Genomic DNA, 64,333 nt, shown 5'->3' on the forward strand with positions numbered 1-64,333 from the left:
CCTACTTTAGGAATCTACTTCCTCGGAATAGCCTTTGATTTCTTGCAGTTTTGACGCAGTAGGGCCATCTTAACTGAGTTGGAGTTCCAGCAGAAATCTCAAACATCTGGATTATGGGGGTGCTGGGCCCTTGAGGCCTGATCCTAGGTTCTTACCAGCCATTAGAGCCACCTGCTTTTCATCTGCTGTTGTTTTCCATCCACCGATCTGGCCCAGCCTTTGAACAAAATTGTTCCCAGCAGAGGCCTAAAGACTCCTCGGATGCTGCTGCAAGCATCACAAAGCCTGTTGCTCTAACCCTTTTCTGTCAGGAAGGAGGAACAACCAAGGTTTAACCAATGCCGCATGTGAAGCAAGCTTTGAAGAGGAATAAGGGCAAGCGCAAGACACGGGGCCAAGGCCACGTCAGGGGGTAGAATAGACTGTTGCACTGCAGCTAAACCCCGGGCTGGTTTGCCAAGGTTCAGACTAGGTGGCTTTGACGAGGGTTTTCTTGTAGCTTACTTGCTAACCCATGGTTGAACGTACACAGCTGAGCAGGAGTTCGAAGCAGAGTTCACACATGCTAAGCCAGGCCGCCTTAAGGTGGCAAGCATACCCAATGCTCCTTCCTCCTCCTATTTTCCCCACAACAACAATTCTGTGAAGTGGGTTGGGCTGAGAGAGAGTGACTGGCCTAAAGTCCCCCAGCTGGCTTCATGCCTAAGGCAGGACTAGAACTCACCATCACTGGTGATTGGCCCAGTCACTCAGCTGTCTTTCGTGCCTAAGGCAGGACTAGAACTCACTGTCTCCTGGTTTCTAGGCCAGCACGTCAAAAGACTACACCAAACTGCAAACATTGTTATCATATTTGAATAGATTTATATAAGATGCTATATCAGAACCCCTTGGTACACTGTATGAAGGAATTCAGTTTCTGCTTTATAAATTCTGGTTTATGGTTTTGTTGCATGAACCCAATCTTTTGGTTTAGTAATACATGGTCAACAAGTTATGATTTAATGTAATCCAACAACCTTTGAAGGAATTGGTAGCCACTGTTTTGAACCACTAGCTAGATTCATATAATAAATTGACTCACAATACAGTGGAGCCTCTGGTCATGAACACTTCTGACCATGACCAAATTGGGTTCCGACCACAAAATTCACAATTTTTTTTCCCCCATGGCTGATTTCCCCTTCCACACCAATTTTTTTGTCAGTGCCAAATTTCCAAAATTAGGTTCGGGTCACGACCAAATCAGGTTATGGCCAAAGTTATGAAACCAATTGTGTTTGTGACCAGAGGTTCTGCTGTAGCTGAAATAGTTAAGCATATAATGAGAACCCCAAGGCAGCATAGATGTCTGGTACAAGCTACAATGAAGTCAAAGGTGTGAAGACATTGTGTGATGACATCGTGATACATATCCTCTTCCCCATACGTGGTATTTAATCACCTAGGGTAATCTCCTACTAAACAGGCTAAATATTCAACATTTAGAGCGGGGTCTATGGAGATTCTCAGTCATCCAGGTCATAGTTGTCCCAAAGGTGTTTTTTTTTTCAAGAGGCAATTGGACTTTCTGGTGCTACCAGAACTGGACTACCAGAAAGTCCAGTTGCCTTTTGTGAACAAAAAAGCACCTTTGGGATGATTTAGAGCAGGGGAGTCTAACCTTGGCAACTTTAAATCTGGTGGACTTTAACTCCCACCCCAGCCAGCCATGCTTGGATCTCCTTGCATTCTCCACCACTGTACAATTCATACCTGGGATTAGCTTCAACAGTTTGTTTATTTATTTTACTTATTTATTTATTTGGTTTGTCAATTGCTTACAAGATAATAGGTATAAGTAAAAACATAGTTATGAATATATGGATACATATAAGAAAAATAAAAAATATATAAAAGAAACAATAGGACAGGGGCGGTAGGCACGTTGGTGCGCTTATGCACGCCCCCTACAGACCTCTTAGGAAAGGGGTGAGGTCAACAGTAGACAGTCTAAGGTTAAAGTTTTTGGGGTTTGGGGAAGAAACCACAGAGTCAGGTAGAGTATTCCAGACATTGACCACTCTGTTGCTGAAGTCGTATTTCCTGCAATCAAGTTTGGTGCGGTTAACCTTGAATTTGTATCTATTGTTTGCTCTTGTGTTGTTATGGTTGAAGCTGAAGTATTCATTGACAGGTAAGTCATTGCAATGTATGATTTTATATACCATACTTAGATTGGACCGAAGACGGAGTAATTCAAGGTTTTCTGGGTCTAGAATTTCAAGTCTGGTGGCATAAAGTATTCTGCAACGAGTAGAGGAGTGGAGAACTCTTCTCGTGAAATATTTCTGGACTTTCTCAACTGTGTTAATATCAGATATGTAATGTGGGTTCCAGACTGATGAGCTGTATTTGAGTATTGGTCTAGCAAATGTTTTGTATGCTCTAGTTAGTAGTGTGATATTACCAGAGAAAAAGCTATGTAAGACTAGGTTAACAACTCTTAACACTTTTTGGCTATGTAGTTACAGTGGGCTCTAGCACTTAGATCATTAGAGATGAGTACTCCAAGGTCCTTTACAGCAGTGATCCCCAACCTTTTTTACGCCGCGGCCCGGTACCGGCATCAGCTGGGCGCCGCCATCTTTTTGATGAAAAAGTGCTTCCGGTGACTTCACGGAAGCGCGTTTCATCATCAAAGCTTTCGGGTGAAATGGCTCTAAAGTCACGAGCTCGTGAGCATTTTTGGTAGAAATGGCTTTCTACCCGGAAAAGCTCACTGGAAGCGCTGGCGCCGCCATCTTTTTGATGAAAACGTGCTTTCCGGTGAGCTTTCTACCGGAAAAGCTCACGAGAGCGCTGGCGCCGCCATCTTTTTTGATGAAAAGCGTGCTTCCGGTGAGCTTTCTACCCGGAAAAGCTCACCGGAAGCACTTTTCATCAAAAAGATGGCGGCGCCCAGCAAGCCAGTGGCCCGGTAGGAGTTGTTCTGACCCCGGTGGTTGGGGACCCCTGCTTTACAGAGCTTGGATCATCAACAAGGTCTTGACTATTCAGCCTGTATTTTATTTTCTGATATTTTTTTGTTTGTTGAGATTTGAAGTTGCCATTTGTTTGACCATTCTGATACATAGTCAAGGTCTTTTTGGAGGGTAGCAGTATTGTCTGTGGGGTTGAATAGCTTTGCATCGTCAGTGAAGAGAATGCAGTTGCTCTTAATATGATCACAGAGGTCATTTATGTGGAGTATGAAGAGAGTTGGTCCTAGAACACTGCCTTGGGGGGACACCACTGTTAACAGAATTTGATAGGACCCTCCCATTTTTGACCATTTGTTGTCTATTTGACAGGAATGCTTCTATCCAGTTATGTTCAATCAACTTTGGGGCTTGGCTGAAGGGGGTGGAGGGGTCTGATGAAAACCTTAATGGACACCACCAAGCTTGACAAAGCAGGGAGCCACCGCTGTCCCGCAGGTCCACCAGTGTTCAGAAAGGGTCGGGAGTCCACGGACTGACCAGGCCGAGTCCTCCTCCAGATGTTACTCATCATCCCCCCCCACCCTTCCCACCACAGACGTTACCAAGCACCCAGTCCTCCTCCTGGCGTCTTGCCCCACCCTCCCGCCATTGGTCAGGTGAAGGTGCCAGCCACCCCTGAAGGACTTGGGAATGCGTGCGTGGAAAGGAGGGAGGAGGAGCCGTCGGCACGCATCGATTTCCCGGAGTCACCTGGTCTCTCTCCTCGCCTTCCTTCCCTTCTCTGCAATCGCCGCCACCGTCACCCCCGGTCTGGGCACCTCCAGGAAACGGGCGGGGCTTCCTTCCTGGCCACATTCCCGAACTGTGCCTCTTTCCAACACCTGCCCTCCCGCGTCTCCCCCCCCCCGCAGAAGCGACGCTCGGCTGCCAAAATCCGGCCGCCCCTCCCCGTTTGATTCCTGCCAGGCTCCAGCGGTGAGTGCCAAGGGCTTCCGGGGAGAGGACGGAGAGAGGGGTGGTGGTGCAAGCGACCGTTTGAGCGGGGTCGTAGAATAAACCCTTTTAGCGGGACCCCCGACCAAGAGGGGCTCCCCCTTTCTACCTTCCTTCCTTCCTTGGCGCCAAGTGCCTTGCAGTTTGCCTGCACGGCCCGTGGGCGCTGCACCTGGCACCCCCACCTTCCCCCTTCCCCCGCCCAAATCACGTGCCCTAAAACGGCCACAGGTCCAGCCTTCTCCCACCTGCCCGACCGGGAAGGCTTCAGGACAGCGTCGTCATTCTCAGCTGGGAAAGGAAAGAAATATTTTCCAGAGCTTGCTTGGAAAAATGCCAGCGGGAAGGGGAGCCCGTATGTGTTAGCAATGCTGACTCAAGATTCTGCACCCCCCTTGTTCCATCATGGCATCTTGGAGGATTGTATGGGAATCAGCTCGGGATTTTTGTTCTGCTTTGGGTGGAGTTTTTTTTTGGGGGGGGGGGGGGGAGCAAGGAGAAAATCTTCCCTTTCTGCCAGGTTATTATAATCCAGCTGTCTGGCCCAGATCTGCCCTCAAGTTTGACCTACAGCTGAACTACACAACCTGCAGCCCCAAGGGTGACAAGAGTCCCTGTAAGCTGTGCTTGTGGGCCTTCTGATGTTCGTGTATACAATATACAAAAGTGTTCAAGGCCTAACAATGGCTTTTGCGTAACTTGTGAAGCCCGTTCAGGTGTTAATTTGTGTGAGGAGAAGGGGGTTGGCTTGGCCTCTTTTGCAAACAATTTGTTTGGTCAGTTTATCACTTGTGGCAACAAGATCAACCTGTAGTGCCAAGATAACCATTATGGGAGGAAAAGGGGGATAGAAATATATGGGGGGATGCCCCATCAAAGTTTGCTGGTTTTCTTGCAGATGTTTCATGACCCAAACTAGGTAACATCATAAGTGCTAGTGATTAGCACTGATAATGTTACCTATTTGGATAAGGAAGCACCTGTAAGAAAACAACCAAGCTCAGAGAGTGACAAAGGACCCCTCATTTCAACCTTGAGCCCCAAATATTTTCATTTACTGGGTGCTCAAACACTGAAGCCATTTGTCCGGAATGGTATAGGGTCTTCTGCTTCAGCGTGGGATTGGACTAGAAGACCTCAAAGTTTTCTTCAAATCTTATTGTTCTATGTTCTGCATTCATTTTGATGACTATGTTATTCATTTCTTTTAGTAAAACTTGAATTAGATCAGCTAAAGTACTTATCCAGGTCCCACGTAAAGTGACAGGGTCCTCTCATCCCAACGTGCATTCAGAGGACTATTGTGGCTTTAAGCTAGAAAAAGTCTACGCAACATAGTCATGTAGTCATAGAAAGATGGAAAATTCAGTCTGTGAATTACTTGTGGGTTAGCATGAAATTTATCGTCTCCTCCCCGTCTCCCTAGTAAAAGAAGCACTAGGGTTGGCCTCTCACAACTCAGCAATAGGATTGGCCTCACACAACTCACTGGACCAAAATCTGGTTACTTTGTGGTTCAGTACTGTATGCTGTGTGAATTCAACTTGGCTGGTCAATTTTTATTTCAGTGTTGCATGAACCTGCACCATTGAGTTAATGAAATAATTCAGGATTACGATAACAAGAAGCTCATTATAGGAGCCAAGGAAACTTTCCTTAAGTCCTAGAAAACCAGACCATATTCAGAAGAAGCTTAGTCAGCTCTAATCACAGAGCTACTGATCACAGGGTTTTTTTATTTGATGACCCAGGCTTTTAGACAGGTCTACATGTTGAGATTGGCCTGGGATCCAAAGCATGAGTTTCAGGATGACCACTTAGGAGTGTTGGAATTTTTCTGCTTATTGGTCATGTCTTGACATCTACATTTCTTTCTCTGCTGGTTTCTTTTTCCCAGTTGGGTGGGGGCATTGATGTTTGCCATGTGCCAGCCGGAATTCCGCCTCCACCCACAGCTCGGTGAAGCCCAGGGAAATTCACAGCAGGATGTGATCTACCGTAACAAAAAGGACTCCCACCCAGACAAGAACCTCAACTTCATGGATGAGACGTCCTACGATAGCAATGAAAACTGGAGCCAACCGATATCAAAGGCGCCAATACCAGAGGAATGGGAACAATGGAATGACAACGGGATAAAGAAGATATCTGAGAATCTGACTGATCTAATACAGAAAGCAAAGAATTGCTCCAGAAGCATTTCTCAAAAATTGTCTGAGGACAATTTCCTGGGCTTAGGGCAGGAGAAAAGAGAAGAGGAGGACATCCGTAGACCACCTGAAGGTGCTGAGTTCTGGAGTCCAGAACAAGAGACCCAGTACCAGGTGAAGGTAAAGAAAAAAGGGAGTCTGCTCAGCTTCCCTCTAGAAGACAAGGGTTATTCCAGCAGTCGTTGGATTGATAGCCCTGAGAGTCATGGCACCAATGTTTGGAAGATACCTTCTGTCACTGATGAAGACTGGACACGCAACGCTAAGCAGCAAGCTTCCTGTGGTGATTCTGACAGCTCTTCCTCTAGTTCTGAGACCTTCTCCCCAGCACTGGCGGAGGCCTTCAGGAACATGCAGGAGAAGAAGAAGCTCAAAGAGTTAGAGAAACAGAAATATCACACCCACTTAGTGATGTACCGCCGCCTGGCTTTGCTCCGCTGGATTCGCAGCCTCCAGGAGAAGGTTGCCGACCAGCAAAATCGATTGCAGGAGAGCTTTGACACTATCCTGGACAACCGCAAAGAACTTATTCGACAAGGCGTGGTGCACACTAAAACCCCAACTTAAGAGAGAATTGTATAAAACAGCCCCCACCTTCCATCTTTTCATTTCTTAGCTTGGCCTCCCAAATAAGGGTCATCAGGATCATGGCTTGTTTGCAATGTGCCCCAGTGGACTTTTCTCATGTTTGATGTTCCTCCTAGGACAGATCAGAAAATTATCAGCAATTTAATCATAGACATTCTAAGACATATTATGTATGTGGACACACACTTTTTTTTCCAAGATATTTTCCAAGATGCATCACTTCTGGAGGTGAATGTATTGTAAATACAACTTACAGTGAAATGAAATTAGAGATGCATATGGTATTACGATGAGTAGAACCTATGGTCATGGAGAAAAAATGAAAAATCGTGGCTTATAAAATACTTGCTAAGCAATCTGAGATGGAAAAAAGCTTGAATTGGGAACTTTGCAAGTCAGTTGAGTCTTGTACTACTAATTGGATAGAATGTTGGATGCTTCAAGCCATGATACAACTTGCATGGCATGACATCCTTATGATACAGAAGAGGTAGTTCTGTGCCACTATTTGATAACCACCCCAAACTGCCAAATTTATGTTCCTCCTAGCCATTTCCATACTCTTTGTCTTATTTATCACCTTTGTTAGTTCTTAACTAGACTCCATCCTTCTTGCCAGGAAGAATGGGTTTTGAGTTGGTTTGCTATCCAAGCTTTTTATCCTAGCTCACTTCCTACTTCCAGGTGCTTACAACCTTTTCAGCCCTTAAAGTTCAAACCTATCAGTATGCAAAACAAGAATCTTGAAACCAAAGATCTGGAAGGCTTTAGAATAGGCAGGAGTCTTCTCCCCAGCCTTATATTTAGTTAATCTGCATCTGATTCTTTCCTTGGCCCTTATCGACTTATCAAAAATGGGATAATGCTGAATTTGAAGCCACTCTTAAGCTCCTTGAAAGCATTCAGGAGCATGGGGCAGGAAATGAACCAATCAACTTGTGTCACGAGTGCAACCAACCCACAATTTGAATTGTATCTCCTGATCTTCGGCTGATCCTTGGTATATGTTGAACCACTTTACAAGGTTGGATGTCAACATACAAATCTGTGCCTGGGTTGATTGAAGAAAGAGGATCTTGTTTCCTATGTTTTAGACAATGACCTCTTTAAATTAAAATCAGAAGCATTTTTCTCTGTACTTCCAAATAAACCAAATCTTTCCAAGAGTGTGAATCACCTTGGAGACCAAATAAGATTTTACATATAACTGCATGCGCATTTCTTTAAATTTAAAAGAAAAACAAAAGCAATATGGAATACTGTAACTTTCAAAGTAGCACAGTTGTACTGGCTAAAACGGAAGTCTAGTAGCCTCTTGAAGCCCAAATTTTTTTGCATAAGTGGAGAAATAATACATTACTTACAACTGTAATGGAGTCTACCCATAATGGTCGTAAGTCATGCTGGCTGTAAAGCAGGTCACCTATGTGATTGACCTAATGTTATGAACTTTTTTGGTGGTCATTAAGCAAATGCTGTGGTTGTTAATTATTCACCTTGGACCATTTTTGTCCCAAACCAGAAGTAAATGCTACTTTTCTGCAAAAATACAATAAACCAGAGTCAGGTAATTGCAGGATGTACAAACAACTGTAAATATGAACATCTACCAAGTGTCTGGCATGCAGTCATGTGATGCATGGGGTGAGGGCCAGCTGTTGGAAGTTTGGAACCAAGCTGTACCTTTGAGGGGTGTTCATCATAACTTCTATAAAAGAGTCTTTGGATGACTTCAAGGGCAAGGCCTTGGGAAGAATATGGAATTGCCTTCTTGAAAGATGCTTTTCCAGCTTCCCAATTTGGGATTCCAGGAAATCCCAAACTGCAACCCTTCCATTCAACTTTTAGCATTTTTTAAAAAGATCAGCAAGGAAAAAGGTTCAGTCTCAAAACCTTTCTTCTTTAATCTGTTCATTCTCTTGGAAGGGAGAAGAGACATATATCTCATCCTTGTGCTTCTCAATTGTACTTCCCAGTATTAACATTCCACTGCCCTTTTTAAACAAGTGTGCTATATTTCCTTGAATTTTATTTCTATAAGAATAATTCCTGTCTTCCACTCCCAGAAAAATTATAGAAATTGCTCACACAGTACACTTGAAGAGATACCTAGTGATGTGGGTTACTTTGCAGTAACACAGCTACAAACTACTGTTTTCTAGTCTACAGTGTTTGGTGAACGCAAACTGTGAGTAACTTGCTATCAAAACTGGGTCCTCTCTTAAGATGAGTTAGAAAGTTTCCAAGAGTGTTTGACATTTTCCAAAATTTCTAAATTAGGGAGTACCAGATGAAAATATTTGCTTGGCCAGTTCAGTTGACCAAATCTGATTTGCTATTTCTTTGATGTGATAGAATGTCAAATTTATGTCAACGTTAATATAAAACAACATCCCTTACTTCTTCGGTGTAATCTGTTGACCTTAGTTGGTTCTGGTTACTTTCAAGATAACTGGATATTTTACCCAGCATCTTTTGGGTGGAAGTGAAATTCATTATTTTAAATATTTTACATAATGTTTATTTTAATCTTCCTTTCCTGTGGATGATTCTATCAATAATAGAAGTACAGATATATGGGTGTACATTTCCAGTAATGGATATCACGTTGCGGAAGTCCTTCTCAAACTGACAAAAACCCCAACCTTTAACAGTAGAGAAACTTGTCTGTTGCTTTTCTATATTTTTTTAACAGAAAAAAAATATTACAAAGTATAATATATGCTAGGATAATGATGTAAACTAACTTTACTGATTGTAGCATTTGGATAATTATTGCTATCGCTAGTACAAATCAGGAGTGATATGCATGCTCTTTGAAAGAAGATAAAAATGTCTGTATTTGGAGACATACTTTGAATCTTGATTATTAAGCTGGTACCTAAGGCATTTTGGGGGGGAAAGAAATAAGATTATAGAGTGAGAATGCAGGGAACAATGTGTTGGATGTGAAATTTCCATAGATTTTGTATGTATTGTGTCTAAGCCGATGCTATTCAGGTAGTCCTCAATGACTAATTGTGAGCTAATTGAGCTCACAGTAAAGTGGGTCACCATCTGAGCATTCCCAATTTTACAACCTTTTGGTGGTGGTCACTAAGCAAACACTGCAGTTGTACATGTTGGGTGGGGACTTCTGGGAGTTGAAGTCCAGAAGTCTTAAAGTTGCCAAGTTTGGAGACTTCTGCCAGAAAGGGCCAGATCTTGCCTCTCTTCTACCACTGTGTCTGGCAGGTCTGCAGGCCAAAGAGCATGGTAACTACTGGAAGATGCTGGCCTGCCAGCAAGGAGGATGCTGATACAGTCTACCTGCCCAGGATGACTTGGCCCCTACCTTTGCCCCAGGAGTTTGGCTAGTTTGTAGGCCAGGTGGTAGGCTAGATTTGGCCTGAAGACCATAGTTTGCTGACCCTAGTTTAGAAGATGGCACTGGTAAAAGTGAAGGAAAATTTGCATTAGTGTCAGTATGATTGCTCTAAATTGATTTTATATTTTTTTTCTTAACTGGGGAATCCTGAGAAGTATCACTCTTGGGGAGTCAGCCACTCTATCAGATTACTAGCGCTTTGCCCAGATACAATTCCCAGGACTTATTCCCAGATGCCAGGACCTTTAAACGGTAAAAGAGTTATTAGATTTATGGATGTTTGTTGCTTTTTATGTGCAACGATTATGCATATCTGTGGCTTATTGTTTTTTTTAATTTAAAATAAAAAGTCTCATACTGAACTTTGATGAGTGATGCTGAAAATATAGTGCTTTTAGCTGGAGAGCGAATCTTTCCCACGTGCCATTACAGAAGCGTATTAAGAATTGCAAAATTCTGTTAGTTTAATTGTGTAATGAAAGTACAGTTGTATTGGCCTATATGGCATTGGTTCCTTAGTTTGATCTAACTTGAAGAGCTGACATACACTCAGCAATCAGCCCTAGCTAGGTTCACCAGGCTCTGCTATCTGTCTGAAGACCTTAGCTGTTGATAGGCAGGTGGTAGAGCAGCATTTCTCAAACCTAAGAACATTAAGACAGGTGAACTGGGTGGGGAATTCTGGGAGTTAAAGTCCACCTGTCTTAACATTGTGAAATATTGGTAGAGCAACATCCTGTGACTTCCTGCAGGGAGCTGTCCAAGGTCCTAAGGCTTCTGCCAGAACTAGCCTTAGAGCTTATTCATGTCATTCTCTCTGACCTCAACCAGCCAGGATGCTTTGACTTGACTTTGACTTTGGGAAGTGTCATATACTAGTTAAGATGTTGTATTAGGAATGGGAAGTGTCTAAAACTGAGAATGGAAGCTTATTGAGTAGCTTTGGATAATTATTATCTTTCCAATGTTTCTGTGGAAAAAATAATCAGAGAAAGGAATGCTGCATATTACCCTATGAACTTTTTTTGGAAAGGTGGGGTATTAAGATGATGATGATCATCATCATCATCATTATCATCATCATCATTAAAGGACAGAAAATGCCAGGCAATGGTATTATCAGTAGTAAACTAAACACAAGGGACTATTTGGGACAAACTCAGAATCGTGAATCTATAAATAAATTTTCAACCTTTGTTTATTATTGATATCATGGAGGCAGAATCTTTTGAAATGTTTTTAATTGTTTTTTCTCAGATTTCTTAAGTGTCGTTTATGAAATTAGCTATCAATAAATTTCATTTTTCGGTTGTTTATCTCCATGATATCTCTTGGCCTACCCATCATGTCCAACTTAGAAGTAAGGAGAAATTTTCTGACAGTGAGAGCAATTAATGGAATAGCTTGTCTCCTGTGGTTTTGTGTGCCCCATCACTGGAGGTTTTCAAGAACAGACTGGACAGTCAATTGATTGGGATGATGTACAACCTCTGCCTTGAGCAGGGGGCTGGACTAGAAAACCTCTGAGGTTCCTTCCAGCCCTATGAATCTATGAGTCTATGTCTTCTAATGTATATGCCTGGGCAATTCCCCCGAATTCTACAAATGAACGGGATACTTGTGCAATAAAGACTTGATGTGAAAACACCACTAATATATGTAACACTGACTCTAAGACTCAAATTAAATTTAGTTATTTAAGATGTGTGGAGTTCAACTCACAGAATTCCCCATCCAGCATTCACACATCTTAAAGCTACCATGTTTAAAAAATACTGCTCTAAACCTTGAATTCACTAAACCTCTCTGTCTCAAAAGCAACCTGCTGTTGAATACATTGTCTTATCTATCAATGTCTATAAGTAATACAGGATATTTATAATTTAATAGAAACCATTCTTTAAAAAAGAACATGCTCCTTGGGTTCTCCAAAGACAATTCTTGCAGCATGCTTAATTTAAAAGAAAAAGAAAGACAATGTTGCCAGAGGATGGAACTATTTTTGAATCCACACAAAGTTTGAAAACAATATAAGGAAATAAATATTCTTCACTTGTGCTACTGTTTTTGTTTTATAGCTTTTATAGCTTTTAATATTTTATATAACCATGATCCAACCAGAGATAGCACTGACTGAAAATATAATATGCAGTTACTGCCAAAGCTTTTAACATTTGGAAAGGATTTTAGGATAGTTCAGAAATAACCCGTCTAAAATGGCAGCAAAAGAAAAAAGGAGAGAAAAAGGGGGCTTTATTCTCTGCTTTAAATAATGCTATAATGCATTTCCTGTAAATGTTCTTGCACAAATATATATTTATAAAACATTGCCAAATCACTGTTTTTGTTTCTAAAGGCAATGTTGATAAAAATGGTTGATATAATGATACCTACCAGGAAGAAAACCTATGCTAATTGAAAATAAATTAACTTTTCCAAAATAACACAGTGCTAAAAATCTACCTGGCAGTTTCTCAGATGTTTTCTTTCCCTGCCAAAAAAAGGCTTTTCATTTTTATCTTCTGCTTGGAGCACCTGAGCGTTTCTGTAGAATGTCCCTTAGTGATGCTTTTGAGTTTAATTTATCGGTGGAGGTAGAAAAGGAAGTGCTATCCAAAAAACACTCCCGTGCTGCTATTGGGACAGAATCTGGGCCCAAAGCATTTGGCAAATCCACTCTCAGAAAGTATGAGGCTCTCATCACCAATATAGGTAGTCCTTGGCTTACAACCATTCATTTAGTGACTATTTAAAGTTACAAGGGCACTGTGAAAAAGTGACTTGCGGCTGTTTTCATACTTACGACCATTACAGCATTTCCGTGGTCATATGATCAAACTTCCAATGCTTGGCAACTGACATATATCTATGACAGTTGCAGTGTCCTGGGTTCATGTGGATCCCCTTTTGTGATCTCCTGACAAGCAAATTGAATGGGGAAGCCAGATTCACTTAAAAAGCCCTGTTACTAACTTAACAACTTTAGTGGTTCTCTTAACAAATATGGCAAGAAAAGCCATAAAATGGGGCAAAGCTCACTTAACAAAAGTCTTGCTTAGCAATGGAAATTTTGGCCTCAATTCTGGTTGTAAGTCGAGGATTACCTATATATATGTACCCAATTCCAGTCCTTAAGAGCATGTACTATACTACTTAGTTCAGCTCCAGCCAATCTCTCCCAGTTACTTCTCCATTTTCTCTATCTGGTCTCCGTCTGATTCAGAATCTCTGTCACTCTGACGAGAGCTCCAGGTGTTGGAAAGAGACAGCCCTTAGATCTTCACCACCTGAGACATATGCCTGGTTTTTTTCCTCCAATACAAATCTGGGCTGCCTTAAAATATTGATGGTGCTGATTTTTTGGGGTCCACTTCTCTGTTACTCTATAAACTTTCAAAGTTTCCCATCCTTTCCATATTGAAAAAAGCCAGTGGGCAAAATCTACTTTTGTGGTGCCTTTCCTTGACTTGAATGGGTCTGTGGAAGGCCAGAGGGCTGGACAACCCAAGGTGGAGGATTGGACAATATAAAGATAGGACACGCATGCCCAGACCTTGATCCCTTGATCACTAAATACCTGTCTTGGCATGACATCATGATTCACTCAACCCAGTTTTCTGGGTTCTCAGGACATACTGAACCATAAGCTAGCCACATAAACTGAGTTTGTATACGACATTAGCTAAAAGGTAACAGTTGGGCTTTCTTCTAAAGGAATGCTCAACTTGACCAGGAGTGTCAAACTTGTGGCGACACATTGTCGTAACATGACTTATCGTGACTTTTCCCTCCTTTGCTAAATCGAGGGTGTGCGCGGCCAGCACGTGACACATGTGGCCCACCGGCCGTGTGTTTGACACCCCTGCTTTAGAATGTTCCTTAATGATGCTCTTTATTTTAGTTTGTTGGTGGACATGGAAAAAAAGACGCTATGACTGACGCTGTTTATTCAGATTCTCCATCCTATTATCCTATTATGATGGAATCTCCAATTAGGTTGGAGGGAGATGATAAGACGGGGCCTGAGCTTAGAATCCTTGCGCTACTGAAAGTGGCAGAGGGCTGACTTCCCTCAGAATCTTTGGAGTCTTAACTGATGGTTCCCAAGAGAATGCAGTGAGATTGGTGAGATTCTTGTAATATAGGTGACCAACAATGAAGCTTCAGTTTAAGGCTATTCACAAGTGGCTCCGGTTTCTGGCACCTGACAATTATGAACATTTTTATAAAAAAGCAAGTATTCCCCTTGTAAGTGAATCAAATGGAGCAGGGAAAGCTATTATAGAAGGTGGATGGTGGACAGCTTCTAAAGAGAGTTGTGGCAGCAGATTAAATTCTTCAGTGTCTCTGATTCTCAGCTCCCTGGGGCTGTTTGCTGGTGAACAGGGACAGAAGAGCCAGAGAACAGAAGAGAGCTATAAATACCTGTGACTTGAAACTGAGTCTGCCAGAGGTGTTGCAGTGATTAAATTGGCTATTTAATCCACTTTGGGACTTTTTCTCACCTAGTTCCCTTCCCCCCCCCAATACCTTTTCAACCAGGGACATTCAAGGATGTTCAAGCCAGCAACACAATCTATATTTGTGCAATTATGAAATGAACCTGGAAGGTAGAATTTCGGGGGGGAGACTGAAGGAGATGGTTCCCACAGTTCTCATTTCTTTTTGGAAAATGGGACGATTTAGTTCTGAAATTGTGTCCATGAGAGAGAGAGAGAGAGAGAGAAGATGGATGGATGGGTGGTTATAATATAGTGTTTTCATTACAGATATGTATCTTGTTGAAAAAGTATCTTCTCTTCCAATTTGGCACTCTCTCAGCAAAAACACTCAAGAAAAGTGGAATGTCAAAGTAGACATTTTATAAGGAGCACTAAATTACAGGAAGCCTAAATTGATTTACCTCTAAGGTTACATGTATGCGAAGTGCATGTTGACCCCAATGTTGTGGGTGTTTGTGGGGGTGGGGGTGTCATTTTTCCTTCCTAGTTTTCGATACTATTTCATTTCGTTGGCTGTTTTTAATGTTGTTGACCACCCAGTAGGCAGCTATGTAAACAGAATCCATTAAATAAGCAAACTGTGCCAGTAGTAGATTCTCCATCCTTCCAGAAGTGCTGGACTAGATTGTCTATGCTGTCTGGGAATGATGGGACGTGCAGTCGCACACATTCAGTCAGAGCATCAGTAAAAAAGCCACAGTGACATCAAAATGATGGGATGTGCATCATGGCGTCATTGTTCCAAGAACTTGGTGTTGTTTGCTGTTTTCATGGCTTGCATCATAAAGCATGAAAGTGGTCTCTGTAACACGAATGTTGTCTTTGCCCTACATGCATACGGAGATCCCCTAATGTCAGCCTTTTGAGGTAGATCAGGCTAGGAAAGCAAAGTTATGAAGCTAATGTGTAAAGTTGCATTTATAAGGTTGCATTAAAAGAATCTTGAAAGTCTGGATGCACTTTCTTTTTCTCTGCCTTTCTCCTCAAAAGAACCAGAGAGGGTCACATCTGAGATATTTTCTCAAATTATATTTCTGCCCTGGACTCAGATTTCTTTTATCTGACCGTTGACTTGATTGCAGTTCTTCCTCAAAGTTTTTCCAATGGCATATTAGATCATCTTGGAAGCCACTGAATAAATGAAGATATTCATCTCAGAAAATGGAGATATTTGGCGGTTGACTTCTGGCTCTTTTAGCACAGTAAAAGGTAATAGCATTACAGCCTCAACTTTTTACTTTTATACAATAGCAATAGTACTTAGACTTATACACTGCTTTACAATGCTTTACAGCCCTCTCTAAGTGGTTTACAGCAGGGGTCCCCAACCACCGGGCCGCGGACCGGTACCGGTCCGTGGAACAACTCCTACCGGGCGCGGCTTGCTGGCGCCGCCATCTTTTTCATGAAAAAGTGCTTCCGGTGAGCTTTTCCGTAGAAAGCTCACCGGAAGCACGTTTCATCAAAAAGATGGTGGCGGCGCTCGTGAGCTTTCCGGAGAAAGCCATTTCTACCGGAAAAGCTCACGAGCAGGCGCCATCTTTTGATGAAATGCTTCGGTGAGGTCACCGGAAGCACTTTTCATCAAAAGATGGCGGCCCCAGCTGACGGGCGGCGCCCAGCTGATGCCGGTACCGGCGCGGCGTCAAAAGGTTGGGGATCACTGGTTTACAGAGTCAGCCACTTGCCCCCAACAATCTGGGTCCTCATTTTACCAACCTCGGAAGGATGGAAGGCTGAGGCAACAATGATGTATACCGGGGTGGGCAACTATGGCCCTTTTATGAATTATGGACTTCAACTGCCAGAATTCCTGAGCAAGCCATGCTTGCTCAGGAATTCTGGGAGTTGAAGTCCATAATTTATAAAAGGGCCATAGTTGCCCACCCTGATGTATACTAACCATTTCTATAACAACAAACCTATCTAATCAGCAAAATCAAAGCACAAGCACAAAATCCAGAAGTGGTTTCCAAATGAAAAGCTGGCTGGGGAATTCTGGGAGTTGAAGTCCTCCAGGCTTAAAGTTGCCAAGGTTGGAGACCCCTGGATACATAGTGCCCCTCCCTCCTCCCTTTTCCTCCACAACAACACTGTGAGGTAGGCTGAAAGAGGATTGGTCCCACGTCTTTCAAGGAGCTGCCGTGGCTGAGAGAGAAACAAAACCTGGGTCTCTTCAATCTTGGCCCAGTAACATCTTCACTGAACCATGCTGGTTCTTGGTCTAAAAGGAGGGCCTTATCCAAGGTCATCCAGAAGCTTCTGTGGTTGAGAGGACTTGAAACTGGTTCTCCCCGCTCCTACTCTGTCAGCCCTACAAAAGGTAGTCCAGATCAAGAAACAGGCTACACATGGGCCTAAATCTATTTTTATTAGAATGGCTAAAGAAACAGAATATTGCAAGTTTGAATGTATTCACTTCCTTTTTTTAACCTTCATGTGAGTTAGGGGAGTACCTGTTTTAGGTGTTTTCATAAGCCCCTGTCTTCATAATGACTTAATGACTCATTTTTATCTGATCATTGCCTTAGTAATGGACCTTCCAGCTCTTCTATAATCTGCATAAACCAACATCTTCACCAGTGTGTCATCCTAGAATATTTGTGGGTTGCCTCTGTTTGGGAGTGCAGGATTACAGAGCTTGACAGAGAGATGGGGGAAGAGAGGGAGAGAAAAAAGCGAGGGAGATGATGGATAGATAGATAGGGGGTGCATCTCTTCTCCTTCATCCCAGGTTCAGTCATTGTTGCTGCATTCTCATAATTTTGGAAGAAATCCCATTGAAGTCATTGGTCTGGATTCTACAGAAAAAGCTACAGTTTGTTCTGGAGACCTTCCATGAATGTGTTCCAGGCTGAGAAGATGGTTAGTTTCTTTCTCACAATCTAACCAATCTTTTCCAATATCTTATTTCAGCTTTTCCTCCAATTGGGTTGCTAGTTGGGGATTATAGGATTTGAAGATCAAGATCTCTGGAGGACTCCAGCGAACAGAAAGTTTATCTATTTGATCAGTGGATTGTTTTGCTTTTTATTGTTCTTGGGCTGAGTATGTCTGGGATGAAGGTAGATTAGATGTGGATCTCATCCTGGCCTTGATTTCTCCTTGAGGAGAAGAATGGGATTATTTTGCTTGCTTCACTCACAGATTCAACTTGCATACTTGCTTCCAATGCAAATAGTTTCAGGGAATTCTGGATATTTTCTCAAGTCGCTGAAGAATAACTTGGCATCTCTTCTATCAAAGTTGTGGCCGTCATGATAAGAAACCTGTTGGCTTCCAATAAGATTGAATGTCTGTCTGTTTGTGCTTAGAGGAAAATTCCAGGGAAGGGGGATTAAAGGGTAATTTAGGGAGATTATTAAAACTTCATTCAGATGAACATTGTTTCTACAAGTTTACCTATGATGGGTTTCCAGCCATTTGTTAACTATGTAGCATCTTTCCTGATCAGACCCATGATTACCCAATCTAACATTCCAATCAACTATGGCTGACCACATTGTGTAGGACTTCTGGAGAAGAGGGTCCTGCCAGCCTCCCATGGTGAGGCCCACACAGGGCCAGGGGTGTTTATAGGGGAATGTCAAGTAGTCAAGATGGCAGCCTTAACCACCATTTTGAATGGTGCAGGCATCCTTGCCCAGAACAAACTGCCAATGCTGTCTAACCTTAGGAGTTGTGCTGTTGTATATGTAATCATATATGTTGTTGTATATATAATGAACCCAGACCTGAAGAAATCAACTCATAGGAATGCTAAAACTTTTATTGAGATTGGCTGTAATAGCAAAATCTTGCAAGTCTGGTTGTGTTATATTTCCTCCACCTCCTTATGATTCAGTGGATTAGAAGGTATCTGTCTGAGCTGTTTCCAAATGTGATCTGTATATTCTGGATTTTTACCCCTTGTCAGCTGAACTTGCTTTCCTCCAACAAAGTCATCCTCATTATTGTCTAGAGTAACATTGCTCAACTTTGGCAGCTTGAAGATGTGTGGACTTAACTCCCAGAATTCCCCAGACAGCAATGCTGGCTGGAGAATTCTGGGTGTCGGAAGTCCACACATCTTAAACTTGTCAAGATTGTCAAACACTGTGTCAGAGTGTTCGCAGTGTGACTATTATTGTGAGACAACCCAGGAGCATAACACCGCACAAAGAGGCTTTGCCTATTAACAGTGGTTTATATACAAGACTGCTATATACATAAATATGTGTGTTAGGAACATACCAGTCAAGCAATCAGTCTTCATTACTCTGCACAGAGAACTACAATGGAGATAGAACACGAGGAGAGAGAGATACACCCTCTCATGGCTGCTCTTATATAGACAGCTTCTTAAAGTGGCAATAACTCTGCTGACCCATCCTCAGTCTTAAAGCGGCAATACCCTGCTGACCTATTCTGGTTGCATCAGCATTTACAGCAGCCTTACAACAGCTGATCAGCTATTAAATCTCAATACCTTAACATACTGTATTAAGTGAATGCAGTCATCTCACCTATGGATTTAAAAGGTTTTTCTTGTCAAAATATATACCTTTGTAAAGCTCAGGAGCTATCCTCAAAACTTGGTTAGATTGTGACAAAGGATGGGGAAGAAACAGGTAGCACTTCTGTTGATAAGTTTGTTCTCTATCAATAAGCCAGTTTGGTCTAATGGTTAAAGGACCAGACTATAAGATAGTGAATTCTCGTCCTGTTTAGGCATGACAGCCGATGGGGTTACTTTGGGTCAGTTACTATCTCTCAGCCCAACCCACCTCACAGGGTTGTCGCTGTGGGGGAAAATTGAGGAGCAAGTAATATTAGATATGTCTGCTTTCTTGAGTTATTTATAAATAAAATAAAGGGAAATCAGAGGAAGAGACCCCTCCAAGGGAATCCCAGAGCAGTTAGAAAGCATCTTGCAAGAAAAGAAGTCAATAGCAAAATATTTGCACGTTTTTGCCTAAGAAAATTGCATGAATGTGTCCGTGAAGTCAGCAGGAGTTAAGGTTGACAGGAAGGAGGCTTTGCCTTTTAGTCTCCAATGAAAGGATCATGTGGTTGTGAATTATGGGAACTGGGCTCTTAAAACATTCATAGGGTGAAGGGCTATAGCAGGCAAGGCCCAGGTTGCCTCTCCTTGGCACCTGAAGCTTTAACGGTGGCCCTAGCGCCTCCTTGAGAACAGCCCAAAAAGCCCTTTTATGTGTCCCCCCCCTTGCTTGCATTATAATGGGTAAGACACTGAGCATTTAAGAAGGCCATAGTATCTGGTGAAAACACAGTTTGAGCCTGCTTTCTTTAACGATTCTGTTTGAAATGCTGTCACGTGTGGCGAAAAACGCCTCGGGTGGGAGAATATTAAGCAAAAGCAGTTCAGTTGGAAACAGAATGGTGTGTGTGTGTGTGTGTGTGTGTGTGTGTGTGTGTGTGTGATCTGTTTTCATTGACATTCATATGAGAGAGGGATCTTTGGAAAAATTGTTTTTTTGTATCACAGAGTGAATAAAATACCAGTTTTTTTTCCCCTCCTGCTACTGACCCAGAGTTAATATTTTAATTCTTCCTTTAATTCTATTTTGGTCCGTTTCCCATTTCTACTGCTGGGATGATCTAACAAGACCTGTCAGTCCTGAAAGATACAGGCAGTCCTCGACTTACGACCACAATTGAGTCCAACATTTCTGTTGCTAAGTGGGACATTTGTTAAGTGAGTTTTGCCCCATTTTACAATCTTTCTTGCCACACAGTTGTTAAGTGAATTGCAGATGTAAAGTTAGTAACATGGTTGTTAAGTGAATCCGGCTTCCCCACTGACTTTGCTTATCAAAAAAAATCGTAAAAGATGATCACATGACCCCAGGACGCTACAACCGTCATAAATACAAGCCAGTTGCCAAGTGTCTGAAATTTGATCATGTGACCATGGGGACCTTGCAACGGTTGTAAGTATGAAAAAAGTTCATAACTCACTTTTTTCAATGCCGTTGTAACTTAGAACAGTCACTAAGTGAATTGTTGTAAGTCGAGGACTATCTGTACTTGTGAGAAAGGCAGCTGAGTACTGAGGAAAAGTGTCACCAAAGCATTCTTGAGGCTGAATGTCCCTCCCTCCCTCCCTAAAATACATGCTTGGTCTGAGTGATTGTCCTAACACAGCCTGTGAAGCTCAAAAGCAAAGAAAGAATAAAACATTGGTAAAAATGCTCCAGACGTTTAAAACAAGTAATATTCTCACTTTCTTGTTAGGACACCAGTTAATTTTTGTGAAATAAGTGAAGAAAGAATTCAAAGAGGAGCAAGATTTATCACTGAGTGCTAAAAAAATCAAACACTACACCCATACAGAATAGAATAGAATACTTTATTGGCCAAGTGTGATGGACACACAAGGAATTTGTCTCGGTGTAAGTATTCTCAGTATACATAAAGAAAAGGTACATTAGTTAAGAATCAAGAATCATAACGTACAACACTTAATGATAGTCATAGGGTACAATCAACAATCAAATCATACTAGGAAACAGTCCATATAAATCGTAAGGATACAAGCGACAAAGTTACAGTCCTACAATCACAAGTGGGAGGGGATGGGTGATAAGGAGTGATGAGAAGATTAACAGTAATAGTAGTGCAGACTTTGTAAATAGTTGAACAGTGTTGAGGGAATTATTTGTTTAGCAGAGTGATGGCTTTCGGGAAAAAACTATTCTTGTGTCTAGTTGTTCTGGTGTGTAGTGCTCTATAGCGTCATTTTGAGGGAAGGAGTTGAAACAGTTTATGTCCAGGATGTGAGGGGTCTGTAAATATTTTCACAGCAATCTTTTTGACTCGTGCAGTATACAGGTCCTCAATTGAAGGCAGGTGGGTAGTAATTGTTTTTTCTGAAGTCCTAATTATCCTCTGAAGTCTGTGTCTGTCCTGTTGGGCTGCAGAACCAAACCAGACAGTTATAGAGGTGCAGATGACAGACTCAATAATTCCTCTGTAGAATTGGATCAGCAGCTCCTTGGGCAGTTTGAGCTTTCTGAGTTGGTGCAGAAAGAACATTCTTTGTTGTGCTTTTTTGATGACGTTTTTGATGTTAGGTGTCCATTTTAGGTCATGTAATATAGTAGAACCTAGAAATGTGAAGGTCTCTACTGTTGATACTGTGTTGTCTAGTATTGTAAGAGGTGGTAGTATGGGAGGGTTTCTTCTAAAGTCTACCACCATTTCTACGGTTTTGAGTGTGTTCAGTTCCAGATTGTTCTGGTTACACCACGAGGCAAGTTGTATAACCTCCTGTCTGTACGCAGATTCATCGTTATCTGGAATGGGACCAATCACTGTTGTGGCATCAGCAAACTTCAGTATTTTAACAGATGGATCATTTGAGATGCAGTCATTGGTATATAGGGAGAAGAGAAGTGGAGATAGCACACAGCCTTGGGGCCCCCCTGTGCTGATTGAACTCACTAAAACCTCTCCTTCCCTCCCTCCCTCTCAAATAGAATTATAAGGTTAGCAGACAATACATTTTGTGTTCTCAAACAAAATCAAACTTTCCCGAATTATGAAAAAGCCTTCAAGGGTTAGGGGTTTTGGCTGTAAACCCATGACCCAAACTGAAAGCAATTAAGAACTTGCTTTAAGCTGATTAATTAGTGGAACACTTTTAAATGAACTCTCCCATTACATTTTTTTTTTTGCCAGTATCTTTTAGAAGGACACATAACATTACTTGCAAGCAACAAAACATAAAGAAAGGATGTGCTTAAGTTTTCCTCCGTTTCATCTTTGCAGAAGAAAAACAAACAGAATGATAGGACCTTGCTTCTCAAGCCCGTTGTGATCAAGAAAGGACGACCAAGTAGACGGAGGTAAACAAGAGGCAGGGAGAGAGTCCATGATCTGTTTACCCCAAGACTCTTGAAGTGTTGTGTAGTTGCCTCTTTGTCTTGTCCAGCAGCCGGGGCTTCGCAGTCACTTTTTTTTTTTTTAGTGCTTCTCTCTACCTTAGCAACTTTAAGATATGTGATCTTCAACTCCCAGAATCCCCCAGCCAGCCTGCTGAAGTCCGCACATCTTAAAATTGCCAGGTTTGGAAAACACTGCTCTAAACCAGAGGTGCTATTCAGCAGGTTCTGACCAGTTCTGGAGAACCGGTAGCGGAAATTTTGAGTAGTTCGGAGAACCGGTAGCGGAAATTTTGAGTAGTTCGGAGAACCAGTAGTGGAAATTTTGAGTAGTTCGGAGAACCAACAAATCCCACCTCTGACTGGCCCCACCCCCATCTCTTCTCTACCTCCTGAGTCCCAGCTGATCGGCTAGGTCTCCTTTTGTTGCCCTGCACAGGAGAACAGAGCTGGAAAGCAGGTTAGTGGGGTGGAGAGGGAATGGGATTTTGCAGTAACTTTCCCCCAGGAGTGGGGTGGGAATGGAGATTTTACAGTATCCTTCTCTTGCCATGCCCACCAAGCCACGCTCACAAAACCGGTAGCAAAAATTTTTGAATCACACCACTGCCCTAAACAAGTCTTAAGAAAAGAACAAAACTTAAATGACAAAAGAGATGGGCAGGGTTTGCAGAGATGACAAAACTCATTGACAAACTACATATGTCACTACAGTATCAGCCTCAGAGAGCCTCACTATCAGAGTGGCAACATTTCAGGTTCCACCAAGCAGAAAATGCCTGAATATTCCTTGAAAAGTTTGTGGGAATTTAAAGGACTGGATTCAGCTATGTGTGTCAATCGGCTTCAAAGGTTTGATCTGGAAGTTCAGTTCAGTTCCACTGACTTTCTTTCACATGGAATCATCTGTTTGAAAGCTTTGCTCAGGGGTAATAACAAAGCACAGGAATCACTATATAATATCTGTTTTTAAAACTCATAGGGCTGGTTGTGCAGACAAGTCCTGAGTCCATCAAGTCCTGAGGAATCAATAGTATCCTAGTGTGTGTGTCCATGCCAGTTCTACTTACAGTGCGTGTCAATGAAAAGATTCCATCACCTTTAAGGATGGGATTTATAGTATTTTTAAAATGTATATATTCAGCAGGTCTTCCATAGGCCATCAATTCACAAGAAAACTGGGCTACAGCCAGTTTATTAATCTTAAAGGGGCCATAATACTTTCAAGGCCTTTGCTGCAACTTTCCTTTCCCCAGACAATGGATTAAATCAGTGATCCCCAACCTTTTTGTACCAGGGACTAGTTTGCCCGGTACAAAATGATCCACGGACCGGTACCGGCATCAGCACGCATGACCAAGGCAAGGCGAGCTGAGCGACCGGCCAGCCGTCCCCCGCTTCTCCCCGCCACCTTCAACTCCTCCTTTGTACCTTCTCACGGTCGATGGGCTTTTCAGGCTCTTTCTTAATCTCCTCCTGAGTAACACGAGACTCCACCACCATCGGGACGGCTCTTCGTTCAAGCTGCCCTCCCCTCTTTGATGAAACTAAGGCGCGAGGATTCCTTCAGCACCCAAATGCCGCTTTCCAACAACCGACGACCGACAAGCTCACCCGGAAGCACTTTCTCAAGCGCCGTTGAAACAAGATGGCGGTGCCCAAGCAAAGTAGGCGGCCCGGTACAAAATGATCCACGGACGGTGCCGGTCCGGCGCCCGTGGTTGGGGACCCCTGGATTAAATGACAAATGATGAATCTTTCCTTAAATGTGTGTAGAAATCAAAAGCATTGTTGTTCTTTGTTGTTCAGGGAGAGTTTATAATTTTTTTCTCTCTCTCACCTAAATGCACACATCTTGGTTCCCCAGACTGAATGAAAGGGAGAAAGTGGTGCTCAGACAGTCTGTTTGGGGTTGATACTGCTTGGTATTAAATTGTGAGGCTCCGGACTCATGGCCAGAGGGCAGGAAAGTCCAGAGATAGGAAGCCCAGTCAAGAGTAAGTAGCCTTGAGTTTTGGATTGATAATCTACTATAAGAGGCAGCTGGGCCAACTTGCCTCCAGGCTGAAAAGCCTGTATTTTTCCTAGCGATAGCAGCCACGTCTGAATTCCAGGCCTGGAGGGGAGAAACAGCTTAGTGCAGGCTTTTCAGCTTCTTTTATCCCACAGCAAAGGTGGAGGGAGCTTGGAGTTCAACCCTTAGCCTGGGAAATGGACAGCCAATGGAGGCATCCTGCTTCTGTTTTGCAAAGTACCCCACCTGCATGTTGCTTTCTTCATTGGGGACATCAGAATGGTCTTTGTTGGAGGAAAGCCAGGTAGTTTAGGCTGACCCAAAGTCAGAAGGGTCTGGCAGCCTCTTTTCCAATTAAGACATGTTACTAAAAGGTACCAGCTTTTGTGAGCTGCAGTTCACTTCATCAGAAGGCAAAGAGTGGCTTAACAGATGTAGGATTTTAATCGGGGTGACACAGGGTAGAAGATAGGTTGGTTGGGCAGGTTACATGTGAGAAAGATTGTGTGTATCTGTTCAGGGAATAATTATGTTTGAAAATTGGTTGTGTTTGCTGAGACCTTTTGAGGTCTGTGTATTCAGCCCTCTTTTGTTCAGTGTTGCTGTTAAAATCTCATTTTCTCAAAATGAACATATTTGAGATTTGCCATACTGAGGCTGAGTTGTTATGATAGGACTTTGTCCTTTTTTTTTTTTTTTTAAGGGGATGTTGACTTTGTTCTCATTAATTATTTCTGCTTCCAAGTACCCTCAACTTACAAGCACAATCAGGACCAGAATGTCCATTGCCTTTAAGGATGGGATTTATAGTATTTTTTAAAATGTGTATATATACACATTTACCCAGCTTGGCTTCAGGTAACTGGACGACTATCATTAGTTAGGAAGCTGGGTTTCATCTGGGTGCCTGGTTGGGGTGTGTTTGAGCTGGAGGTATCAGGGGATCTGTTTGTGCCCAGGTGTTTGCCTGGCTTGTGGTGTGGAGATTTTTTTGTTTGTGAGTGCAGGCTTCCAAATGATTGACAGCCTGGTGGAATCATCTCTTCTATTCATGCTTTCTGGTCTTTTTTTCAATCTCTATGGCTTCTCTGATGACTCTGTGGCTAGGGTTTTCCATAGTGGCCAGGGTTTTGGTGCCATTGAATCATTTGGAAGCCTGCACTCACAAACAAAAAATCTCACACCACAAGCCAGGCAAACACCTGGGCACAAACAGATCCCCCTGATACGTCCAGCTCAAACACACCCCAACCAGGCACCCAGATGAAACCCAGCTTCCTAACTAATGATAGCCGTCCATTTACCCGAAGCCAAGCTGCACTAAAGGCCTCCATTAAAGTAACACAATGCTGCCAGCCAATCAAGATACAAAAAGAGCCAAAAAACAGACAGAAGATATCAGAGACACCCATCAAGCAGAACACAGCAAACTCCGAGACCAATAAACACAGACCAAGACTCCCAACCAATCAGTATGAAGAAAAAACCATTCTGGCACAGCAATAGGCTGCCCAAATTTAAATCTGAAACCACTGTAAAAGTCTGACCCACAGACGGACACAATACAGAAGCCTGATGATGGCAGATGAGATTCTGCTGAAACGTTGCTACAACTTTAAAAGAACTACAATGACGTGGGAAAATACCCGAACCAAGCCGAACACCATACATGTAAGTACCCATGAAAACTTAAGAAAACATTATATATATATATATATATATATATATATATATATATATATATATATATATATATATATAATATTATAAAATAATTATATATATATTATAAAAATATTATATATATATATATATATATATATATATATATATATATATATATATATATATATATATATATATATATAATATAATATAATATAATATAATATAATATAATATAATATAATATAATATAATAATTAAATGTAAGGAAAAATGCTGGCAACAATATTTCAGCAGGTCTTCCATAGGCCATCAATTCACAAGAAAACTGGGCTACAGCCAGTTTATTAATCTTAAAGGGGCCATAATACTTTCAAGGCCTTTGCTGCAACTTTCCTTTCCCCAGACAATGGATTAAATCAGTGATCCCCAACCTTTTTTGTACCAGGGACTAGTTTGCCCGGTACAAAATGATCCACGGACCGGTACCGGCATCAGCACGCATGACCAAGGCAAGGCGAGCCGAGCGACCGGCCAGCCGTCCCCCGCTTCTCCCCGCCACCTTCAACTCCTCCTTTGTACCTTCTCACGGTCGATGGGCTTTTCAGGCTCTTTCTTAATCTCCTCCTGAGTAACACGAGACTCCACCACCATCGGGACGGCTCTTCGTTCGAAGCTGCCCTCCCCCTCTTTGATGAAACTAAGGCGCGAGGATTCCTTCAGCACCCAAATGCCGCTTTCCAACAACCGACGACCGACAAGCTCACCCGGAAGCACTTTCTCAAGCGCCGTTGAAACAAGATGGCGGTGCCCAAGCAAAGTAGGCGGCCCGGTACAAAATGATCCACGGACCGGTACCGGTCCGGCGCCCGGTGGTTGGGGACCCCTGGATTAAATGACAAATGATGAATCTTTCCTTAAATGTGTGTAGAAACCAAAAGCATTGTTGTTCTTTGTTGTTCAGGGAGAGTTTATAAAAAAAAATTTATCTCTCACCTAAATGCACACATCTTGGTTCCCCAGACTGAATGAAAGGGAGAAAGTGGTGCTCAGACAGTCTGTTTGGGGTTGATACTGCTTGGTATTAAATTGTGAGGCTCCGGACTCATGGCCAGAGGGCAGGAAAGTCCAGAGATAGGAAGCCCAGTCAAGAGTAAGTAGCCTTGAGTTTTGGATTGATAATCTACTATAAGAGGCAGCTGGGCCAACTTGCCTCCAGGCTGAAAAGCCTGTATTTTTCCTAGCGATAGCAGCCACGTCTGAATTCCAGGCCTGGAGGGGAGAAACAGCTTAGTGCAGGCTTTTCAGCTTCTTTTATCCCACAGCAAAGGTGGAGGGAGCTTGGAGTTCAACCCTTAGCCTGGGAAATGGACAGCCAATGGAGGCATCCTGCTTCTGTTTTGCAAAGTACCCCACCTGCATGTTGCTTTCTTCACTGGGGACATCAGAGTGGCCTTTGTAGGAGGAAAGCCAGGTAGTTTGGGCTGACCCAAAGTCAGAAGGGTCTGGCAGCCTCTTTTCCAATTAAGACATGTTACTAAAAGGTACCAGCTTTTGTGAGCTGCAGCTCACTTCATCAGAAGGCAAAGAGTGGCTTAACAGATGTAGGATTTTAATCGGGGTGACACAGGGTAGAAGATAGGTTGGTTGGGCAGGTTACATGTGAGGAAGATTGTGTGTATCTGTTCAGGGAATAATTATGTTGAAAATTGGTTGTGTTTGCTGAGACCTTTCGAGGTCTGTGTATTCAGCCCTCTTTTGTTCAGTGTTGCTGTTAAAATCTCATTTTCTCAAAATGGACATATTTGACATTTGCCATACTGAGGCTGAGTTGTTATGATAGGACTTTGTCCTTTTTTTTTTTTTTTTAAGGGGATGTTGACTTTGTTCTCATTAATTATTTCTGCTTCCAAGTACCCTCAACTTACAAGCACAATCAGGACCAGAATGTCCATTGCCAAGCCAAGCACTTGCTTAAAGGAGTCATGCCTAATTTTATGACCTTTTTGCCATGGTTAAGTGAACCACTGCAGTTGTTAAATGCATCACATGGTCATTATGCAAATCCAGATTTCCCCTATTGACTTTGCTTGTTGGAAACCAGATGGGAAGGTCGGAAATGGAAAGACATTCATAAATCCTTGCGGGTTGCCAAGCACCCATAGGATTGTGGGAATGTTTTGATAACTGCAAGTGTGAGGATCCACTGTAAGTTACTTTTTTTTAGTGCCATTGTACTGAATTGAATGGTTGCTAAATGAATTGTTGTAAATCAAGGACTATCTGTGTATAGTTTGTCTCATTTGTCTTTATAGCAATAGACTTATATGCCACTTGACAGTACTTTACAACCCTCTGTAAGCCGTTTATAGAGTCAGCATATTGCTCCCAACATTTTACCCATCTCGGAAGGATGGAAAGCTGAGTCAACCTTGAGCCGGTCAGGATTGAACTCCTGGCAGTGAGCAGTGGATTAGCCTGCAATACTGCATTCTAACCACTGCGCCACCACAGCTCTATAGGAAGAACATGAAGACTGTTTGCATGATACAGTACAATTGTACATTGAGAAATGCTGTATTGATGTTAACAGATACAATGATTATTGTTCATTTGGTGTTGTTGCTATAGATCAGGGGTGTCCAACCTTGGCAACTTTAAGACTTGTGGACTTCAACTCCCAGAATTCCTCAGCCAGCTTTGCTGGCTGAGGAATTCTGGGAGTTGAAGTCCACAAGTCTTAAAGTTGCCAAGGTTGGACACCCCTGCTATAGATCATATTATGCTATTTGCTTGGCCTGTAAATCACTCAAGCACCATGCAGATGGTGGGAAATGAGATATATTGCTGCTGTTATTAGTACTGCTATCACTAATAATAATAAACTAGATTTGCAGACTGTTCCTTCCTAGGTTTTTCTCATCTAATACAGAGTGGAAAGTACTTCTTCGCTGAACAACAACAATAGTGCAAAAATATTCAAACAAAATAGTGATGTTCTCACAGAGAGTCATATGATGCAAATAAGAGTAATGAGGTTTTGATTATGGCTGTGACTGCCATCTTGGCTTCTAAATTAGAATCTAAATCACAGGTGTCAAACTTGATCGTGTCATGTGACATATCGTGACATTTTTTTTTTTTGGCCTTTATGGAACCAGCGTGGGCATGGCCTGCATGTGATGCCAGTTTGACAGGCCTGATCTAGATCAATGTTTTTCAAACTTGGCGACTTTAAGCTGTGTGGACTTCAACTCCCAGAATTCCCCAGCCAGATCAAAAACATTGATCTAGAACAGGGGTGTCAAACTCAAAGCCCGCAGGCTGGATCCGGCCCAAGGAGCCATCCTGGTCTACCCAATGCGAAGAGGAAAGTTTGGCCCAGTCTACCCAGTGCCAAAAACGTAGGCCAACATAGCTTTGACCCGGTCTACCTGGAGCAAAGAGGAAACATGACAGCAGTTTTTGAGAGTGGCATCAAGCTGGCCACACCTACCTAGTTGTCCACACCCAACCAGTCACCCCCCTTCCAAAGTCAACCCCAGCCCTGATGTGGCCCTCAATGAAATTGAGTTTGATACCCCTGATCTAGAATAAAAAATATAAATGAAATGCAGAAAGAACTCTGGCTATACCTAGGTGAGGTCCTGTTTATAGGCCCAAGATTGGCTCCTGTATAGTATTCTAATTGGGGATACAATTTCCTGGAAAAAAAATTAACTCTTCCCCCCACCCTCTGATGCCTCTCCTTTCCCCAACAACAAATAACCTGCATTGGCAGATCCAACTTTTAATTGCTTTGTTTATTGTCAGCTGCTTTGGGGCGAGATGAGTCAACGGGGTAATTTCCAAAGAAGCTTTGCCCCACGGGCACACTTTCATCCACCAACAACTCTTGATGAAGTCCCACCTTTAAGACTCTGCTCTTGTTATGACATGTCCTATGGCCGAGGTAGAATCTTCAAGAGAGGCCGAAAACAGGACTTTAAAAGCTTCAAGGAGCCGGCAGTCAAATGAAAATGTGGCAGTTTTTCAGCCTTCCTGTCTGAATAATAACCCCTGATTGGTGGCATGGCCTGATGTAAGTTTCTTTGCTCTAGGATAATATTTCTTAAAGTTGGAAAGCTTAAGATGCATGGACTTCAACTCCCAGATTCCTCTAGCTGGCATGTATAGATTTTAACTCCGAGAATGCCCTAGCCAACACATGTAGCACAACTCCCAGAATTTCCCAGTAGGCATGCTGGGTAGAGAATTCCGGGAGTTGAAGTCCACACAACTTAAAATCACTAAGCCTAAGAAACACTTTTAGGTGTTTTTGGAGACTTATGAAAAATAAACGAAGAGAAAACCTATATATCTATATATCTGAAGCAATCATGTAACTTGAAGATTTTAGGTAAGAGGGAACTGCTTTTGATTTCTGTTTCTCTTGGTTTTCATTATTTTGCAAAGTCCTCAAGCATGATTCTACACACTGTTAATTTCCTCTTTATTTTTTAAAAAATTATACATTAGACAGTTATTTATTTTTTATGCTATTTCTCATCGACACATTCACAAATTCAAAGAGATGCCAAGTAGACATGTTTTCCTAAAACGGAAACCCTTCGACGTCTAATCTTACCTGAAATATCAATTCTTTATTTTTCCATAACCATGCGCTTGACTAAATGCACTTTTGTACATTGTTTTCATTAACATTGCACCTTTGTGCATACTTTTCCCTAACACACATAATAATAATAAAAAAGGAAATGTGTGTTTTAAAAGTTAAACTACATTTCCAATGTCTGCACTAACTTGAAGAGGTGAACCTTTATTTTATGGGCATGGTAAGAAGCGGAGCCATGGGTCCTTGTGTGTGTGGGAGCATTCCCCAAAGTTGGGCCCTGGGATTGCACAGCTGGATCTAATTTGGTCGAGTTTAGAGACAATTTCGTTTATTGGCACCAGGCCAATCTTGGCCCCAGGTTTACGGCCACCAGGCTAGAAAGCAGGAGATGGTGAGTTCTCGTCCTGCCTTAGCCATGAAAGCCGGCTGGGCGACCCATCCAGTCCCTCTCTGGCAGACCAACCCACTCCACAGGGTTGTTGTGTGGAAAATAGAAAGGGAAAGGTACATTTGCAGGGGTAGGCTTCACAAATTTCAGCAACGGGTGCTCTGCCCAGTGGCTGGGTGGGCATGGTCATAGTGGGGTGGCCTGCACCACGGTGGGGGGAGGGGGTTTGCCCTCCCCAGGCTCTGGAGTCTCTCTGGAAGCCGGAAATGGGCCCACTTCTGGCCTTCCCGCACTTCCAGGAGGCCTGTTTTTCCCCCTCCCAGAGCCTCCGCACGCTTCCTGAACTTACCTGCATCCAAAACGGGCCACATGGGGGCTCCTGGGAGGAGAGGGGTGGGTGGGGCAGGGCCAGCCAGGAGTGGGATTTGGGGGTTCTCCGTATTGCACAGAATCTTAGCTAGAGGCTCTGCCGAACCCCCGCGAACCCCCAGCAGCCCAACCCTGTAATATTTGATATGTTTGCCCCCTGGAGTTGTTTGCCAAAATAATAAAGGTGGGATATACATACATACATACATACATGCATCCATACACACATAGATACGTAGGATCTTGACTTTCTTGGCCAGCCTCCCTCCGCAGACACAGGGGGACAAAGAATCCGATGAGCAGACCCCTTGGAGAACAGTGAGCAAAAGCCAGAGGGAGCGTTATTTGAAGCTGGAGTCGCTTGACCTGGCCTTTGTATCTTCCTGCAGCTAATCGTGGGTGAAAACGGAGCTTAACTTGGCCCTTGTTTCGGGATCTTCACACTGCGCAGCGTTGCGAGACAAAAGGCCCAGCTTGTCAACGGAGTCCTTTGAATGAAGCCTAACCCCTCATCAAATTCAGCCTGTCAATAAAAATCAAGCATGAAGGCTAAGCTTCCTTTTAGCGGCACGAACAAGTTTTCACAAGACTGTTTATCCACCCAATTTAGAACGACACTTAAAGTCTCTAATCCCAACAGGCATGAAAGTGATCAGACCCAAAGCAGGTGTATTGTTCTTTACACACTTACATATACACACGCACAGCTTGTAAGGCAGTTGAGTGTCCATTGGGCGCCCTAGGGAACGGGGCAGCTGTAGTCTGAATTCTTCTACGAAGCCTCTCCTCCTCCTCCTTCTTCTTCTCATTTTGTTTTCTTTTTTTGCATCCAACTTTCTGCCCAGCCAGTTCAGCCTATTTTCCTTTATTTTCCTTTAAAAACAATTTTTTTTTTTTAAGGAAACAAGATGGGGATGGTTTTTTTTAAATGAGGCTGAGCAAAATACTCAACAATGGAGTAAGACAAAGGGAAGTTCAGGGTTGGCTCACTAATCCACAAACCCACGATAAGGAAGAGCAGCAAACTCTGGACCTGGCAGAATGGAAGGTACCAAAGGGACTGGAAGTTTAGGATATTCATTTGCCCTCCGGCATCTTCGGAATCGAGGCAGCGCTTCCTGCCCACGGAGGATAAGAGGTGCTGTTCTGCACTGGAAAGGAAAAAAAGAAATCATCTGCAATTTTAGCTTTCATCTGCTTGAAAACAGCACACGCTTATCACCCTACAGCCCATGTAAGAGAACAAATCAAGGCTAGCAGAAACGAATCGGCAATAAGGCAAAATTAGGCACACTTCTTGTAGCCGGAGGGGGGTATTTATAAACACACAGGCACATGTTGCTTTGTTTTGCCGAAGCGATTTTCATCAGCTCTAAAAGGGAGCAAGAAGAGAGTCTCGAACGACAGGGCAAAGAAAGGGAATCCCTCAAAATGAAAGTTTTTCCGTCTCTCTGTAACTTTTTGCAGGACACCTGAAACAATATTTCTTCTTTGAGTACAGGTAGTCCTCCCTTTACAGTCACTTACTGACTATTTGAAGTTATAATGGATCCCCCAAAGTACCTACAACTCTGCATACACACCCTGTGGTGTCACAAATTTGGGGTTCAATTGTGGCCATCAGTCAAGGACTGCCTATAGTGCCCTGTACAGGAAAAGAGCCACTTCTTTTGTCTTCCAATGAGGGTGAAGATACTTGCGTATTCACTTGGTTTGAATTAAAAATTGCCTCGTTATTTACACTGTTTTTTTAAAAAAGAGGAGACTGTTTGCTGTACCATAGTAAAATTCATCAATCTTGATTACTTATTTCTGGAAATATGTGAAGTTTAGTTGGTTGAATTTGAATGTTCGTTTAAAGTTTGCAGCAAAAATTGCTTGTTATCTTGATGCACATTTCTGCCTATCTAAGCTTTTTTTGTTTGAAGTTTGCAAAAATGGTTTCCCAATTACCTATTATTATTATTTGGGGGGGGTTGATATAAGGCATTCTGAAACAGTAATAAAGACGGAATAAAAACTGATAGCTCTGTAGACCTAGGATATTTATTTATTTATTTGATTTTTATTCCGCCTTTATTACTTTATAAGTAATTCAGGGTAGCGAAAATGCCCAGTCTTTCTCCTATTTTCCCCACAACCACAATCCTTTGAGGTGAATTGGACTGAGAGAAACTGACTGGCTCAAAGTCACCCAGTTGACTTTCATGGCTAAGGCAGGACTAGAACTCACAGCCTCCTGATTGCTAGTCTGATGCCTTAACCACCAGACCAAATTGCGTCTGTACTTTTATCTATTCTCTATATACCTTCCTTTCCAGGTTTTGCTAAACAGAATTGTGCAATTCATAGAATTGTGAATTTGGAGTGAAATCTGCACGGCTGGCTTGAGTTTTGACTTGAAAAATGCAGAGTTAAGTAAGATTGCATTCATGGGCAAACTAAACCCAGTTCCCTCCCATCCCTTCTGAAAGCCACCTTCAATGGTTAGAGTTCATCCGGGAAAGCTACCAGGGAGAATAAGTGCAACCAGCCTTTAGAGTCAAGCTAAGCCTCTATCGCTGGACCATTGTGCTGCTTTTTTTGTTGTTGTTGTTTTAAGTTGAAGATTGCAGCTTCTACTTTCTCGCTCCAACAAGATGCTTTCCTTGCAAAGCTGAGCTGAGCTTTTTCCAAACCGAAATCTGCTCTCTTGTCTCCCATCAGCCTTAAGGCACTTTGACACCCTGGAAAGACCTACTGGGTGTTTGTTTTCAGAATTTGGGTGAGTCTGTTCTCCACCCAGAGAGTGACCAAGAGGCCTAATCTGCTCTCTTTTTAATTGATTCAACCCGCTCTCGCTCCCCCCACCCCTCTTTTTATCCTCAGGCGATGAGAATGGGGAGCTACAGCCCGAAAAAGATTAGCACCCTTTAGTTAACAGATCAGACAGGCTTGCTTCCTCCCCCCAGCCTTTCTCCCCTGCTCTAGCAAGGCAGAGAAATAACACTAATCTCATTAAGGCACAGAAAGGGAACCTTCAGTGTATTAATAATGGGAAAGGACAATTATGAATCTCTGGCTTCTGAGGTGGAAATGGGGAACGAGGGATCACAGATTTGTCGAAGGGCTCGCATTGGTTGTGGGGAAGGGAGGGAGATTTTGAGGTGAGCCAGGGTGTGGTATGGATTTAAAAAGCCCCACTTCCTTTGCAAAGTAAACTCCCAATGCCAGACCCCACCGTGCAGAATTTCAAATGGCTGTTTACATGAAATTGGTGCATTGGTATCACTGTTGTGTGTTCCAAAAGCTGTATGTTTTCTAGATTTGGTGTGTTCTGGTAAGAGACACTTGGGTGATAATATTTTTTTAAATTGGAGCTAGTCAGCCTGCCAATCCACCCACCTACCCATCCACCAACCAACCTACCTAAGCTTCAAGTCTTTATGACTATAGGAAGTCCTTATACCCATTCATTTAGTAATAGCACCGACTTATTTTTCACACTTAGGGCCTGTTGCAGCATCCCCGTGGCCATTTGATCAAAATTCAGATGCCTGGCAACTGGCATGTATTTATTTGCAGTGTCCTGGAGTTGTTGATCACCTTTTGCAACCTTCTGACAATCAAAATCAAAGGGGAAGGCAGATTCATTTAACAACCATGTAACTAACTTGGTTACTGACAACTGCAGTGATTTACTGAACAACTGTGGCAAGAAAGGTTATAAAAGGGGGCAACATTCACTTAACAACTGTCTTGCTTAGGAATGAAAACTTTTGGCTCAATTATGGTCACAGGCAAAATTTCAGAAAACCAGTGAGAAGCATAGGGGGTGAAAGTAAACAGAACCTGCTTTTTTTCTTTGTCAGTTTCTCTTCTCTTTCTCACCCTCACCCTCTCCTTCTCTTTTCCTCTCTCACCCTTTTTCTCCCATCCCCTCAGTTTATAAAAGAAGAATAGAATAGAAAAAGCCCTCCCTCCTTAAAGGAGATAGGAAAGGAGGGAGTGCCATGTTAAGCAATAATTTTTATTTGGAACTGATCAGAGAATAAATAGAGAATGTCTCACATGGTTTCAGAAATCCATTTGTTGAAAAACCTGTGAAAGTTGTCTCTCAAACTACCCAGGAATCATGTATGATAGATCATTTCAATTTCCTGCTAAGTTTCCTTGCAGGCTTCATGTCTCTGCCTGTGTTTCAAAAATACATTCTGCATAAAACCGAGCTGTATTGCATCGCAAGGATCTTTGATATATTGGCCAACTTCAAAGGAGGAGCCGTCACACAAAGCCTTCACTGGCAGCCAGCGTGATTCATGGTTCTTCCACACGCAATCTCCATCTCACACAGGGCTTGTCAAAACAAATCACCCCACAACATTGGAGCCTTCAGTCAGAGTTTAGGTTTGCCTGCATACATAATGTATTGTTGATGTCAATTCAGTCGCATCCGACTCAACCGATTCGGTGGGTCAGATCTCTCCACGTTTGCCAATTTTGCACTCCTTCTTTGAGTTGTTCTAGGTTCTGGCTGGTGTCAGCTTTGATGGTGTCCAGCCATCATGTTCTTTGGTGGCTTGGTTTCCTTTTACAACTAACTCTTTCAAACATAATTGCTTTCTCCAGTGAATTTCCCCGCATGACGTAGCCAAAGTAAATGAGATTCAGTTTCGTGATTTTATATTATTCACTACGACATGCAAAGAAATTCTCCTGTATGGTTTTCCCACTAATTCTCTCTTGCTGGGAAGAACAAGTTAAGTTTGGACATTTTGCTTTCAGAGGGAAAGAGATTTGCAGGAAAAAAAGCTTCTGGACGTAATGAGATGTTCTTGCATTCATGAGTGACACACTGGGGCCAAGAGCTGTTTGTCTCTTTGTGTTATTTTTCTCACTGTAGAATCCTCTTCCTGGGGGTCTTCACTGAGGTTGGCTTCCCACAATTAATAACATCTCAAGGAAAGATATAGAAATGTGGGGGCAGCAAAAAAAGGCTTTGGAGAAATGAGAAGATGTACCACAGTAGACAACCTCACAATGACATTGTCATGTAAACCATTTACAGAGAAATGTATTCTCAGAAGGTATGAATCAGTGGTGGGATTCAAATTTTTTTACTACCAGTTCTGTGGTCATCGCCTGGTGGGCATGGCATGGCAATCTCCAGAATAGATGGGGTGGGGCCAATCAGAGGTGGGATTTGCCGGTTCTCCAAACTACTCAAAGTTTCCGCTACCGGTTCTCCAGAATTGGTTGAATGCTGGTTGAATTGGTTGAACCTGTTGAATGCTGCCTCTGGTGTGAATGTATCCTTAACACTCACACCTTCTGAGAATACAGGTAGTGCTTGACTTACAACCATTCATTTAGTGACTGATCATAGTCACAATGGCATTTTAAAAAGTGATTTACAACCAGTACTTGCACTTAGTAACATGGTTGTTAAGTGAATCTGGCTTCCCCATTGACTTTTGTTTGTCAGAAGGTTGCAAAAGATGATCACATAACCCTGGGACACAGCAAAGGTCATAAATGTGATCCTGCTGCCATTTTGATCATGTATCTATGGGGATATTGCAACAATCATAAGTGTGAAGAACAGTCATAAGTCTCTCTTCTCAGTGCTATTGTAACTTTGAACGCTCACTAAATGAATGGTTGTAAGTTGAGGAGTACCTATACTGATTTCCCTTGTCCCACCACCGGGGTGGGATTCAATTTTTTTAACAACCAGTTCTGTGGGTGTGGCTTAGTTGGTGGGCATGGCTTGGTGGTCATGTGACTGGGTGGACATTTCTTGGTGGTCATCTTATTGGCTGGGTGTGGCCAACTCAACATCACTCACATCGAGGCATGCATCTTCCCGCCTGGCCTCTCATGACTGTGGGGATGCTGCAACTGTCATAAGTGTGAAAAACGGTCATAAGTCACTTTTTTCAGTGCCATTGTAACTTTGAATGGTCACTCCACACAAGCAAAGTACCAGCAAAGGAGGGGGGAAAAACTCCAGAGACATTCCAGAGACAGGAAGTCTAGTCCTGCCAAGAATGCAATAAGGGTTAACGGAGAGGCAGTTTCTGTAAGCAACACCAGAATGTTTCCTTCCTGCCTTCCTTACAGGATTAGGCCAGTAATTTCTTCTAACAACCGGTTCTCCGAACTGCTTAGAAGGTTAACAACCGGTTCTAGCGAATAGGTGCGAACTGGTAGAATCCCACCCCTGTCCACTACCATGGTAAATTTGAGCAAAAAATAAATCTGCACGTTTCCTAAATGAGGACTCACCACATCTATTGGACTACAATTCCTATCATTCACAATCAGCATAGCTATGGGAAGACAACAGGAGCATCTGGAGCAGGGTAAAAATAAGATGATTAAGCTGAACCATGTGAGCACAGCAGTGGTGGGATTCAAATTTTTTTACTACCGGTTCTGTGGGTGTGGCTTGGTGGGAGTGGCAGGGGAAGGATACTGTAAAATCTCCAGTCAGAGGTGGGATTTGCCGGTTCTCCGAACTACTCAAAATCTCTGCTACCGGTTCTCCAGAACTGGTCAGAACCTGCTGAATGCCACCTCTGGAGCACAGCCTGTCTCCACTGTTTTGACTGATTCCTGCAGATCTTCTGGAGGACAAGAGGCTAGAAAACTCACCTAGAATATTGGGGGATAGGGGAAGTCTTAGAAATTTGGGGTGGGGGTGGGTGGGTAGGGCAGCTGAGGGAAGAAAACCCAGAGAAGGGAGGATGGGTCCACAGCGCCTCTCCCTCTAGGCCTAACCTAATCATGATCTCTCTGCATTAATACTCTACCTACCACAGCACGCTTTTAAATAAAATATGCAAAGATTTCTCAAATTATTTCCTCAGGGCCTAGCACACTTCCTATCTTCTCTCGTGCATGTTAATCTGAAAAATGTAAATGCCAAAAGAAATACACACACCAGCAATCTGTTGAGATATGCCTATTTATTATGTTATTTCCCCGCCCCTCCTTGAAAGCATGCCCCCCCCCCCCCATTTCTTACATAAAAATAGATTTTAAAAATCTGGTTAAAAGCAGAAAATGTTCTGTTTTGTTATCTTGCTCCAGTTCTCTGCCTATATTTTGAGGAAATGGTATTTTCTTGTGCGCATGTGAGTATGCATTGGTACCCATTTGTACCCATTTCTTATAACCAACAGAACAGATCGCAAAATGCCACAGCTCCTTCTCTTAGAGACAAAACATTGTGTTGCATCAATCAGCCCTCAGCAGAAATACTTCACTTCAGACCTCAAACCTAGACTAATTTCTCTAACACTGTTTATGGGTTTGCAGATTTCAAGAACTAGGAAAATGGTTTATTTCCTTCCCAGCTTTGCACACGTTTGCTAAAAAGCATCAAACTAGATTTCCCTCCCTGGTTCTGTGCAGGTCATTACAGTTTCCATGTTTTATGGTCAGGACTCATTCCAAGTGTTGGGAGTTGTAGTCCAGCTGGGCTGCAGGGTATCTGTGCTTAAAAATCTGTACATGTTAGCCAGCCCCAAATAAGTCAGGGTTTACTTAACACCATTTCTCGCAACACCAATACGGAACCCAAGGTAATCACTGAGCACTTTCCTGTTTCTTGACTTGGTTTTAGTAGATTTTAATGGTAAAACATTATCAATAAAAGCTTATTGCCTGCCTGCCTGCCTGTCTGCCTGCCTATCTATCTATCTATCTATCTATCTATCTATCTATCTATCTATCTATCTATTAAGCAAATATATATGGCTGCCCAACTCACAGATACGTGATTTCGGGAGGAGTAAAACTTTAAAAATCCACATCATAAAAACTGTACCCTTCTCCCACGGCAGTGGCAACATAATCAAGCCAACCACTTGATCATCTCCTTCTCCATCACCTCCTTAGCTTTTCAGAAAAGCTACAAGGTGGGTACCAATCATACCCCCATAGGAATGATGCTCCATAGGGAAGGGGCCACCACCAAGAAGGTTCTTTTTCATGGTCCCAACCAGAGATATCTTCCTAACAGATGAGATCTGCAACGTACCCTGATGGGCTGGGTAGTATAATCAGGGAGAGAGACAGTGGTGGGATTCAGCCAGTTCACACCAGTTCGGGAGAACCAGTTGCTAACTTTCTGAGCAGTTTGGTGAACTGGTTGTTGGAAGAAATCATTAGGGCAGAGAACCGGTTGTTAAATTATTTGAATCCCACCACTAGAGAGAAATCAAATCTCTGTCTCTCTATCTGTTTTCTGTCAGTCTAGTCTAGCCTAGCAGTACTATGCTAAGGAATTCTGGGTAATTTTCTCCTGGCTATATTGAAATGCTTCCTACGATCCTTGAATTTGCCAAAAAGTACCCTTTCTGACCCAGACATGGCCAGCAAGTGGTACCATCCTTTCAGTATCAATGTGGGACAAGCGAGGAGTGAATTCCTTCAGTTTTGCTTCTCTTCCCACTGAGAGTCATCAGTGAAAGAATGACCAACAATCACTCTCCCTATATGATGGGGGCAAGGCTAGGCAGGAGTCTGGGGTGAACATTTAGCTACCTTGCAACTTGGCAAAGTAATAACTTGGTGTCAGTGTGGAGCGGGTCCATGCCTGTGAGATGCCAGATGGGCTTTCTCTGAACACGGCATGAGAGATGGTGGAGAGGCTCAAATGAATAGAGCTAGACAGCAGACATAAACAGTCAAGAGATAGAAAGAAAGTCAACTGGGAATTTATCTTGTGAAATGCTAATGTGAAATGGCTAAGCTGCAAGAAATGCAATCCCTTCTATAATCCCTTTTAGGACTGATGATGTTACCTAGTTTGGTGATGAAATGTCTTCAAGAAAACCATCATGCTTAGAAAGCACCAAGAACCCCCAAATGTGGAAAGAAGCATTTTAAATTATTCAGAGTGATGCCCCCTTAATATCCTCACTAAAAATGAGGGCTGGAAATCTCCAGATTTTTTTTTATTTATCCTGGTTTAGCATTAAAAAAGTCCTTCCTGACATCACAGATGTTTTTGCTTCCTCGATCTTGGCCAGCTGATTGGGTTTCAAGCGTGGGTCTCACACTTTTTTGAAAGAGTGATAATCTACATCCAAAATAGAGCCTGCCTGAAAGCGTTGGAAGGATGAAAGGATGCAGGATGAGCCGGGGGTTCTCCTTCCTGCTTCATCCCCCTTCACACTCAGGCTGAAAGGAGAAACACAGGTCTTGGCAATTCAAACTCTTCATTTTGGCTCCTTTGTGTCCTGGAATGGTTGCAAGGATTCCACAAAAGTATCGTGATAGGAAAGAGACACTCAAGAGGAATATACATAAGTGGAATTGTCTGAGATTTTAGGTATAAGAGACCCAAGATAGCTAAGAGGTTCAGAGGAGTAGAGAGATGGCCTTGAAAATGGAGAAAGTTGGCCTGGATTTTTGTTGTTTTTAATTTTTGTTAATTCATTCAATTTTGTAGCTTTAATGCGATTTTATATGTTGTTTTAACTTTTGATTGGGAGCTACCCAGAGTTGGCTAGGAGATGGGCGGCTAAATAAATGTTTTAAATAAAGCAATCTAGAACTAAGGAGACATTTCCTGACAGTGAGAACAATTAATCAGAAGAACTACTTGCCTTCAGAAGCTATGAGTGCTCCACCACTGGAGGTTTGAAGAAGAGATTGAATAGCCATTTGTCTGGAATGGTATCTCCTGCTTTGACAGGGCTTGGACCACTAGAAGACCTCCAAGGTCCCTTCCAATTCTGTTATTTTCTGTATTCTGTAAATAAAAAAGTTCAATAACTTGTATATAAGCATCAACATAGCCTGGACTTATAAGTGGGGTTAAGGAATAAACCCCAGATTGTCCATCTGAATTCTCTTTGGTATAAAAGAATGGAGAGAAACATCTGCCCAGGCTGTTGTTGTACCCTGTAACAATAAAGTTGAGAGCCAACAGTTCCTGTGGTATCTCTTTCCTGACTTGGTCAATTTCCTTGGAAGGCACCCCACTGCATCTTCCACCCCATGACCGAGGGCGGGCGCGGGCACACAGATCACATCTACAGCAAGACATATGTTGCCAGAAAGGTAAAAAAACTGTAAAACTGGAACAGCTAAATAAAAATTTAAGCTATCTTTACATAGTAAGCTAGGATGCTATAAAGTTAACGTATTCATGCAATGCTGTATAGAACATATTCATGCAATGGTGAGATAGATAGATGATAGATAGATAGATAGATAGATAGATAGATAGATAGATAGATAGATAGATAGATACCCTGTTTCTCCAACAATATGGCCTCCCCCAATAGGAAGTCCCAGCATGTTTTATAGGCATGAAATGAAATTAAGCCCCTCCCCCCAAATTAAGGCCTATATTAAAACATGCAAAATGGGGGGAATGGTGGGGGGGCTTGCCATTAGGAAGTACTTTTGTTGCACACCTGGATATGGTGCTGCCTGCATTGACCCCGATACGAAGTGCCCCACCAACGCCGAGGTCAATATCCAAGCCGTCGCCGCCCGCCCGAAGATGCAAGGGGGGAGGGGAATTAAGTCACCCCCGAAAAGACGGCCTAGCCATTTTTTCGGGGCTCAAAAAAAAAAAAAGACCTGGCCTTATTATATGAGAAACACGGTAGATAGATTTATCTATCCTCTTTCTATCCTACCACAATCACAGAATTAATATTCTGTTTTTTTTCAGAAAGTGGAAAATGACTCACTCTTATTCCCAAATGTCAGTTGCTCATTTTCCTCCGAACATTTAGTGGCTTTCAAAACTGAAATTTTAAAATCAGAATAGTAGAGTCATATATTTCTTTCAATCTGAAATTTGGGTGGCCTGTGTATCTGTGGTTGTTAGGTGCAAATAATCAGGAGCATTTATTGAGTTCAAAGCACAGAAGAGTTTATTATTGTTACCTATATACAGTATAATAATTTAGTCAACTAACAGTCAAAGCTAAAGTGGCCCTAGATAATGGTCAATGGAATTCAAGGGGTTGGTCTCTTGTGGCAATGCAATAACTCCAATCTGATGACATGCTTAACTCCACCTTCCAGCTCGGCCTGTTTTTCTACAGTGGTATGGCAAAGTCAAAGTTAATGCAGATTTTAAATGTAATGTTAGGCATGTCGTGTTGAGAATATGAAATAGATACAAATTCAGGTTGTGCTCAGAAACACTTTTCTGGCTCTCAGCACAAAATGCATTTTACAGATGAGAAATAATAAGCAAATACAAATGCGAACTTTTTTGGGGGAAACTAGAATTTTGTCATGGAGAATACAAAATAAAATCAAGAGAAGAACTGATAGCAGAGAGGCATAGTTGCCTATGCTTTTCTTATTTAGAGAGCCATGGTGGCTGAGTGGTTAGAATCAGTAGTGGTATACTACCAGTTTGGCCCAGTTCAGCCAAATCGGTAGCAAAAATTACCTGGAAATAAAGCCGATGATCAGCTGAGAGGAGGAAAAAAGCCTCAGCTGAGAGACTAAAGAAGAGAAAAGCACAGGATCTGCTGTCCCACCCACCCTTCACTTTTTTCTTCTTTCCCCTCTCAGCAGGCCTCAGCTGGTGTGTGGAAAGCTGTGTGCGCACGCGGTCACCAAATCAGTAATGGAACAGGTAGGACCCCACTGCTGGTTACAATGCAGTATTACAGGCTAATTGTCCTGACTGCCAGTAGTTCGATTCTGACCAGTTCAAGGTTGACTCAGCCTTCCATCCTTTGGAGGTTGGTAAAATGAGGACCCAGATGGTTGGGGGCAAAAGGCTGACTCTAAATCACTCAGCGAGGGCTGTAAAGCAATACATAAGTCTAAGTGCTATTGCTATTGTTAGGAAAAAAAAGATTAAAGTAGACCAAAGAGTTTATGGTTTTGAACATTGTAAGGTGGAGTTCAAAATGCAGTTGTGTACAAATGAAGAACACGTAATTGCTCAAATGCATAAATCTCTACTGAAGTATGAAACAGAAGAACAAGTGAAATAATGTATGATAAACTGGGCTAAAAAAAATTGTGTATATACAGATGAAACAATGGGACAGTAGGCAGTGTTTCTCAACCTTAGCAGATTTAAGAGGTGTGGGTTTCAATTCCCAGAATTCCCCAAACAGACCACTAGCTGGGGGATTATGGGAGTTAAAAATCCACACATCTTAAAATTGTTAAGGTTGAGAAACACTGCAATAGAACCCCACAATAATGCAGCATTTTAGTCTCTGCCCAATCATTACCTATGAAAACAAAGTTGTTGACCAATGCTATTCTTCCGATTACTTTCTTATAACTCTTTGCTATTCATTTTTGCTTTGTTTTTTTCTTCTTTACACATTGGACAATTTGTGCAATCCAACATCTCAACAATGACAGTAACTCTTTAAAGGGGGAGAGATGGGGGGAAAGCACATTCTTCTTTAATGCACTTTTTTTTCTTGCTAAAAGATGTCTGCAAGGGGAACTGCCAGTCTGAAAAATGATCCTTGCTTTCTCCCATTTTCATTTTCCTTCTAGCTTGTGATAATCTGTTCAGGTAAAAAAAAAAAAAAACACCACAGGCACATTCATTAAATCTTTGTCTTTGACACCTCAGCTGTTATCAGCCCTGGGCTCCCTCCATTCCTTGTTTTCCTCATTTCTTTCTCTCTCCTTTTCTTTAAAAATTCCTTCCTTCGTTCCTTCCCTTCCATTTCTAGCTTTGCCTGATCAGCAAACAGGAAGGCTGATGGAGAGGGGAAATTTGCAGCTGGTGCCAATAGATCATCTGGATTTTCAGTCATTTGTGTATCAAATGTTGTATGCAGCTCATTGTGTTGGCAAGCAAGAAGACGTTTATCAGCAAAAAGAAAGGGAAAATGAAAGGGAAAGTATATTTACATAGGATTGGCAAAGACCGATTTATCAGTAGAAATGAAATTTAAAGAGAAATAATTGCTTAATTTACACAGAAACACAACTCTTTTCAAATTAGGGACCACAAATCTATAGGGTTGTTAATAGCTACAGTGATGCATACAATCATTATTAGCAAGGAGAATCCTTTATTTCAGAAAGCTATCCTTTACATTTATTTCATTACTAGCTTGATACCTGTGCTTTGCTACGAAACTATGTGGTTGGGCTTAGTTTTGGGGGAGGAAAATAAGGGGGGGGATTCTACTTCTGCCTACCAGCATCCATCGGTATTCATCTGCCTAGCATCCTGTCAGTGTGTGAGAGAGTTGAGGGCTGTTTGGAAACTGAAGCAGTATTTGCTGTGTGAGCAAGAAGGAGACAGCAAGGAGCCTGGGCGTGGCTTAGCTCAACTATTCTATACTAAAGCTGCTTGGTGCTGTGAAACTGAACCTCCTCTCCTCTGCTTGTGTTTTGCATTTGGAACAGATTTCTTTTCAGGGGGGGAGGGGGAGTAGAACTCCGTAGCATCAGTGTGTGTTAATAATAACAATATATGAAATATTAATGCTCTGATGGTCATTTTGAAAAATCCTTTCTTAGTGAGCACCTAGAAGCCAAGAGGAACATACGTGCCAAATTTCAAGTTTGTAGGCTTTATGGTTCTGGAGATTTCGTGATGATGCATGAGTGGTATTTCACTTTTATATATATACAGTATATATTTAAATTCTTGGTTTTGCACATGAATTTTCTTTTGTAAAGCAGAGTTCAACAAAATAAACATTTTTTTTTGTATCCTCATGAACTTCTAACAGATTTGCCCCCTTCTCAGGTTTGTCCTTTATTTCTCCCCCAAGAAAATATGGTCATTGTAGTTGTAGACCTGTGATGGCGAACCTATGGCATGCATGCCACAGGTGGCACACAGAGCCATTTGTGTGGGCACGCGAGCCCCAGCCAAACTTACCTCCACTGCGCATGCATGCGCCTCCCAGCTGATTTTCGTCCCATTTGATGCCATTTTCGGCCTCCCGAGGCTCAAGGGAAGCCTGTGCAGCCTCAGGAGGCCCAAAAACGGGCCTTCTGGAAATACCGGAAGTGCCTAAACGGGCCCATTTTCAGCCTCCTGAGGCTCCCGAGGCTTCCCTTGAGCCTCTGGGAGAGTGAAAACAGCCTTCCCTGAGCTCCAGAGGCCCCCCGGAGGCTGAAAATGGGCACTTCCGGTATTTCCAGAAGGCCAATTTTTTGCCCTCCTGAGACTACAGAGGCTTTCCTCTCGCCTTGGGAGGGCGAAAATGGTCTCAAACGGGGCCGAAAATCAGCTGGGAGGCACGCACATATGCAGTGCAGGTAAGGGGGCAGGGGTGTTGCATGCGCATGTGAAGGGGGCGGGGCGCATTGCATTGTTGGTGCCGGCACAAATGCGCATGTGTGCGCTTTTGGCACGCCACCACAAAAAGGTTTGCCGTCACTGTTATAGACCATCTCTGTGACAGCTGTCTGAATCTCATAGCACTTGCTCCAACTTGTCTTCCTGAACATGCTTTCCCTGCTTTTATGATCTTGGTAGTCCTCGACTTACAACCTTTCACTTAGTGACTTGTTCAAACAAAGTTACAATGGCCCTGGAAAAAGCGACATGGCCATTTTTCACATGACCCCTGCAGCCTCCCCATGGTCATGTGATCGAAATTCAGATGCTTGGCAACTGGTTCATGCCCTGGGATCCTGGGATCATGTTTTGAGAGCTTCTGACGAGCCAAGTCCGCGGGGAAGCAGGATTCACTTAAAAACTGTCACTAACTTAACAACTGAAGTGATTCACTTAACAACGGTGGCAAAAAAGGTCATAAAATGGGGCAAAACTCACTTAACAACCATCTCACTTAGCAACATAAATTTTAGGCTCAATTGTGGCCGCAGGTCGAGGACTACCTGTACTAGAAACAAGGAGATTTATAAACAGGGAAACTCAAAGGAGAATATTAATAGCATTGTGAAATTGACTAGATTGAATTGTACGATGAAACAACTTAAAGAGGAAAGTAACCATATGGGAAGCTTGTGGATGCACCGTATATGTACACACTGGCATAAAGAATTCTTTTGTTATTCCTTAATTGCGTCTCTTCTCACACCCACACACCTCACACCCACAGGGTTCCCCGCTGAGTGTCACTTTTCAAGATATCAAACATTCTGGGAGAGGCTGTTGTTTATCAGGGGTGTGATACAGGGGTCGGCTGCTGGGGTTTGCAGGGGTTCAGGAGAGCCCCTAGCTAAGATTCTGTGCAGTTCACAGAACCCCCAAATCCCACTTCTGGCTGGCCCCACCCTGCCCACCCCTTCCCTGTCAGGAGTCCCCACTGTTAAGTCGCGGGACAAAGAGACTGGAGACCAGTGTGACTTTCAGCTCTTTATTTAGTTCTTAAAATCTGCTCAAATTGCGGAGCCACGGCAGCCTCTTTTATAGCGGCTGCTCGCAGCTCACAGCCAATGACGGCTCCTTGGATCTCCCGCCGTCCAGGCGGACCAATCACCAGGTAGCCATACGGACCAATCAGAGTAGGGCAAACGGCCCAATCAGCAAGCAGTATCCGAGAACCCATCAGAACACAGTATTACAAGTATGTTAATACAGAACACCCACGTGGCCTGTTTTGGATGCAAGTGCAGGCAGGGCCCACACAGAGACTCGGGGACAGTGAAAAATGGGCTTCCTGGAAGTTCGGGGATGCAGGAAATGGGCCTGTTTTCTGCTTCCAGAAAGCCTCCGGAGCCTGGGGAGGCCATTTTCACCCTCCCAGAGGGTCAAGGAAAGCCTACGGAGCCCAGGGAGGGCAAAAACGCCCCCCCACGTGGTGCAGGAGGCCAACTGGGCCACACCCACCCAGCAACTGGGCAGAGAACCCTTGGCTAAAATGTTTGAAGCCCATCCCTTGGTGTGAAGCAAAGCAGGCCTAGAAAAAGAGGAGGCTTTTTTAAGAATTCCAGAGAGAGAGAAAGCTGTTTTCGGTAGGGCCTTTTTTTAAATAAAGAAAGTGGACTAATGGAAGAGTAAGACAGCGTCTAATATAGCAGACAATCTCCAAAGTACCCCCGTTTCCCATCATCCTTCCCCAAACCGGCAGGGTCAGAAGGAAGAAGCCACTTGACAAGTAATATTTTAATCTCTCTCTTTGTTTTACCTCTACCTTTCTTAGCGTGGGGGTAGAGACTCCCAACTGCAGGCTCAACTGAATGGCTCATCTGAATGACAGAGATTGGACCAAGGTCACCCGTGGATCTGAGCAGGATGCTTAGCTTCAAAAAGGGCTATCAGACCAGAGTTCCAAAAATCCAGATGGTCGGTAGAGGACAGCAAAGAATCAAAGAGCAAAACCCTCATTCCCTTCTAGGATGCTGATGTTATCTAGTTGGGTTATGAATTGTCTGCAAGAAAGTAACCAAGCTGAGAGAGCACCAAGGATCCCACAATCAGACTTTGCTAGATCGATGCATCTATCTGACTGGATAGCTGCAATCTAGACCTAGTAAGTCCTAGTCTGCAATCAACAGATCTCTCAATATTGCAAAGGCCAATCCGTCTAGCCTTCAATGTGGTTGTTTGTAAAATCAAAGCAGAGCCTTGAAGCATCTTAGAAAGTAAGTTTCATCTTATGGAAATCTTACAATCTGCCTTCTTGTTCCTCTTGAAGTTCAGCTTAGCTTGTTTTGGTCATCCTCGGTTCCTCACCTAAGCCGACTTCCTCTCTTTCCATACTCAACTTACACCTGCATTGCTTCATTGTAAAAATCAAGCCTGCAATTGTAGGTGAGGGCCAGTGATGACATCAGTGGAGTAGCATTGTGCTTTCTTAAATGATTCGCTTTCAGAGAACTAATTCTCATGTCATTCTGTTGGGCAACGGATTTTGCATACTTGTCATAGAAATCTAGCATGGGAAAGAGATTTTTTTTTAGGAATGCCAAATTTAGTTTGCACATTCAGTGTATACTATCATTGTTTGGATTCACACAGCATTCTAGTCTAGCACAAATGTAATAGTGCAGGATGTTACAAAAACTCAACCGGTTATCTTAGCATATGATATAAATTAGGCTATCTTAATAAGTCACATGTTGCTCTTGGTGAGGGAAAAGGAGCAAAGCCATTGGATTTCACATGTGTGAACCGAGCCTCACTGTTCTGAATTAGGGAGTGCTAAACATTTTTTTGATGCTAACTTAATTGCAAAACCAGTGAAGGACCTAGGGTGTCTTGCATGGATTTTCCCAATAGGGCAATTGGTCCATAGAGTATAAAATCTTCTGGTTGTGGGAGGAGAGTCGGTTTGGTTTAGTGATTATGACATCAATCTAGAAACCAGGAGGTGGTGAGTTCTAATCTCACTTTTAGGCATGAAAACCAGTGGGTAACTTTGGTCCAATCACCAGGAGATGGTGAGCTTTAGTCCTGCCTTAGATATGGGAGCTAGCTGAGTGACTTTGGGCCAATCCCTCTCTCAGCCCACCTCACCCCACAGGGTTGTTGTTGTTGTTGTTGTTGTTGTTGTTGTTGTGGGGAATAAAGGAGGAGGAAAGAGTATTAGGTGTGTTTACCACCTTGAGTGATTTTTTTTTTAAAGTAATAGTCAGAATAAAAACAAAACCAGCAACATCAGCGTGGAGATATACCCAGCTGGCATGGGAAGGCCTCTTGGAACTTTCTAGCAAGACTGCCTGGTGACCCACAATTCATGGCAGAACATTTGGGGGGGTGGGTAGACCTTGGGAGGTGAAACCATCTCTCTGCCCTGAGATGATGTGAATTCCTGCCGAGTTTTGTTCACAGGAGAGGCACCACCGCCCCGTGCCCTGCTCTGAATTAATTATCTGCTGACACGATTTCGCTTCTTTGTGTTATTTTAATTAACAGAGCCCTCCTTCGAGCAAGCCAGCTGTCATATAAATTGTAAAACTGTCAGTGTGTACAGGAACTTAACTGGGATGGTTCCTCCACCTCCCTGTTTGAAAAAGCATGGCGTAAATGGGGAGTGCGCCTCCCCTCTTCCCCGTTTATAAACTTTAAGTAAAGTGTCATTGGGGGTTGTGTGGGAAAAGGAAGCAGACAGACAGACAGACAGACAGATAGATGATATAGATATAGATATATAGATATATACATACAGTATATAAGCGAAATACCACTCACACATCATCACAAAATCTCCAGAACCGTAGGATTTTTTGAAATGACCATCAGAGCATTAGTATTTCGTATAACATTATTAACACACTCTGATGCTAAGGAGTTCTACTCTCCCTCCCTACCTGAAAAGAAATCTCTCCCAAATGCAAAACCAAGCAGAGGAGTTTCAGTTTCAGTTTTAGTTTCACAGCACCAAGGAGCTGTAGTACAGAACAGTTGAGTAAAGCCACACCCAGGCTCCTTACTGTCTCCTTTTTGCTCACACAGCAAATGCGGCTTCCGTTTCCAAACAGCTGTCAATTCTCTCACACACTGACAGGACGCTAGCCAGATGAATACCGATGGATGCTGGTAGGCAGAAGTAGAATCCCCCCCCTTATTTTCCTCCCCCAAAACTAAGCCCAACCACATAGTTTCATAGCGAAGCACAGGTATCGAGCTAGTAATAAAATAAAAGTGACTCCTTTTAAGTCATGGTTGCTCAACCTCAGCAGTGTGAAGAGACATGGACTGCAATTCCCTGAATTCCCCAATTAATTGTTGCAGTCCTCACCTCTTCTCCTTGCTAAGGTTGAGAAACACTGCTCTAGGTTGTTGGGGAAGGGCCATAATTTAATAGAAAGACACTAGGCCTCCCAGAAAGAGGATCCAGGGAACAAGTGATGAGAAGAATCTTCATCTCTTGGAAACTAAATAAAATATACCCTCCCCCACATTCAAGCGCAACTCCCAGAAGTCTCTTTAGTAGCATATTCATTGCCAAGAATTCTAGGAATTGAGGTTCGTGTATCTGAAATGCCAAGCTTGAAAAAAATCTAAACAACTACTGTAATTGCACTGGTTGTCAGAATACTTCCATGTGCAGTTCAGAGTGATACCTTTTATGACACGGGGCCTGATTATTTGGGGGCCTGCCTTTTCCTGATTACATCTATCTACCCATCCCATTAGAGATAAAAATAAAATAAAACAAAGTGTAAGGGAAGAAAAATGCTATGCGTGTACAAGATATATTTTGGAATGTATTATATTTGGCATCACCCTTAGTTCCAAAGGCCACACACACAAAAAATCAGTCCAATTAGATTTGGTGAGGAAAGCAGTCCTTTCTCTGCCCTAAAGCCAAAACATGCCTAATTCACAATGTTATTTTGTGTCATGGTATTCTTATACACATTTAGGTTCAGGAACACTTTTACTCAATGTTTTTAGACTTGAAGGACCTTCAAGAGCTGATGCTTTCTGACCATCGCAAAGAGCTAGACCTGCAAATGTCTGCCCTATATTGAAATAAAAAAAATGTTTTCCTTGGATGATTTCAAATATGTCCATATGGGGAGGATCAATTGTGGTATTTCAGTTAAGCGGAATCATATGTTTTTGTTTAAAGGCAGCAGATGCAGACTAAGTGTTGTGTGTGTGTGTGTGTGTGTGTGTGTGTATCAGAATACCACATGGTTGAAGTTCAGGCAAGGATACGTAGACACTTTTTTTTCACATTCTATTGTGTTTTTGATTCCTGCCGTTCTGATATAGAATTTGATTCCATGTTTCTGTCTATAAGAACAGGACATTTATGGTAGTTGCACTAAAGAAACGCTTCACACCAATTCTGTGTTGCCCAAAATGATGTTTCTACTGCTGTCATTTCTGGATTGTAATTGGACAAAAGACAACACAAATACAGAAGAGGCAATAAGATCCTGATGTGATTCCCAGTTGTAGGATGAATAGGACAACACATAGTTTATCTAGCCCAGCTCTTTTCCCCCATAGCGGCCAGCTACATACCTTTGGGAAACTGACAGCGAGTCATGAGTATCAATTCCTTGACAAATTGAATGAAAAGGCATTTTGCAGAGGTATTTTTTTGTTAGAGATCCTATGCAGCTACAATAATTAAATGCCATTGATATAATTATGCTTTTGGAATCTGTCTTAATGATATCAGTGGGCACCAATGTCTTGTGAGTATTTACTATATCTTTTTTAAAAATAACGTTTAGATGCTACCTTTGCTCTGACAGCTGATGGGAAAGTTCCCTATTTCTTTTATTATAGGCTGGCAGAGAGAAAGTGACGTGCCCCAACTCACAAAGGGTGCTCTTTAATTAAATAAGGATTTAAACTTGGGTTTCCTAGTGCAACATCTTAACCAGCTCAACACCTTTCAACCAAATTTATCCTTCAGTAACTTAAAATTATTGGTGTGAGTCTTATCCCCTTGGGCACCTGAGAATTTACGTTTGCTATTTTTCATGGGACAACCCTTCAGTCTTCTTCTCTTGATTAATGTGCTCATTTCCATTCCATTTTCGTCTCCTCTGAAGGTGTGCAGCTCTATTTAAGGCCAATTCAGAGGCTACCTGATCCTGAAGCAACATCACAGTTCAGGTCTTGAGAAACTTTGAGTGGTGCTGTCCAAGGTGCTGCTGTTTTCTGAACTCTGTCTTGGCAGAATCTGGACCAGTGGTCCTTAGCCTCAGCTACTTTAAGATGGGTGGACTTTAACTCCCAGCATTCCCCAGCCAGTATTTCAACTCCCACCATTCCCCAGCTACTTCACCCATCTTAAAGTAGCTGAGGTTAAGAAATACTGATCTAGACTGTGCCCACACCTTCTAGTTTTTGTTGGCATAACAATACAGTATTTGTTCTTTAAACCTCTTCTATCTTTTCTCCATGTCACTGATGCCAAGATAAATACCTAATCTTTATATCTTTATAGGAAAAGTAATGCAGCAGGAGTCATTTTAATAATTCAACCAGCAATACAAGAGAGAGAGGGGGGCGGAGGGAGAGACAGAGAGACAGAGAGATAGAGACAGAGAGAGACAGAGAGAAACCTGCACAGCAGGAAGTGGCATGTCCAAGGTAAGTATTACTCTGTGCTTTTTGGAAAACCTACATATCTATAACAAAATGTACCCAACTTTTTTTGCCTATTGTTGAGAGACAAACAATACCATTCTTATGATGCAAATCCAAATTAAGGATCTGATAGCCATACCGGCAACTTCTTAACTTCAAATTCTTGCACATGTTTGGGCCTGCAGTTGGAAGTAAAGTATAATTCTTTCTTTGCAAGGCAACCTGCATTCAGAGACTGTGATGGAGCAATTAACTTCCTGCTGGCCTTCTTTAGTGCCTCTGTTCTTTTTAGCTTCTGGGCCATTTCCTCCATCTTTTTCTGCAAATTGGACATGGCAGATTTTGTGCAAGTGATGAGAACAATAAAATGAAAAGGGGGGGGGGGGTAGGTAGAGAGACCATGAATGCATCGCAGGAAAGAGACAGGACATGAAATACAAACATGCCCCTGAATATGGATGGGCACTAAGACAGGATTTTCAGATTGCAGAGGTGGAAACCAAGAAAGTTGAAGGCTGTAGCTGAAGATGTTGGCACCAAGGGTGGGAGGGAATCATAATTCATCTGCAACTAAAGAAATGAAATCCAGTCTTTCCTCTTGAAGCTAAATCTGCAAGGCAGTTATGGCCAACTACAACCCCACCACCTCTCAAAGTGAAAAATATCAGAGTGGCTAATGGCTAGAAGGTACAACGAAATCTATCAAATATACATATTTTAACAAGGATTTAAAAGAGGTGTTATGCAAAGCTACTCAGCCAAGATCAAGCTGTTCTTCCTCGTCTTCTCTTCTGAGTGGTGACTCTTCCTGGGCTGATTGTGGGTCTACATCCTGCCTAATTTAATAATATAATTACTGTTGAGCTAGACACCAGGAGAACACGAGTTCTTCTCCTGCCTTAGGCATGAAGGCAACTGGGTGACCTTGGGGCAGTCGCTCTCTCTCATCTCGAGGAGGGAGGGAATGAATGGCAAGCCATTTCTGATATCTTGGCAAGAAAACTGCAGGGATTAATCCAGGCAAACACCAGGACTCGACATGGACTCAAAGGCAATAATTATTGCCTAAATAAACTCAACAGTAGTGCCTGTGAGAGGGATCTAAGTGTCCTGGTGGACAACCACACAACTGTGAGCCAGCAGTGTGGTACAGCCAATGCAGTCCTAGGGCACTGATTTATTCTCCAAAGCACCTGAGGGCAGGACAAGAAGCAATAGGTGGAAGGTGGTCAGAGGGAGATCCAGCCTGGAAATAAGGAGGGATTTCTTGACCTGATTAATCAGTGGAACAGCTTGCCTCTTGCAGTTGTGGGTGCTCCATTGCTGGAGGTTTCCAAGAAAAAGACCAGATAACCATTTTTCCAGGATGGTATATGGAGTCCTGCCCTGAGCAAGGGATTGTCCTTGGAAAAGCCCCAAGGTCCCCTTCCATCCTTATGATTCTAATATTATTGAACATAAGAATAAAAATTGATTAAACACCTGGCAGGATTCCCTAGAACAGTGGTCTCCAACCTTTCCAGCTTAGTGGCCTGGTTGGGGAAGGGAGAGGGGACGGTTCCGTGTGAGTGGCCAGTGTGCGCACTCACCACTTGCACAAACGAAGCTTCACGTGTGAGTGCGCTCACTCGCTGCTTGCGCAAATAGAGCTCTCGCCTACGTGTGCTCACCCGCTGCTTGTGCAGCCTGGTTCCAAATGAGCTATGGCTCGGTAGTGGGCTGGGAGACCCCTCAGGGCGTGGGATTCAAAAATTTTTAACAACCGGTTCTGTGGGCGTGGCTAGGTGGGCGTGGCCCAGTGATTGAGTGGGCGTGGCTTCTTCTTCTTTTTTGCAGCACCTCCCCATTTATTTATTTTTTTGCCTCCTGGGCCTCAGACAAGACTCCTAGGGGAGGGGGGACGTTTTTGCTCCCAGAAGGCTTCCCTGGGGCCCAGGAAGGCAAAAAACAGAGCGCAGGGGGGCACACACAACCTCCCCCACGTGCCCCTTTTTGCCCCCTGGGCCTCAGGGAATCCAGTAAGACAGGGAGATCCCAGTACAGCTGATCATTGGAACAGCTGATTGCTGGGAGGGGAAAAAAAGAAATGCCTTAAGGAGTGACTGGGCAGGGGAGAACGCAGTCAGCGATGTCGCACATGCTCAGTAAGGACTGACTGGGCAGGGAAGGGGGGGGAGGGCGGAGAGGGGTAGGGCCAGTTGGTCCAAACTGGTAGAATCCCACCCCTGGGACCCCTGCCCCAGAAGAGATTTTCTAGATTGTTTGCTTCTTCTATAGCATAGCCCTATACATGGTTCAAGGTAGGATCACGGGCTACAGGGAGAAACAATGTGACATTATATGCGATAAGTTTCTTAATCACGTGGGGATATATCCAAACAGAAGCATAGTTTATTTTAGGATATGAAGCTGCCATCCCATTATCTGGGCTTCTCCTCTCCATTCCCCTCTGCCCTCCCTGTCATCTCAGGTTGAGCTGGCAAGCCCAAGGCCGAAAGGGCAGGAAGGCTGAAACATCACATCTATTTTCAAGGAAAAGATCCTTGTTATCTTTGGGAAGTGTCCACATCAGCTTAAAACATCCTTGGCAATGCCTTAGAGCTGGATTGAACCCAGCTGTTTGCCATACCAAAGCAATGTTCTTGCTCCTCGGGGTCCATCCTTCATCTTTGACCCCCATCTGGTTGCTGAGGCAAAGCTTTAATGTAGTGAAGCTTCTAATTAACAAGATTTGAAAGTTAATCGTGATGATCTTTCAATCTCATTTAGATCTTTCAGTTAGAGCAAGGCATTCTTGATGAGTTGCTAGGAAGGTAGTGTTTATCTGTGTAGAACGTGGCACGAGGGTCTGTTAGGACTCAATTTGAAAGCCCTAGATATCCTTTCAGATAATTAGCAAGTCTCAAGACTTATACTTTTCTACGTATTTTTTATAAAAAAAATTAAATCAACACCTATTTAGCTAAAGTAAAAAATTTGCACACATCTAACCTTCTCCAAAATATCTAAATCTAATATTTGAGACCTGGAATTCTTCATCTTCTCAGATCTTGTTTTCTCTTATTCCTTTATGTATGCTGAATGTTATATTATTTCTAATAATATAAAAGGTGCAAGGCAACATTTTGCATTTTATTGAGGAACTTATCCTCCTCGGTATAGGAACTCATCCTGCTACCTATGAATAAAGAGGAATGGAAGTTTTAAGAACTCGCCACACAAATGGTTTATTTGGAAATCTGTGTCAACTTAACAGTGCTAATTTTTTGAATATCGATTCTACTGCACTAGCTCAGGAGTTCTGCCCTCTGAGGCTGGATGAGTTCATTTTTGCTTTCTTGAAGTTCAACATTATGTAATTTTTTGTTAGCTATTAATCTTTCAGACTCTTTGAACTGATATTAATTTTACTGCTATTCTTATTAATTAATTTTGATTTTAGTTTTGCATGACTGATATTTTATTTTTTCTGTAAAGTGTCCAGAAAAGGAATTTGTAAAATATAGCAGCAAAGGATTATAGGGACTGGATAGGAAAGTTGTAAGTTGTCACAAATGTCAATATATAAATGCACGGTTGAAGCCCTGCCTCTTTTTAACATGTGCTACATCCATGACACATATAAAAAGGGCAGTCATGGCTACCATCTTGATGTTTTTTTACTTTCTCTCCATAATGTCCCTGATGCTGAACATTGACGGCCACTGAAGATTTAACATGCTTTTTTTCATGAATTCCCACTGGGAATTTTTTGGCAATTCAGGGGCAGGTGCAGAGGCTGCCCCTACCCTTCTCTTGCCATTTTCTGTGTGTTTTGTTCTTTTTCTTTTTCCATTACTATTAAATAATAAATATTAACAAAAGAGTGATGGCATTCTAAATGAAGTGAGTTTTTAAAAATATATTTTTAAGAAAAGAATTCCAGCTGGGAAACACTTTTGTTTAATTTAATATGAAACTTAGGCTGCATATTACCAATTGGAAGTAGAAGCTGCTACTTCAAGAACAAAAGTGGTAAAAACAAACAAACCAACTGAGCATTTCTCTAGTGTATTAAATTAGAGTTTCTCTAATTTCCATCCATATTGCTTTGGAATAATCCAGTGCAATGTTAGGTGAGGGTCAAACAGACAGCAAAATGGTCCTAGAGTACTTTTGCTACAAAATACAAGTCTTGTCATATCTTCCTGAGACATCACTCCAGATTATACTGAAAATGATATGATCAATGTAATAATATTGTTGGATTGTCCCTAATTAGTTCCTCTCTAATTATATTATGTACCTCGGAGAAATCTTTTAAACACGCACGGCGTTGTCTGAAGGGCTTTGTGCTTTGGACAGCTAGAAAGTGAAACGGAAAAAGGAAATGTGTGGGATATTTGGAAACTTGGGGAATTCCCCCTCCCCCAATCTGACAGTGTGGTGCAAATTATTGGATAGTGCCCAGTTGAAGAATAAAATGATATATCGCAGGTAAAGGTAACCAAAAAGATTCCAAAGCTTGTTTTTAAATAGCAAATGTTTTAGCAAGCTGCCTAGCAGCCTTTTCTCCCAGGCAGGGTGTCCATGGTACAGATCAAAAAGGGCAAGATGGCAGCTACAATTCTGGAACTAAAGCTTGGTCCCCTTTTTATGTATGCCATATGTTAAAAAAGAGGAGGGGCATGGCTTCTACCACACTGTTGTTTTCTATACAGCCCAAGTATTTGGCCCTGACATTGATGGTGAGGCAATGCAAGGCCAGATTCAAAGGGTAGGTGTGACTGGGTGATCTTAGCCCTGCCTCTTTTTAACATGTGCCACACCTATCCCAGGTAGGGTTTGATTTCTTGTGTCTGGCTCCTTCCACATCCCTGACTGGCCCTATTCCACATCTCCTAGAACAGTGGTCCCCAACCTTTTTTGTACCACGGCCCAGTACAAAATGATCCACGGATCCATGGACCGGTACCGGCATCAGCACACACGACCAAGGCAAGGCGAGCCGAGCGACCGGCCAGCCAGCCATCCCCTGCTTCTCCCCGCCACCTTCAACTCCTCCTTTGTACCTTCTCGCGGTCGATGGGCTTTTCGGGCTCTTTCTTAATCTCCTCCTGAGTAACGCGAGACTCCACCGCCATCGGGATGGCTCTTCGTTCGAAGCCACCACCCCCCTTCGACGAAACTACGGCGCGAGGATTCCTTCAGCACCCAAACGCTGCTTTCCAACCAACGATCGACAAGCTCACCCGGAAGCACTTTCTCAAGCGCCGTCGAAACAAGATGGCGGTGCCCAAGCAAACATTCTTTGCGGCCCGGTATAAAACAATCCACGGACCGGTACCGGTCCGGGGCCTGGTGGTTGGGGACCACTGTCCTAGAAGGTAGATATTCTTAATATATACATAATCATATTTAATTAAATTATCTAGGAAGGAACCCGAAGTTGGGTTATAAATAACGTCTTTGCTACACCCAAGTAATAATTTTAAATCATTTTAGCTAAAAATAATTCCCAGAAAGATCATAAAAATGTAGTGATGTAAACAGAAATTTACAAACTTTTGCTTACTTCTAGATGTAATCAAATGACTGGATTCATGTTAAGATAAAACTAATCAGCTTTGTATTTTTCAGTCTCTGAGATCTGGGATGCGCTCCTAATCTGTAGCTTTAGCCTGCCCTTTTAAGGAGTAAACTTAACCAGGCTAAATTCAATATTATCCTCGTTATGAGATGACTTCAGAAAAACATTAACCTGGTGCAATAAGGCAGCTGTTTTCAGAATTCATATTTTGGATATTTTGAAATGTGCTTGAGGGGGTTTTGGTTTTGTTTTAAATTAAATGCACCCATTTTATTATTAATGCAAATAATGAAATATTGGGAGAAATCGTGAATCTCAGTGCCTAATTATTTTCTTGTACTGAGAGGATAGAAATCCAAGTTTTCCAATATCGTTGCAGGCTGATTATCTACAATAGGAAATTATATCAGCCTTTTTTTTCTCCCATCTTAGTGAAATGTGGGGGGGGGGGAAGGCTAGAATAATAATTAAAAGATGCCTAGAAACGCTCTTGGAAGAGCATAAATTCTGAAGATGAAAGTAAATTATTAAAATAATTAAATACTTCAAGTTGACAAGCAGAAGCAGAATCTTGCCAACGGACATTTGTCGGTAATTAGTTAATTAATCCTAACACAAATTATAAGCCATAACAAACCAGTCAGGCTGAACACAGCCGGCTGTTCAGAATTAAACTTAGGAGAGGAGAAAAAGAGAGGGAGAAAGAAAAGAAAAAAGAAAAAGTTTGCAAGTTTCTGGCTAATGGAATGAAGGTATTGTGATGTACCCATTTTTTATTAAGTGTGAGGCGGAAAATGAATTCCTGGAGAGGAATCACAGTGGTCATTTTATTTCATTAATTCTTATTTATTTAATTTGCATACCACCAAATCCAGTTGTATTCTTGCTAGGTCATACAAGGACCATTAAAATTTCCACAATTTAACATTACAATATCAACAATCAATGTCTGCAGTAATTCTGTAATACAAGAAGACTCAGAATCATCAAAAACAATAAACAGCCACATAAATGCTCTCATACAATAATTAAACTAACAATGATAATTAATTTAATGACCTCAATAACATCCACCCAGAACAATCTCATGATTACACGATACTCATCATTATTTCAGCATATTGGAAACAGCCTGTGCTCCAAACACTTACAAAGATCTTTGCACCTGAAGATTTATGGCCAAGCTACACATTATACACAAGCTTGTGTTCAGCAGGGGAAACATGCTGAACACTTAAAAAAAAGATACACAAAGACTTTTGGTTCTATTCAGTCCATAAAACTTGGACTGTCTGTGGCTCTCAAACATCTCAGTGTCATTTTCAATTTACAAGTGATAGGATAGCAAAAATATACACAACTGGCCTCTAATTAATTCTAGTGCCATAGAATTGACACGAAACCAATCTGATCCCACCACAGTTGTCCTCAAGCCCAGTTGGGACCAGAATTGCCAGTGCTAAGCAATTGTAAAGTTGTGAAGTGAACCACACCTGATTTTACTGTCTTTATTTTTTTTCCCACCGTTGTTCAGTGAATCATTGCAGTTGTTAAATGAATCATGAGCTCATGGGGGATTCTGGGAGTTGAAGTCCACACGTCTTAAATTTGAAGAACCCTGTTCTGGATAAAAGCAGACCCTTTTTATGCTTTGCCAAGAAAATAACATGCCAAGAAAACAACTATGTGTCTTTGGAGTTTGCCAGGATTTGAGGCTGACTCTAAGGCACATTGGCCTCAGAGACTCTTTTTTTTTTTTCTGATAATGTACTTTATATTATATAAATCCCCCTGTAATTTAAAAACATTTGGCTTATTCCCAACAAAGCAAAAGTTCTGGTACATGTACCAGTGTGTTTGTGCATGGATGCACAAGTGTGTTTTTTAAGTGTTTTGTACAATGTGAGCTCTGACCTTCAGAACTCGAGCAGCCGGAAAATGTGGTTGCCCGAGGCTCTCACTTGTCACTGTGATGTCTGTCTTCCTTAATAATTTCAATCTGGATGACAGGGGGCCAGGCATTTTTTTTCTCTGAACGGATCTACTGCAAAACCTGTCAGATGGGATTTATCTCAAGTCCTGGTGTTTCCATCCATTCACATTCACAAGTGTTTGCATCCTGGCCTGCGGAACACGGTGGCTCCCCTTCCCACCTGAGGGGACCTTCTCAAGACCTTCCAAGACCTTTGGAATGGCCGTGGTTTTGTTCATGCACTCCTTGGGCACCTATGCAAAGGAATCAACACGTGGCACTCCTGGGTTTTCTCTGTCCTTCCTCACTTACAGAGCCAGTTAAAATCCATTTCAAAATGGACAGAGCAACAAAGGAGCATCCCCAAACTCTGATCTGCTGCCATCAAGGTCAACGGAGCCAATAACTCCTAAGAGTCTTTACAAAGGAGGATTTGTAAATCCAATCCAACCACAAAGCTCTGTGCGGAGAAGAGTTGGGATGCTTTGAGGCAGGTTTTTTTAAAAAATACAAGCAAATATATATATATGGAGAACAATACCAACAAATAAGAAAATATATCTTTATTGAGATGTGTACACTGTAGGTAGTCCTAAATTTTCAACCAACTCTTCAAAGTTACAAAAGCACTGAAACTTATGAAACCAGTCCTCACTGAATGTACAACTGAAGCAGCATCTCCAAAGTCATGTGATCGAAATTCAGGCGCTCGGCAATTGGTATGATGTATTTATGAAAGTTGCAGGGTTCCAGGGTCATGTGATCGCCACTTGTAGCCTTCCCAGCCAGCTTCCAACAAGCAAAGTCAATGGGGGAAGCTGGATTTGCTTAAGGATCACATGATTCTCTTAACAACTGCAGTGATTCACTTAACAACCGGGGTAAAAATGTCATAACATTGGGTGTGATTCACTTAATAACCACCTTGCTTAATGGAGGAAATTCAGGGTCCCAGCTGAGATCATAAATCAAAAACTACCTGTATAGTAGAGTTGTGTAATGGAGGCCTTAAGACAACTTTGTCAACTTTAAGACACGTGGACTGCAACTCCCAGAATTCTTGTGGATGTCAGTTGTGGAGATATGGGAATTGAACTCCATATATATTAAAGCTGACAAGGCTGAGAAACACGGGCTAAAGAGGTTGAATCTGGTTTCTATGGAAACACAATCTCTATCCAGCTAGAGAGCTTCCTGACGTCTTTAGACAAGTCATTCTTTCTTAGTTTAACTGGATTGTCCCTAGGGAAAGAATTACAGAATAAAAGATTTGGAAAGAAAATGAGGAGAAATGTCCAGTTCGTCTTGTGTTTCAATAGAAAGAATGAGGTATCAATGGTACTAATAAAATAAATAAAAGTTTCCCTGTTGCTATTTTTATATTATTGTTTTTTAAATTATTAGCTGTTTGTCAGCCACCCAGAGTTAAGTATATGGGGCAGCTATACACATTAAATAAATCAAATCAAAACATATCAAAATTAAATATACCATCCAATACCAACCCAATTAAAGATCAGCATAGAATAAAATAACGTAGAACAAAAACATTCTAAAGGAACATTTTAAACATGGCAAGAATATACTGTTACTGGTTAACTGTTAATAGGATGGAAAAAGTTTCAAAGAGCTGTAGCAATTGATAAACATTTTGTTAGAGGTTTATGAAGAGTGGTCACCCAGGGGAAGGTTGACAGCCTCATGGTCACAATAACAATTAAAACTATTAAAACTATTAACAATCTGGAGTATAACTGGGTTTTGGGATATCAATCCTAAAATATTGATAATGGTTTTTGCAGATATTATTTTGCACTTTTGAAAATCTTTTGCATTGTGCCTGAGATGGAATGTCTGCAAAAAACCTGAACAATATCTCAGTATTGATCTTCTGAAACCTAGAAAAACCTGTGTACTAAATACTGTATATAGTCTATAGTCCATTGCATTTTTCCCTTTCTTTTTCTTTCTTCTTTCTTTCTTTCTTTCTTTCTTTCTTTCTTTCTTTCTTTCTTTCTTTCTTTCTTTCTTTCTTTCTTTCTTTCTTTCTTTCTTTCTTTCTTTCTTTTCTTTCTTTCTTTCTTTTCTTTCTTCTTCCTTCCTTCCTTCCTTCCTTCCTTCCTTCCTTCCTTCGTTCCTTCCTTCCTTCCTTCCTTCCTTCCTTCCTTCCTTCCTTCCTTCCTTTCCTCTTTTCTTTCTTTCCCCCCTCTCTCTGCTGGCTGGATTTCCGCCTATCCTGAGCATCTAAGTGCAACCTCTCCCCACCTTGGTTAAGCTGGCATGTCTTGTCCAAACTGACAGTTGACGGAAGCTCTCTCTCTAAAGTGATCCCAGCGGTCTTGATATGATTGTTGCCTTTGCTAGCAAGTCCCTGAAAATAGATTGGAGTGCTAATCACTGCCATTGACACCACTGACAGAAGGACTCTTATCTATTTTCACCTGCAGTTGATTTTCCTCATTTTCAGGAAATACCATACATGGTCACCCTGCCTGGGAATTTCTAGAATTTCTTTCTTTCTTTCTTTCTTTCTTTCTTTCTTTCTTTCTTTCTTTCTTTCTTTCTTTCTTTCTTTCTTCTTTCTTTCTTTCTTTCTTTCTTTCTTTCTTTCATTCATTCATTCATAGTCCTCCATCCCATATATGTGTCTCTGAGCAGCTTACAAACAAAACAAATGTAAAAACAAAACACAATCACAAAACCACAATTGAATCATGAGAATAAAACTCAATATAAAATACATAAATGTTACAGACAAGGAAATCCCATTCATCAAAATAATCAGTGCAGCTACTTCATTGGTTCCACAATACCTCTGGTCCCCAAGCCTGTTGGCAAAGCCATGCAAAAAGCCAGAAGGACCAGGGCTAATCTAGAGAGATATTCCATATGCTAGGCCCCAAGGTAGAAATAGCTCTCCTCCTGAGCAGTGCCACTCCTTTGTAGAGGGGACCCACGATACACCTCTTGCAACTTGCAAGATTCTGTTACTGTAGCTTTACAGTTGTGGTCAAGGTAGTGTTTGTACTCGTGATTGGTGCCTCTTGTCCAGACCACCTTGAATGGCTGAAATCAATCCTACATGATTTAAAGTACTACTCCCCTACCTTATTTTTTAGTCTCCTGAAAACTAAGGGGATTCCTCCTGAAATGCTTTATTTATCCTGCACCCTTCAGGCACAGATTTTCTTTATCAAAATATTGTGTGTGTATTTATTTATTTATTTATTTTATTTGTAAAGCAATTATAAGATAACAGGTATAAGTATAAACATAGCTATGAATACATGAAATGGATACATATAAGAAAAAAAACAGTAGGACAGGGATGGTAGGCACGTTGGTGGGCTTATGCACACCCCCTACAGACCTCTTAGAAAAGGGGTGAGGTCAATAGTAGACAGTCTAAGGTTAAAGTTTTTGGGGTTTGGGGAAGAAACCACAGAGTCAGGTAGAGTATTCCAGACATTGACCACTCTGTTGCTGAAGTCGTATTTCCTGCAATCAAGTTTGGTGCAGTTTACCTTGAGTTTGTATCTATTGTGTGCTCTTGTACTGTTATGGTTGAAGCTGACAGGTAGGATATTGCAATGTATGATTTTATATACTATACTTAGATCGGACCGAAGGCAGTATAGTTCTAGGTTTTCTAGGTCTAGTATTTCAAGTCTGGTGGCATAAGGTATTCTGTAATGAGTAGAGGAGTGGAGAACTCTTCTTGTGAAATATTTCTGGACTTTCTCAACTGTGTTAATATCAGATGCATAATTTGGGTTCCAGACTGATGAGCTGTATTCAAGTATAGGTCTAGCAAATGTTTTGTATGCTCTAGTTAGTAGTGTGATATTACCAGAGAAAAAGCTACGTAGGATTAGGTTAACAACTCTTAATACCTTTTTGGCTATGTAGTTACAGTGGGCTCTAGCACTTAGATCATTAGAGATTACTCCAAGGTCCTTGACAGAGTTTGGATCATCAACAAGGTCTTGACTATTCAGCTTGTATTTTATTTTCTGATTTTTTTTTGCCAATATGTAAGACAGAGCATTTATTTGTTGAGATTTGAAGTTGCCATTTGTTTGACCATTCTGATACATAGTCGAGGTCTTTTTGAAGGGTAGCAGTATTATCTGTGGTGTTGAATAGCTTTACATCATCAGCGAAGAGAACACAGTTGCTCTTAATATGATCACAGAGGTCATTTATGTAGAGTATGAAGAGAGTTGGTCCTAGAACACTGCCTTGGGGGAACACACCACTGTTGACAGGTACAGAATTTGAAAGGACGCTCCCA

The 64,333-nt window shown here is 42.2% G+C and overlaps 1 protein-coding gene across 2 annotated transcripts; it reads left to right on the top strand.

Moving 5' to 3' along the window:
- The first annotated feature begins 3,853 nt into the window (after positions 1 to 3,853).
- C8H1orf216 (chromosome 8 C1orf216 homolog) lies at positions 3,854 to 52,581 on the top strand. 2 transcript variants are annotated; one of them, XR_015750433.1, is made up of 3 exons: positions 3,854 to 3,938; positions 43,102 to 43,165; positions 52,356 to 52,581. XR_015750433.1 is itself a non-coding variant. In XM_087970567.1 (2 exons), the coding sequence occupies exon 2, from the start codon at positions 5,870 to 5,872 to the stop codon at positions 6,731 to 6,733; it is 864 nt and encodes a 287-aa protein (XP_087826693.1). In that variant the 5' UTR covers positions 3,854 to 3,938; positions 5,854 to 5,869; the 3' UTR covers positions 6,734 to 7,975. The 2 variants fall into 2 exon arrangements, 1 of the variants encoding a protein (XP_087826693.1); XM_087970567.1 differs by lacking the exons at positions 43,102 to 43,165; positions 52,356 to 52,581 and adding an exon at positions 5,854 to 7,975.
- The last annotated feature ends 11,752 nt before the right edge of the window (positions 52,582 to 64,333 follow it).

This window comes from Notechis scutatus, chromosome 8 (genome assembly GCF_049901735.1).
Source record: "Notechis scutatus isolate UNSWTSFEM ecotype Mainland chromosome 8, rNotScu1.2, whole genome shotgun sequence".
Classification (NCBI taxonomy): domain Eukaryota; kingdom Metazoa; phylum Chordata; class Lepidosauria; order Squamata; family Elapidae; genus Notechis; species Notechis scutatus.

Bases quoted from the DNA above. Each gene is read 5' to 3' on its own strand.
- C8H1orf216 (XM_087970567.1), top strand. From the start codon at position 5,870: ATGTTTGCCATGTGCCAGCCGGAATTCCGCCTCCACCCACAGCTCGGT.